Here is a 72,089-nt window from a genome sequence, read left to right as displayed (position 1 = left end):
GGGGTGGTGGGAGACATGGGTGGGGGCCTTGTGGAGGCTGCCCCTTCACTGCTGGGGGGTGGGTGTGGTGGGAGACATGAGTGGGGGACTGGTGGAGGGTGCTCCACACTGCTGGGGGGTGGGGGTGTTGGGAGACATGAGTGGGGGTCTGGTGGAGGGTGCCCCTGGATGCTGGGGGGTGGGGGTGGTGGGAGACATGAGTGGGGGCATGGTGGAGGGTGCCCCACACTGCAGGGGGGTGGGGGTGCTGGGAGACATGAGTGGGGGCCTGGTGGGGGATGCCCATGGTGGCTGGGGGGTGGGGGTGGTGGGAGACATGAGTGGGGGCCTGGTGGAGGGTGCCCCTCGATGCTGGGGGGTGGGGGTGCAGGGGGACATGAGTGGGGGCCTGGTGGAGGGTGCCCATGGTGGCTGGGGGGTGGGGGTGGGTGGGAGACATGAGTGGGGGCCTGGTGGGGGATGCCCATGGTGGCTGGGGGGTGGGGGTGGGTGGGAGACATGAGTGGAGGCCTGGTGGAGGGTGCCCATGGTGGCTGGGGGGTGGGGGTGGGTGGGAGACATGAGTGGGGGCCTGGTGGTGCTGCCCCTGCACTGCTGGGGGGTGGGGGTGCTGGGAGACATGAGTGGGGGCCTGGTGGGGGATGCGCCTGGTGGCTGGGGGGTGGGGGTGGTGGGAGACATGGGTGGGGGCCTGGTGGGGGCTGCCCCTGCACTGCTGGAGGGTGGGGGTGGTGGGAGACATGAGTGGGGGCCTGGTGGAGGGTGCTCCACACTGCTGGGGGGTGGGGGTGGTGGGAGACATGAGTGGGGGCCTGGTGGAGGGTGCCCCTGGATGCTGGGGGGTGGGGGTGCAGGGGGACATGAGTGGGGGCCTGGTGGTGCTGCCCCTGCACTGCTGGGGGGTGGGGGTGGTGGGAGACATGAGTGGGGCCCTGGTGGAGGGTGCCCCTGGTGGCTGGGGGGTGGGGGTGGTGGGAGACATGAGTGGGGGCCTGGTGGTGCTGCCCCTGCACTGCTGGGGGGTAGGGGTTCTGGGAGACATGAGTGGGGGCCTGGTGGAGGGTGCCCATGGTGGCTGGGGGGTGGGGGTGGTGGGAGACATGAGTGGGGGCCTGGTGGGGGATGCCACTGGTGGCTGGGGGGTGGGGGTGGGTGGGAGACATGAGTGGGGGCCTGGTGGGGGATGCCCATGGTGGCTGGGGGGTGGGGGTGGGTGGCAGACATGAGTGGAGGCCTGGTGGAGGGTGCCCATGGTGGCTGGGGGGTGGGGGTGGGTGGGAGACATGAGTGGGGGCCTGGTGGTGCTGCCCCTGCACTGCTGGGGGGTGGGGGTGCTGGGAGACATGAGTGGGGGCCTGGTGGGGGATGCCCATGGTGGCTGGGGGGTGGGGGTGGTGGGAGACATGGGTGGGGGCCTGGTGGAGGCTGCCCCTGCACTGCTGGGGGGTGGGGGTGGTGGGAGACATGAGTGGGGGCCTGGTGGAGGGTGCTCCACACTGCTGGGGGGTGGGGGTGGTGGGAGACATGAGTGGGGGCCTGGTGGAGGGTGCCCCTGGATGCTGGGGGTGGGGGTGCAGGGGGACATGAGTGGGGGCCTGGTGGTGCTGCCCCTGCACTGCTGGGGGGTGGGGTGGTGGGAGACATGAGTGGGGGCCTGGTGGAGGGTGCCCCTGGTGGCTGGGGGGTGGGGGTGGTGGGAGACATGAGTGGGGGCCTGGTGCTGCTGCCCCTGCACTGCAGGGGGGTGGGGGTGCTGGGAGACATGAGTGGGGGCCTGGTGGAGGGTGCCCATGGTGGCTGGGGGGTGGGGGTGGTGGGAGACATTAGTGGGGGCCTGGTGGGGGATGCCCATGGTGGCTGGGGGGTGGGGGTGGGTGGGAGACATGAGTGGGGGCCTGGTGGGGGATGCCCATGGTGGCTAGGGGGTGGGGGTGGGTGGGAGACATGAGTGGAGGCCTGGTGGAGGGTGCCCATGGTGGCTGGGGGTGGGGGTGGGTGGGAGACCTGAGTGGGGGCCTGGTGGGGGATGCCCATGGTGGCTGGGGGGTGGGAGACATGGGTGGGGGCCTGGTGGAGGCTGCCCCTGCACTGCTGGGGGTGGGGGTGGGGGGAGACATGGGTGGGGGCCTGGTGGAGGCTGCCCCTGCACTGCTGGGGGGTGGGGGTGCTGGGAGACATGAGTGGGGGCCTGGTGGGGGATGCCCATGGTGGCTGGGGGGTGGGGGTGCTGGGAGACATGAGTGGGGGCCTGGTGGAGGGTGCCCATGGTGGCTGGGGGGTGGGGGTGGTGGGAGACATGAGTGGGGGCCTGGTGGGGGATGCCCATGGTGGCTGGGGGGTGGGGGTGGTGGGAGACATGGGTGGGGGCCTGGTGGAGGGTGCCCCACACTGCTGGGGGGGTGGGGGTGGTGGGAGACATGAGTGGGGGCCTGGAGGATGGTGCTCCACACTGCTGGGGGGTGGGGGTGGTGGGAGACATGAGTGGGGGCCTGGTGGAAGGTGCCCCTGGATGCTGGGGGGTGGGGGTGCAGGGGGACATGAGTGGGGGCCTGGTGGTGCTGCCCCTGCACTGCTGGGGGGTGGGGGTGGTGGGAGACATGAGTGGGGGCCTGGTGGAGGGTGCCCCTGGTGGCTGGGGGGTGGGGGTGGTGGGAGACATGAGTGGGGGCCTGGTGGGGGATGCCCATGGTGGCTGGGGGGTGGGGGTGGTGGGAGACATGGGTGGGGGCCTAGTGGAGGGTGCCCCACACTGCTGGGGGGGTGGGGGTGGTGGGAGACATGAGTGGGGGCCTGGAGGATGGTGCTCCACACTGCTGGGGGGTGGGGGTGGTGGGAGACATGAGTGGGGGCCTGGTGGAGGGTGCCCCTGGATGCTGGGGGGTGGGGGTGCAGGGGGACATGAGTGGGGGCCTGGTGGTGCTGCCCCTGCACTGCTGGGGGGTGGGGTGGTGGGAGACATGAGTGGGGGCCTGGTGGAGGGTGCCCCTGGCTGCTGGGGGGTGGGGGTGGTGGGAGACATGAGTGGGGGCCTGGTGGTGCTGCCCCTGCACTGCTGGGGGGTGGGGGTGCTGGGAGACATGAGTGGGGGCCTGGTGGAGGGTGCCCATGGTGGCTGGGGGGTGGGGGTGGTGGGAGACATGAGTGGGGGCCTGGTGGGGGATGCCCATGGTGGCTGGGGGGTGGGGGTGGGTGGGAGACATGAGTGGGGGCCTGGTGGGGGATGCCCATGGTGGCTGGGGGGTGGGGGTGGGTGGGAGACATGAGTGGAGGCCTGGTGGAGGGTGCCCATGGTGGCTGGGGGGTGGGGGTGGGTGGGAGACATGAGTTGGACATGAGTGGGGGCCTGGTGGAGGGTGCCCCACACTGCTGGGGGGGTGGGGGTGGTGGGAGACATGAGTGGGGGCCTGGTGGAGGGTGCTCCACACTGCTGGGGGGTGGGGGTGGTGGGAGACATGAGTGGGGGCCTGGTGGAGGGTGCCCCTGGATGCTGGGGGGTGGGGGTGCAGGGGGACATGAGTGGGGGCCTGGTGGTGCTGCCCCTGCACTGCTGGGGGGTGGGGGTGGTGAGAGACATGAGTGGGGGCCTGGTGGATGGTGCCCCTGGTGGCTGGGGGGTGAGGGTGGTGGGAGACATGAGTGGGGGCCTGGTGGTGTTCCCCCTGCACTGCTGGGGGGTGGGGGTGCTGGGAGACATGAGTGGGGGCCTGATGGAGGGTGCCCATGGTGGCTGGAGGGTGGGGGTGGTGGGAGACATGAGTGGGGGCCTGGTGGGGGATGCCCATGGTGGCTGGGGGGTGGGGGTGGGTGGGAGACATGAGTGGAGGCCTGGTGGAGGGTGCCCATGGTGGCTGGGGGGTGGGGGTGGGTGGTAGACATGAGTCGAGGCCTGGCGGGGGATGCCCATGGTGGCTGGGGGGTGGGGGTGGTGGGAGACATGAGTGGGGGCCTGGTGGAGGGTGCTCCACACTGCTGGGGGTGGGGGTGGTGGGAGACATGAGTGGGGGCCTGGTGGAGGGTGCCCCTGGATGCTGGGGGGTGGGGGTGCAGGGGGACATGAGTGGGGGCCTGGTGGTACTGCTCCTGCACTGCTGGGGGGTGGGGGTGCTGGGAGACATGAGTGGGGGCCTGGTGGAGGGTGCCCCTGGTGGCTGGGGGGTGGGGGTGGTGGGAGACATGAGTGGGGGCCTGGTGGGGGATGCCCATGGGGGGTTGGGGTGGGTGGGAGACATGAGTGGGGGCCTGGTGGGGGATGCCCATGGTGGCTGGGGGGTGGGGGTGGGTGGGAGACATGAGTGGGGGCCTGGTGGAGGGTGCCCATGGTGGCTGGGGGGTGGGGGTGGGTGGGATACATGGGTGGGGGCCTGGTGGAGGCTGCCCCTGCACTGCTGGGGGGTGGGGGTGGTGGGAGACATGAGTGGGGGCCTGGTGGAGGGTGCTCCACACTGCTGGGGGGTGGGGGTGGTGGGAGACATGAGTGGGGGCCTGGTGGAGGGTGCCCCTGGATGCTGGGGGGTGGGGGTGCAGGGGGACATGAGTGGGGGCCTGGTGGTGCTGCCCCTGCACTGCTGGGGGGTGGGGGTGGTGGGAGACATGAGTGGGGCCCTGGTGGAGGGTGCCCCTGGTGGCTGGGGGGTGGGGGTGGTGGGAGACATGGGTGGGGGCCTGGTGGAGGCTGCCCCTGCACTGCTGGAGGGTGGGGGTGGTGGGAGACATCAGTGGGGGCCTGGTGGAGGGTGCTCCACACTGCTGGGGGGTGGGGGTGGTGGGAGACATGAGTGGGGGCCTGGTGGAGGGTGCCCCTGGATGCTGGGGGGTGGGGGTGCCGGGGGACATGAGTGGGGGCCTGGTGGTGCTGCCCCTGCACTGCTGGGGGGTGGGGGTGGTGGGAGACATGAGTGGGGCCCTGGTGGAGGGTGCCCCTGGTGGCTGGGGGGTGGGGGTGGTGGGAGACATGAGTGGGGGCCTGGTGGTGCTGCCCCTGCACTGCTGGGGGGTAGGGGTTCTGGGAGACATGAGTGGGGGCCTGGTGGAGGGTGCCCATGGTGGCTGGGGGGTGGGGGTGGTGGGAGACATGAGTGGGGGCCTGGTGGGGGATGCCACTGGTGGCTGGGGGGTGGGGGTGGGTGGGAGACATGAGTGGGGGCCTGGTGGGGGATGCCCATGGTGGCTGGGGGGTGGGGGTGGGTGGCAGACATGAGTGGAGGCCTGGTGGAGGGTGCCCATGGTGGCTGGGGGGGTGGGGGTGGGTGGGAGACATGAGTGGGGGCCTGGTGGTGCTGCCCCTGCACTGCTGGGGGGTGGGGGTGCTGGGAGACATGAGTGGGGGCCTGGTGGGGGATGCCCATGGTGGCTGGGGGGTGGGGGTGGTGGGAGACATGGGTGGGGGCCTGGTGGAGGCTGCCCCTGCACTGCTGGGGGGTGGGGGTGGTGGGAGACATGAGTGGGGGCCTGGTGGAGGGTGCTCCACACTGCTGGGGGGTGGGGGTGGTGGGAGACATGAGTGGGGGCCTGGTGGAGGGTGCCCCTGGATGCTGGGGGTGGGGGTGCAGGGGGACATGAGTGGGGGCCTGGTGGTGCTGCCCCTGCACTGCTGGGGGGTGGGGTGGTGGGAGAGATGAGTGGGGGCCTGGTGGAGGGTGCCCCTGGTGGCTGGGGGGTGGGGGTGGTGGGAGACATGAGTGGGGGCCTGGTGCTGCTGCCCCTGCACTGCAGGGGGGTGGGGGTGCTGGGAGACATGAGTGGGGGCCTGGTGGAGGGTGCCCATGGTGGCTGGGGGGTGGGGGTGGTGGGAGACATTAGTGGGGGCCTGGTGGGGGATGCCCATGGTGGCTGGGGGGTGGGGGTGGGTGGGAGACATGAGTGGGGGCCTGGTGGGGGATGCCCATGGTGGCTAGGGGGTGGGGGTGGGTGGGAGACATGAGTGGAGGCCTGGTGGAGGGTGCCCATGGTGGCTGGGGGTGGGGGTGGGTGGGAGACCTGAGTGGGGGCCTGGTGGGGGATGCCCATGGTGGCTGGGGGGTGGGAGACATGGGTGGGGGCCTGGTGGAGGCTGCCCCTGCACTGCTGGGGGTGGGGGTGGGGGGAGACATGGGTGGGGGCCTGGTGGAGGCTGCCCCTGCACTGCTGGGGGGTGGGGGTGCTGGGAGACATGAGTGGGGGCCTGGTGGGGGATGCCCATGGTGGCTGGGGGGTGGGGGTGCTGGGAGACATGAGTGGGGGCCTGGTGGAGGGTGCCCATGGTGGCTGGGGGGTGGGGGTGGTGGGAGACATGAGTGGGGGCCTGGTGGGGGATGCCCATGGTGGCTGGGGGGTGGGGGTGGTGGGAGACATGGGTGGGGGCCTGGTGGAGGGTGCCCCACACTGCTGGGGGGGTGGGGGTGGTGGGAGACATGAGTGGGGGCCTGGAGGATGGTGCTCCACACTGCTGGGGGGTGGGGGTGGTGGGAGACATGAGTGGGGGCCTGGTGGAAGGTGCCCCTGGATGCTGGGGGGTGGGGGTGCAGGGGGACATGAGTGGGGGCCTGGTGGTGCTGCCCCTGCACTGCTGGGGGGTGGGGGTGGTGGGAGACATGAGTGGGGGCCTGGTGGAGGGTGCCCCTGGTGGCTGGGGGGTGGGGGTGGTGGGAGACATGAGTGGGGGCCTGGTGGGGGATGCCCATGGTGGCTGGGGGGTGGGGTGGTGGGAGACATGGGTGGGGGCCTAGTGGAGGGTGCCCCACACTGCTGGGGGGGTGGGGGTGGTGGGAGACATGAGTGGGGGCCTGGAGGATGGTGCTCCACACTGCTGGGGGGTGGGGGTGGTGGGAGACATGAGTGGGGGCCTGGTGGAGGGTGCCCCTGGATGCTGGGGGGTGGGGGTGCAGGGGGACATGAGTGGGGGCCTGGTGGTGCTGCCCCTGCACTGCTGGGGGGTGGGGTGGTGGGAGACATGAGTGGGGGCCTGGTGGAGGGTGCCCCTGGCTGCTGGGGGGTGGGGGTGGTGGGAGACATGAGTGGGGGCCTGGTGGTGCTGCCCCTGCACTGCTGGGGGGTGGGGGTGCTGGGAGACATGAGTGGGGGCCTGGTGGAGGGTGCCCATGGTGGCTGGGGGGTGGGGGTGGTGGGAGACATGAGTGGGGGCCTGGTGGGGGATGCCCATGGTGGCTGGGGGGTGGGGGTGGGTGGGAGACATGAGTGGGGGCCTGGTGGGGGATGCCCATGGTGGCTGGGGGGTGGGGGTGGGTGGGAGACATGAGTGGAGGCCTGGTGGAGGGTGCCCATGGTGGCTGGGGGGTGGGGGTGGGTGGGAGACATGAGTTGGACATGAGTGGGGGCCTGGTGGAGGGTGCCCCACACTGCTGGGGGGGTGGGGGTGGTGGGAGACATGAGTGGGGGCCTGGTGGAGGGTGCTCCACACTGCTGGGGGGTGGGGGTGGTGGGAGACATGAGTGGGGGCCTGGTGGGGGATGCCCATGGTGGCTGGGGGGTGGGGTGGTGGGAGACATGGGTGGGGGCCTAGTGGAGGGTGCCCCACACTGCTGGGGGGGTGGGGGTGGTGGGAGACATGAGTGGGGGCCTGGAGGATGGTGCTCCACACTGCTGGGGGGTGGGGGTGGTGGGAGACATGAGTGGGGGCCTGGTGGAGGGTGCCCCTGGATGCTGGGGGGTGGGGGTGCAGGGGGACATGAGTGGGGGCCTGGTGGTGCTGCCCCTGCACTGCTGGGGGGTGGGGTGGTGGGAGACATGAGTGGGGGCCTGGTGGAGGGTGCCCCTGGCTGCTGGGGGGTGGGGGTGGTGGGAGACATGAGTGGGGGCCTGGTGGTGCTGCCCCTGCACTGCTGGGGGGTGGGGGTGCTGGGAGACATGAGTGGGGGCCTGGTGGAGGGTGCCCATGGTGGCTGGGGGGTGGGGGTGGTGGGAGACATGAGTGGGGGCCTGGTGGGGGATGCCCATGGTGGCTGGGGGGTGGGGGTGGGTGGGAGACATGAGTGGGGGCCTGGTGGGGGATGCCCATGGTGGCTGGGGGATGGGGGTGGGTGGGAGACATGAGTGGAGGCCTGGTGGAGGGTGCCCATGGTGGCTGGGGGGTGGGGGTGGGTGGGAGACATGAGTTGGACATGAGTGGGGGCCTGGTGGAGGGTGCCCCACACTGCTGGGGGGGTGGGGGTGGTGGGAGACATGAGTGGGGGCCTGGTGGAGGGTGCTCCACACTGCTGGGGGGTGGGGGTGGTGGGAGACATGAGTGGGGGCCTGGTGGAGGGTGCCCCTGGATGCTGGGGGGTGGGGGTGCAGGGGGACATGAGTGGGGGCCTGGTGGTGCTGCCCCTGCACTGCTGGGGGGTGGGGGTGGTGAGAGACATGAGTGGGGGCCTGGTGGATGGTGCCCCTGGTGGCTGGGGGGTGAGGGTGGTGGGAGACATGAGTGGGGGCCTGGTGGTGTTCCCCCTGCACTGCTGGGGGGTGGGGGTGCTGGGAGACATGAGTGGGGGCCTGATGGAGGGTGCCCATGGTGGCTGGAGGGTGGGGGTGGTGGGAGACATGAGTGGGGGCCTGGTGGGGGATGCCCATGGTGGCTGGGGGGTGGGGGTGGGTGGGAGACATGAGTGGAGGCCTGGTGGAGGGTGCCCATGGTGGCTGGGGGGTGGGGGTGGGTGGTAGACATGAGTCGAGGCCTGGCGGGGGATGCCCATGGTGGCTGGGGGGTGGGGGTGGTGGGAGACATGAGTGGGGGCCTGGTGGAGGGTGCTCCACACTGCTGGGGGGTGGGGGTGGTGGGAGACATGAGTGGGGGCCTGGTGGAGGGTGCCCCTGGATGCTGGGGGGTGGGGGTGCAGGGGGACATGAGTGGGGGCCTGGTGGTACTGCTCCTGCACTGCTGGGGGGTGGGGGTGCTGGGAGACATGAGTGGGGGCCTGGTGGAGGGTGCCCCTGGTGGCTGGGGGGTGGGGGTGGTGGGAGACATGAGTGGGGGCCTGGTGGGGGATGCCCATGGGGGGTTGGGGTGGGTGGGAGACATGAGTGGGGGCCTGGTGGGGGATGCCCATGGTGGCTGGGGGGTGGGGGTGGGTGGGAGACATGAGTGGGGGCCTGGTGGAGGGTGCCCATGGTGGCTGGGGGGTGGGGGTGGGTGGGATACATGGGTGGGGGCCTGGTGGAGGCTGCCCCTGCACTGCTGGGGGGTGGGGGTGGTGGGAGACATGAGTGGGGGCCTGGTGGAGGGTGCTCCACACTGCTGGGGGGTGGTTGTGGTGGGAGACATGAGTGGGGGCCTGGTGGAGGCTGCCCCTGCACTGCTGGGGGGTGGGGGTGGTGGGAGACATGAGTGGGGGCATGGTGGAGGGTGCCCCACACTGCTGGGGGGGGTGGGGGTGGTGGGAGACATGAGTGGGGGCCTGTTGGGGGATGCCCATGGTGGCTGGGGGGTGGGGGTGGTGGGAGACATGAGTGGGGGCCTGGTGGAGGCTGCCCCTGCACTGCTGGGGGATGGGGGTGCTGGGAGACATGAGTGGGGGCCTGGTGGGGGATGCCCATGGTGGCTGGGGGGTGGGGGTGGTGGGAGACATGAGTGGGGGCCTGGTGGAGGGTGCCCCTGGATGCTGGGGGGTGGGGGTCCAGGGGGACATTAGTGGGGGCCTGGTGGAGGGTGCCCATGGTGGCTGGGGGGTGGGGGTGGGTGATAGACATGAGTGGGGGCCTGGTGGGGGATGCCCATGGTGGCTGGGGGGTGGGGGTGGGTGGGAGACATGAGTGGAGGCCTGGTGGAGGGTGCCCATGGTGGCTGGGGGGTGGGGGTGGGTGGGAGACATGAGTGGGGGCCTGGTGGAGGGTGCTCCACACTGCTGGGGGGTGGGCGTGGTGGGAGACATGAGTGGGGTCCTGGTGGAGGGTGCCCCTGGATGCTGGGGGGTGGGGGTGCAGGGGGACATGAGTGGGGGCCTGGTGGTGCTGCCCCTGCACTGCTGGGGGGGTGGGGGTGGTGGGAGACATGAGTGGGGGCCTGGTGGAGGGTGCCCCTGGTGGCTGGGGGTGGGGGTGGTGGGAGACATGAGTGGGGGCCTGGTGGAGGGTGCCCCTGGTGGCTGGGGGGTGGGGGTGGTGGGAGACATGAGTGGGGGCCTGGTGGGGGATGCCCATGGTGGCTGGGGGGTGGGGGTGGTGGGAGACATGGGTGGGGGCCTGGTGGAGGGTGCCCCACACTGCTGGGGGGGTGGGGGTGGTGGGAGACATGAGTGGGGGCCTGGAGGATGGTGCTCCACACTGCTGGGGGGTGGGGGTGGTGGGAGACATGAGTGGGGGCCTGGTGGAGGGTGCCCCTGGATGCTGGGGGGTGGGGGTGCAGGGGGACATGAGTGGGGGCCTGGTGGTGCTGCCCCTGCACTGCTGGGGGGTGGGGGTGGTGGGAGACATGAGTGGGGGCCTGGTGGAGGGTGCCCCTGGCTGCTGGGTGGTGGGGGTGGTGGGAGACATGAGTGGGGGCCTGGTGGTGCTGCCCCTGCACTGCTGGGGGGTGGGGGTGCTGGGAGACATGAGTGGGGGCCTGGTGGAGGGTGCCCATGGTGGCTGGGGGTGGGGGTGGTGGGAGACATGAGTGGGGGCCTGGTGGGGGATGCCCATGGTGGCTGGGGGGTGGGGGTGGGTGGGAGACATGAGTGGGGGCCTGGTGGGGGATGCCCATGGTGGCTGGGGGGTGGGGGTGGGTGGGAGACATGAGTGGAGGCCTGGTGGAGGGTGCCCATGGTGGCTGGGGGGTGGGGGTGGGTGGGAGACATGAGTTGGACATGAGTGGGGGCCTGGTGGAGGGTGCCCCACACTGCTGGGGGGGTGGGGGTGGTGGGAGACATGAGTGGGGGCCTGGTGGAGGGTGCTCCACACTGCTGGGGGGTGGGGGTGGTGGGAGACATGAGTGGGGGCCTGGTGGAGGGTGCCCCTGGATGCTGGGGGGTGGGGGTGCAGGGGGACATGAGTGGGGGCCTGGTGGTGCTGCCCCTGCACTGCTGGGGGGTGGGGGTGGTGAGAGACATGAGTGGGGGCCTGGTGGATGGTGCCCCTGGTGGCTGGGGGGTGAGGGTGGTGGGAGACATGAGTGGGGGCCTGGTGGTGTTCCCCCTGCACTTCTGGGGGGTGGGGGTGCTGGGAGACATGAGTGGGGGCCTGATGGAGGGTGCCCATGGTGGCTGGGGGGTGGGGGTGGTGGGAGACATGAGTGGGGGCCTGGTGGGGGATGGCCATGGTGGCTGGGGGGTGGGGGTGGGTGGGAGACATGAGTGGGGGCCTGGTGGGGGATGCCCATGGTGGCTGGGGGGTGGGGGTGGGTGGGAGACATGAGTGGAGGCCTGGTGGAGGGTGCCCATGGTGGCTGGGGGGTGGGGGTGGGTGGTAGACATGAGTGGAGGCCTGGTGGGGGATGCCCATGGTGGCTGGGGGGTGGTGGTGGTGGGAGACATGAGTGGGGGCCTGGTGGAGGGTGCCCCTGGATGCTGGGGGGTGGGGGTGCAGGGGGACATGAGTGGGGGCCTGGTGGTACTGCTCCTGCACTGCTGGGGGGTGGGGGTGCTGGGAGACATGAGTGGGGGCCTGGTGGAGGGTGCCCCTGGTGGCTGGGGGGTGGGGGTGGTGGGAGACATGAGTGGGGGCCTGGTGGGGGATGCCCATGGGGGGTTGGGGTGGGTGGGAGACATGAGTGGGGGCCTGGTGGGGGATGCCCATGGTGGCTGGGGGGTGGGGGTGGGTGGGAGACATGAGTGGGGGCCTGGTGGAGGGTGCCCATGGTGGCTGGGGGGTGGGGGTGGGTGGGATACATGGGTGGGGGCCTGGTGGAGGCTGCCCCTGCACTGCTGGGGAGTGGGGTGGTGGGAGACATGAGTGGGGGCCTGGTGGAGGGTGCTCCACACTGCTGGGGGGTGGTTGTGGTTGGAGACATGAGTGGGGGCCTGGTGGAGGCTGCCCCTGCACTGCTGGGGGGTGGGGGTGGTGGGAGACATGAGTGGGGGCATGGTGGAGGGTGCCCCACACTGCTGGGGGGGGGTGGGGGTGGTGGGAGACATGAGTGGGGGCCTGTTGGGGGATGCCCATGGTGGCTGGGGGGTGGGGGTGGTGGGAGACATGAGTGGGGGCCTGGTGGAGGCTGCCCCTGCACTGCTGGGGGGTGGGGGTGCTGGGAGACATGAGTGGGGGCCTGGTGGGGGATGCCCATGGTGGCTGGGGGGTGGGGGTGGTGGGAGACATGAGTGGGGGCCTGGTGGAGGGTGCCCCTGGATGCTGGGGGGTGGGGGTGCAGGGGGACATGAGTGGGGGCCTGGTGGAGGGTGCCCATGGTGGCTGGGGGGTGGGGGTGGGTGATAGACATGAGTGGGGGCCTGGTGGGGGATGCCCATGGTGGCTGGGGGGTGGGGGTGGGTGGGAGACATGAGTGGAGGCCTGGTGGAGGGTGCCCATGGTGGCTGGGGGGTGGGGGTGGGTGGGAGACATGAGTGGGGGCCTGGTGGAGGGTGCTCCACACTGCTGGGGGGTGGGGGTGGTGGGAGACATGAGTGGGGTCCTGGTGGAGGGTGCCCCTGGATGCTGGGGGGTGGGGGTGCAGGGGGACATGAGTGGGGGCCTGGTGGTGCTGCCCCTGCACTGCTGGGGGGTGGGGGTGGTGGGAGACATGAGTGGGGGCCTGGTGGAGGGTGCCCCTGGTGGCTGGGGGGTGGGGGTGGTGGGAGACATGAGTGGGGGCCTGGTGGTGCTGCCCCTGCACTGCTGGGGGGTGGGGGTGCTGGGAGACATGAGTGGGGGCCTGGTGGAGGGTGCCCATGGTGGCTGGGGGGTGGGGGTGGTGGGAGACATGAGTGGGGGCCTGGTGGGGGATGCCCATGGTGGCTGGGGGGTGGGGGTGGGTGGGAGACATGAGTGGGGGCCTGGTGGGGGATGCCCATGGTGGCTGGGGGGTGGGGGTGGGTGGGAGACATGAGTGGAGGCGTGGTGGAGGGTGCCCATGGTGGCTGGGGGGTGGGGGTGGGTGGGAGACATGAGAGGGGGCCTGGTGGTGCTGCCCCAGCACTGTTGGGGGGTGGGGGTGCTGGGAGACATGAGTGGGGGCCTGGTGGGGGATGCCCATGGTGGCTGGGGGGTGGGGGTGGTGGGAGACATGGGTGGGGGCCTGGTGGAGGCTGCCCCTGCACTGCTGGGGGGTGGGTGTGGTGGGAGACATGAGTGGGGGCCTGGTGGAGGGTGCTCCACACTGCTGGGGGGTGGGGGTGTTGGGAGACAAGAGTGGGGGTCTGGTGGAGGGTGCCCCTGGATGCTGGGTGGTGGGGGTGGTGGGAGACATGAGTGGGGGCATGGTGGAGGGTGCCCCACACTGCTGGGGGGTGGGGGTGCTGGGAGACATGAGTGGGGGCCTGGTGGGGGATGCCCATGGTGGCTGGGGGGTGGGGGTGGTGGGAGACATAAGTGGGGGCCTGGTGGAGGGTGCCCCTCGATGCTGGGGGGTGGGGGTGCAGGGGGACATGAGTGGGGGCCTGGTGGAGGGTGCCCATGGTGGCTGGGGGGTGGGGGTGGGTGGGAGACATGAGTGGGGGCCTGGTGGGGGATGCCCATGGTGGCTGGGGGTGGGGGTGGGTGGGAGACATGAGTGGAGGCCTGGTGGAGGGTGCCCATGGTAGCTGGAGGGTGGGGGTGGGTGGGAGACATGAGTGGGGGCCTGGTGGTGCTGCCCCTGCACTGCTGGGGGGTGGGGGTGCTGGGAGACATGAGTGGGGGCCTGGTGGGGGATGCGCATGGTGGCTGGGGGGTGGGGGTGGTGGGAGACATGGGTGGGGGCCTGGTGGAGGCTGCCCCTGCACTGCTGGAGGGTGGGGGTGGTGGGATACATGAGTGGGGGCCTGGTGGAGGGTGCTCCACACTGCTGGGGGGTGGGGGTGGTGGGAGACATGAGTGGGGGCCTGGTGGAGGGTGCCCCTGGTGGCTGGGGGGTGGGGGTGGTGGGAGACATGAGTGGGGGCCTGGTGGTGCTGCCCCTGCACTGCTGGGGGGTGGGGGTGCTGGGAGACATGAGTGGGGGCCTGGTGGAGGGTGCCCATGGTGGCTGGGGGGTGGGGGTGGTGGGAGACATGAGTGGGGGCCTGGTGGGGGATGCCACTGGTGGCTGGGGGGTGGGGGTGGGTGGGAGACATGAGTGGGGGCCTGGTGGGGGATGCCCATGGTGGCTGAGGGGTGGGGGTGGGTGGGAGACATGAGTGGAGGCCTGGTGGAGGGTGCCCATGGTGGCTGGGGGGTGGGGGTGGGTGGGAGACATGAGTGGGGGCCTGGTGGTGCTGCCCCTGCACTGCTGGGGGGTGGGGGTGCTGGGAGACATGAGTGGGGGCCTGGTGGGGGATGCCCATGGTGGCTGGGGGGTGGGGGTGGTGGGAGACATGGGTGGGGGCCTGGTGGAGGCTGCCCGTGCACTGCTGGGGGGTGGGGGTGGTGGGAGACATGAGTGGGGGCCTGGTGGAGGGTGCTCCACACTGCTGGGGGGTGGTGGGAGACATGAGTGGGGGCCTGGTGGAGGGTGCCCCTGGATGCTGGGGGTGGGGGTGCAGGGGGACATGAGTGGGGGCCTGGTGGTGCTGCCCCTGCACTGCTGGGGGGTGGGGGTGGTGGGAGACATGAGTGGGGGCCTGGTGGAGGGTGCCCCTGGTGGCTGGGGGGTGGGGGTGGTGGGAGACATGAGTGGGGGCCTGGTGCTGCTGCCCCTGCACTGCAGGGGGGTTGGGGTGCTGGGAGACATGAGTGGGGGCCTGGTGGAGGGTGCCCATGGTGGCTGGGGGGTGGGGGTGGTGGGAGACATGAGTGGGGGCCTGGTGGGGGATGCCCATGGTGGCTGGGGGGTGGGGGTGGGTGGGAGACATGAGTGGGGGCCTGGTGTGGGATGCCCATGGTGGCTAGGGGGTGGGGGTGGGTGGGAGACATGAGTCGAGGCCTGGTGGAGGGTGCCCATGGTGGCTGGGGGGTGGGGGTGGGTGGGAGACATGAGTGGGGGCCTGGTGGGGGATGCCCATGGTGGCTGGGGGGTGGGGGTGGTGGGAGACATGGGTGGGGGCCTGGTAGAGGCTGCCCCTGCACTGCTGGGGGTGGGGGTGGGGGGAGACATGGGTGGGGGCCTGGTGGAGGCTGCCCCTGCACTGCTGGGGGGTGGGGGTGCTGGGAGACATGAGTGGGGGCCTGGTGGGGGATGCCCATGGTGGCTGGGGGGTGTGGGTTTTTGGGAGACATGAGTGGGGGCCTGGTGGAGGGTGCCCATGGTGGCTGGGGGGTGGGGGTGGTGGGAGACATGAGTGGGGGCCTGGTGGGGGATGCCCATGGTGGCTGGGGGGTGGGGGTGGTGGGAGACATGGGTGGGGGCCTGGTGGAGGGTGCCCCACACTGCTGGGGGGGTGGGGGTGGTGGGAGACATGAGTGGGGGCCTGGAGGATGGTGCTCCACACTGCTGGGGGGTGGGGGTGGTGGGAGACATGAGTGGGGGCCTGGTGGAGGGTGCCCCTGGATGCTGGGGGGTGGGGGTGCAGGGGGACATGAGTGGGGGCCTGGTGGTGCTGCCCCTGCACTGCTGGGGGGTGGGGGTGGTGGGAGACATGAGTGGGGGCCTGGTGGAGGGTGCCCCTGGTGGCTGGGGGGTGGGGGTGGTGGGAGACATGAGTGGGGGCCTGGTGGGGGATGCCCATGGTGGCTGGGGGGTGGGGGTGGTGGGAGACATGGGTGGGGGCCTGGTGGAGGGTGCCCCACACTGCTGGGGGGGTGGGGGTGGTGGGAGACATGAGTGGGGGCCTGGAGGATGGTGCTCCACACTGCTGGGGGGTGGGGGTGGTGGGAGACATGAGTGGGGGCCTGGTGGAGGGTGCCCCTGGATGCTGGGGGGTGGGGGTGCAGGGGGACATGAGTGGGGGCCTGGTGGTGCTGCCCCTGCACTGCTGGGGGGTGGGGGTGGTGGGAGACATGAGTGGGGGCCTGGTGGAGGGTGCCCCTGGCTGCTGGGGGGTGGGGGTGGTGGGAGACATGAGTGGGGGCCTGGTGGTGCTGCCCCTGCACTGCTGGGGGGTGGGGGTGCTGGGAGACATGAGTGGGGGCCTGGTGGAGGGTGCCCATGGTGGCTGGGGGGTGGGGGTGGTGGGAGACATGAGTGGGGGCCTGGTGGGGGATGCCCATGGTGGCTGGGGGGTGGGGGTGGGTGGGAGACATGAGTGGGGGCCTGGTGGGGGATGCCCATGGTGGCTGGGGGGTGGGGGTGGGTGGGAGACATGAGTGGAGGCCTGGTGGAGGGTGCCCATGGTGGCTGGGGGGTGGGGGTGGGTGGGAGACATGAGTGGAGGCCTGGTGGGGGATGCCCATGGTGGCTGGGGGGTGGGGGTTGTGGGAGACATGGGTGGGGGCCTGGTGGAGGCTGCCCCTGCACTGCTGGGGGTGGGGGTGGTGGGAGACATGAGTGGGGCCTATTGGAGGGTGCTCCACACTGCTGGGGGGTGGGGGTGGTGGGAGACATGAGTGGGGGCCTGGTGGAGGGTGCCCCACACTGCTGGGGGGTGGGGGTGCAGGTGGACATGAGTGGGGGCCTGGTGGTGCTGCCCCTGCACTGCTGGGGGGTGGGGGTGCTGGGAGACATGAGTGGGGGCCTGGTGGAGGGTGCCCATGGTGGCTGGGAGGTGGGGGTGGTGGGAGACATGAGTGGGGGCCTGGTGGGGGATGCCCATGGGTGGTGGGGGTGGGTGGGAGACATGAGTGGGGGCCTGGTGGGGGATGCCCATGGTGGCTGGGGGGTGGGGGTGGGTGGGAGACATGAGTGGAGGCCTGGTGGAGGGTGCCCATGGTGGCTGGGGGGTGGGGGTGGGTGGGAGACATGAGTGGGGGCCTGGTGGGGGATGCCCATGGTGGCTGGGGGGTGGGGGTGGTGGGAGACATGGGTGGGGGCCTGGTGGAAGCTGTCCCTGCACTGCTGGGGGGTGGGAGTGGTGGGAGACATGAGTGGGGGCCTGGTGGAGGGTGCTCCACACTGCTGGGGGGTGGGGGTGGTGGGAGACATGAGTGGGGGCCTGGTGGAGGCTGCCCCTGCACTGCTGGGGGGTGGGGGTGGTGGGAGACATAAGTGGGGGCATGGTGGAGGGTGCCCCACACTGCTGGGAGGGTGGGGGTGGTGGGAGACATGAGTGGGGGCCTGGTGGGGGATGCCCATGGTGGCTGGGGGTGGGGGTGGTGGGAGACATGAGTGGGGGCCTGGTGGAGGCTGCCCCTGCACTGCTGGGGGGTGGGGGTGGTGGGAGACATGCATTGTTGATCAGTAGTGCAAGGTGACATGTGGGTTGGCTGCGGGGCATGCCCATGGTGGATGGGCTGCCTGCGGGACATGAGCAGGGGTGCAGGGTAGTCCCCCATGGTGTGGGCTGCCTGCAGGGGCCGTGGAGGTTGTCGAGCGTACACCTGGGAGGACCCACACGGCCAATTCACGTGTAGTACTCCCCAGAACCCCTGGAATTCACATACCCTGCTGAAATCGCGTGTGGAACTTCCCGCGCATCCCTGGAATACACGTACCCTGCTCGCACGGGGCCAATCGCGTGTGAAACTTCCCGCGCACCCCTGGAATACACGTACCCTGCTCGCACTGGGCCAATCGCGTGTGGAACTTCCCGCGCACCCCTGAAATACACGTACCCTGATGAAATCGCGTGTGGAACTTCCCGCGCACCCCTGGAATACTCGTTCCCTGCTCGCACGGGGCCAATCGCGTGTGGAACTTCCCGCGCACCCCTGAAATACACGTACCCTGCTCGCACTGGGCTAATCGCGTGTGGAACTTCCCGCGCACCCCTGAAATACACGTACCCTGATGAAATCGCGTGTGGAACTTCCCGCGCACCCCTGGAATACACGTACCTTGCTCGCACGGGGCCAATCGCGTGTGGAACTTCCCGCGCACCCCTGAAATATATGTACCCTGCTCGCACTGGCCCAATCGCGTGTGGAACTTCCCGCGCACCCCTGAAATACACGTACCCTGATGAAATTGCGTGTGGAACTTCCCGCGCACCCCTGGAATACACGTACCCTGCTCGCACGGGGCCAATCGCGTGTGGAACTTCCCGCGCACCCCTGAAATACATGTACCCTGCTCGCACTGGCCCAATCGCGTGTGGAACTTCCCGCGCACCCCTGAAATACATGTACCCTGCTCGCACTGGCCCAATCGCGTGTGGAAACTTCCCGCGCACCCCTGAAATACACGTACCCTGATGAAATCGCGTGTGGAACTTCCCGCGCACCCCTGCAATACACGTACCCTGCTCGCATGGGCCCAATCGCGTGTGGAACTTCCCGCGCACCCCTGATGCACACGTACACAGGACAATCGCGTGTGGAACTTCCCGCGAACCACTGAAATACACGTTCCCCGCTTGGCGTTTGCTGTTTGCCAGCCCGGTGAACTGGTCCAGGGTTAGCGCAGCCCTTTGTGATTATTTGGCGATTTTGAAGGCTTTTCCTTGCGCGAGGGCGTTCTTGGGGTCGTAACTGGCGCTGCTGCAGGGTCGCTGCGCCACGCTGCGCCACGGCTGGTTTTGGATGAGAAAATCCATGAATGCGCTGTGCGCGGAAATCGATTTTCGCGCACGCGGCTGGCGCAGACAATCGCACGCGGACACTCTGCACCAGCCGCTTGCGACACTTTTGTGCGAATTTCTATGAATTACCCTGATAATGTTTTAGGGTGCTGCCCTAGCAAAACCAATGCACTTTTCTCTGGGAGGAAGTGGTGGCTTTGAAAAGAGCCTTTTGGTGGTGTTTTTGTGTGTTTGAAAAACTTGACATTGTCAACATCTACTGCAAAATAGATGACTGTAATTCCAAAAAAGGTTGCAATGCATTTTGTACATTTCTCAAAAAAATGTGAATGCCAGCATGAGTAAGATGGACTCCATGGGCCTCATTCCGACTTTGGAGGTAACCATGCCGCTATTTGCGGCATGGCTGTCTCCAAAATCGTTCCATCTCCGCCCTGGTGAATGGAGTAATTACCGGTCCATTCCAAGGTTAGAGTGACCGGTAATTCCCCATTCACCAGGGCCCTTCCCCATTCCCATTTGAGCCCCATAGGGCTCAATGGGAATGGGGAAGGCGCTAATAACGGTACCGTAAATTACGGTACCGTTATTAGCACTAAAGTCCCTTTGCGGGTCCTATCCTTAACGCCTGCTAAAGGCAGGCGTTAAGGAAGGACCCACAAAGGGAACTTGTAGTAGGGCGGTAAGGGTTTAACGGCACCAGTCTCGTTACTGGTGACCGTTAACCTTTACCGCCCTACTCGGAATGAGGCCCCATCTCTGCAAAAAATGTATGTGCTACGAAACAAAATATTTTCATTGTGAAAAGAGCACATGCCAACATCTCTTAGAAAGGCACAAACAGCCTTATTTACATTGTGCCTTGCTTTCTCCATTTGTGGACTAAATGAAGAAGAACGCAGCCACATTTGTCTTTGCACAATACAAAAAAAATTACTTGGGAATTTGGAAACATGTCCATGACCTTCCCAAGTCCTTCTTTCATTGCAAATTGCAAAGAAATTCCAGACACATGTCCTAAACTGTTCCCTCCACAATGAATTATAATTATGTCTAGATGATGTTCTGTCTCCAAAGTAGCACAGAGAGGTACCGAGTCCAGGCTCTTCATTCCACAGTGCACTTCCACATGAGGGAATCCAAGATCTGCAGCTACTACACAGCATTCTGCACGAACCTCCAACCAATGTATCCATGAGACTCACAAATCTGTTTTCGGAAACACACAGCCATAGCTATCTGTTCTTCTCTCAGGAAAAAGACGTTATGACAAACTCTCTCCTTACAGAACAGACCCAGAAAGCTTCACTGACCCACCCCTAGCTCTGCTCATTCTCATTTGCATGCCTCTCAACCCCAAAACCCAAGTATGTGATACGCCCTGTCCGCGCACTACGCCATATACGCGGACATATCGAAAACCTGAGCGTGGTGAATGTAAAATTAAATAGTGTGCCCCATTTCCCCTTTGAGGTTGGCTCTGAAAAGAGCCGTTTTTTGGGGGTTTTTTGCAGATGCTTGACAGACACCTGTCATTTTGTATTTTTTCTTTTTTTTTCTTTTTACTTTACTCCTAAAATCTTCACATAACCTTCTCCAAAGCAACCCTTATTTTCCAAAACAGCATAGCATCTACCAAAAAAGATAAGGAAATGACATCTTCTTTAAAATAAACAGCATTACTGGAATCAATATTCTCATTATTACAGAAAAACATATCAGCTCTAAGCATGAAAGCACACATGCCTCGGTTGATTGCACAGCTACCAATGTTTTGCTGAAGACAAAAAACAGAACTGTTGTCCCATATTGCCCTAGGTAGTAATCCAGAAAAAAATACTTTGGCATTTGGAAGGATGTTCATTATTGCTTGAAACAAGTGTTCCAAATCTGCCAACAAAGTAAGGGCACTGACGTAGCCCAAATGGAAAGCACCATAGTGCAAAACTACCAGATGCAGACTATTCATCCTGCCCATATCTTCACAAACGTGTACAATTCCCTGTACATTGCAATCAGGCACAGTGCTCCACACCACCTCCACTCCTTTAACATCGAAATTGTTTGCCAAATGCCTGCATTGAGCATACTGCTGTAAAGCATGCACAAACATATCTCCAAGCACCAACACCCTGACTTTCTCCAGCTCTGCCATCTTCACAACACACAGGCCCTCATTACGACCCTGGCGGAGGTCCATGGTGCAATTTGCACCATGGACCATGGCGCAGAGCTGCCAATACCGCCATGGGGGTTGGCGGACTTACCGCCCCATTCCGAGGTTGGCGGGGCGGTAAGTCCCCAATCCCTATTTACCCTTCCCCATTCCCATTTTTGCCCCATAGGGTATAATGGGAGTGGGGAAGGCGTCAATTACGCCACCGTAAATTACGGTGGCGTAATTAACAACAAGTCCCGTAGCGCCATGGATTTTTCCGCCTGCAAAAAGCAGGCGTAAAAATCTCCATGGCGCTACGGAATGTCGTAGTCTGGCGGAGAGGTACGCCATGCATTACGCTGGCGTAAACCCCTCTCCGCCAGGGTCCTAATGAGGGCCACAGTCTCTTTCAACACAAATCCACCACCTCAACATCTGATTGGCTGATCCCTACAGTACCCTTTCCATGCTGGATTTGCCGTAAAACCCCGGATGTGGCACGCCCTGCCTGCGGACAGCGGCAATGTTCACAGAGTACACAACTTTTAACAAGCCCTTCTACCCTTTCCACATCACTCTCGGTGCCATTCCCTCATTGGATACAGCTAAGCAGTCACACAACCATCCACCAATTACATCCAAGACCTCTACGTCTAACTCCATCATCAGAGTTCCGCACTTCAAATGTACTGTTCATCACTCTGAGTACAAGTCTCATACCATTGGAAAGCACCTACTACAAAAACTACTCTACAAGTCTCCAAGATTTCTACTTACAGCTGCATGCATTTCCACATGCATGAATACAAACTACAGGCATGCACATTTTATTCACAGTACATGTACAACTCTTATGAATGTATATAAACAGAGTAATGCCACTAAACCTGCATAACCCATAACATTAACTTATTGCAATTTTTCCCATCTACTATAATCAACTGTCACTTCCAAACCTGTCTGCTATCTACAACACAACTTTAAAAAAAACAAGTGAATTTCATACACTTAAAATTCTACTCATTTGCAAACCATGTTGAACTAACATATTGTAAATAAAATATAAAGGCTGCACATAGTCCAATGAAATGCATGCATACACTATGTTCAGATGTCAAACAAGAATACTACTACAAAAACATAAAAATCAACATCTAAATTAACATCAGTGCTATAAACACACAAAATTACTAACTTCTTTCTTTTACAATTGCAGTGAAGACCGCGCTCCTGAAAATCAGCAGCATCTGAACTACAAACAACATATCTGAAGAAACCTGCTAATTCCACAAAAAAGAGTAAGTACAATACTACCTTAATATTCTTACTGTTACTCAAACACACTGTGTAGTTCATTCATGTAATTTGCGTACCAAAAAAACAGAGATTTCTGAACCATTCTGCCCACAAATCCCCATTTATTAAACAGGGATTAGCAGGCAGAATGGCACACAAATCCCTGTTTTTTGGAACACAAATAACATAACTCAACCTCTAAAGTGTTAGTATTACAAAACAAAGAACTGTTTAATGTTATACCATTAGATTTACTATTAGTGCTTCTCCTCACCATTAGCTCAGTTTCTACTGTCATCTGAACCGCAGTATAGTAACACACAAATAAAAGAATAGCCTTCCCATATAATTGTAGCTGCCCAATGCACAATCACACACCACCACATACATCTTTACCCATCATACTCCGACACTCATGCACACAGCACACATACATTGCAGAACAGCCCAACCCATACCTTCTTTTTTTTTCGACAGACCACAAAGAATGCCTACCAAAAAGCAAGTCTGTAGAATGCATCGCAGAAATAGAGCAAATGAAAAGAAAAGTGTCCAAAATAAGCATCCATCTGTAGCAGATTTTGTACAAAAACCTCAAACAAAACAGCTAATACAGTCATTTAGCGAAACAAAACAAGCTTCCAGTACAGAAACTTTGCTTCCTCTATCAAAATGTAAAATGAAACAGAAAATGATTAACAATAATTCAGCTACCACTACTGCTAAAACTGCTCCTATAAATCTTTATATACTAGCAAGTAACCATACCAAAAAAAGTATTTTAGCATAAATGTTCCGCCACAGAGTCCTTCAGAATCTTATAAAAACAGGAGACAAATCATGCACAACCCTTAAAACCTACTGTAGAAAATTAATCTTAGAAGCTTTGATAGACAGTGCAATCCTTCTCAAACGAAAGTTATTTATTTTAGTGTTAAACAGAATGAAACCACTAACAAAACTAACTACTAAATTACAAAAAAGACTTCTCAATAAACGGAATATCAACAAAATTAACTTCTTAAATATCTGTGGAGATGAATGGAGTCACACCACGAGCACAGAACCATATTTTAATGAAGAAGCATACAAACAAAAACAAACAAAAACAAACAAGCACAATTGCCATACATAGCAGTGGACGAGGTTATGAAAAACCTAATAATACCATAATGCAACAAGAAATACTGCTTACAAAAATATCCCAAGAAAACTCAGAATTACCTCTCCATTCGACAGAACCAGAACGTCCACTATAGAAATGGCCATGTACGTCAATGTGTAACATTCCCAAAAAATCTTTCAAAACTTTACGCCAGTTCCTCAATCAGTATGTGAAAGGCAAAGACAAAATCAAAATGAAACTGCTGCAAAATATGGATACCTGTCCAGTGCGCAAATACACAGGACTACAAGGACATTCACTAGCCTGCATTTCAGGACCTATATGCAAAAGCACCTTCCATCATATCAAAATGATATCAACACATCATTCAACTATAAGAAATCTATTCTATAAACTGTACTATGCTAAAGGTCCTGCTTTAGCACTAGCCAATTTAAATAACAATCTTCTACATGGTACAGCCAAAGACCTACTCGAAGAAATCAACCATATCCAGAAAAAATATTTTGGAAGTGAAAGCCACTTACAAAATGCAATAGCTTTACAACAGACTATCAATAATTCTACACATGCCAACCTTCTACTACAAACATACAAAAAGGACATACTAAAATGTAAAAGTACATCTGCTGAAGTACCAAACCATGTGTGTGTGTATTGCCGAAGAACATTTTATAAAAGTAACATAAAAACTATAGACGTAACATAGAAAATAGAAGACAGTGAAGATTCCAAATGGTTTGAATTAGCTCTCTACCTTATAGCATAAAACAAATACGAAATAACGGACCCCTTAATAATTTGCAGTTACTGCACTACAAAACTTGACAACAACCAAACTCCTTCACATGCTATCACAAATAACTTGGAATTAGTCCCACTACCAAAACTCCTCCAACAACTCAATTTATATGAGAGCATCATAATTCAAAAAGTGCACCCATTTCAAGCAATAATACGCCTTCAACCAAAAACAGCAAAATTACCTCTCTCTGAATTGGTGAAAGGCATTTGTGTCAAAGTAGTTTATTTAGCATTAGATCTAAAAGAAAATGTGCATACTCTGGGAGTGCAATGTCCAAAAGAGCAATCTTTAATTGTCTTAGTAAATGGTGTACAAACAAAATTGGCAACAACTCGTAGACTTACATAAAGTTAGACAAGCCTTGCAATATCTAAAAGACAATAATGAATACTACAAAGAAATCAATATTGAAGAGAACATAAGGGAAACAACTGAAATTATTCAAGAGTCAAGAGAAACTAGTCAATTTGAACTTCTAGATCCTGCTACAGCATCCAATATTTTAGACCATTATACAATTCATCCATTACACTCTAATGACACCATAGATGATGCACTAGAAACGTGCCAAATGTGACAAACCAAAGGATCACCAATCAGCATATAGGAAAAAAGTATAGAAGCACATGCTTTTCCTCTACTCTTATCTACTGACAAAGGAGGAAGGTACAATGATAGACCTATTCAGATAACAGCATCAGAATACCGCTTGTTACGAATGTATTCTGAAGATCCCAGATTTAGACAAAATGTGGAATACATATTCCACCTACTCTTTGAAAGTGAACTAGCAACTCTATGTTACGGAGTTGCACACACATTGAAATCAGGAACCCACTTTTAAAATATGTCAGCTATGCAATTAATACAAGAAGTGCAAGAAAAAGATGAGGTTTTACAATCAACCTACAAATCTGTTAGCAAACATGCATGGTACGAAAGAGTACGGGTTCCGACGTCACAGAGATGTACGTTGTATGATAAGAAACCTAGGCCCACCCACTTGGTTTGTTACATTAATTTGTGCAGAATATGCATGGGAAGATTTATATGATTTCCTACGCATATCAAACAAAAACAAAACAAACATAGATATACTAACACCTGGAGAACTTTGCTCTCTAGATCCTGTTAATGTTTCAAGATATTTCCATCATCGTTTCATTGCTATGCTACACTTTATTTGTAATAAAACTGTTCCTCCCCTCGGAGAGGTGCAACACTTCTTTTGGAGAAAAAATTACCAAGCCAGAGGAGCACCACATATCCACATGCTTTTATGGATTAAAGATGCTCCTAAATTTGGTCAAGACAATGATGCCACTGTTTTACAGTTTATCGAAAAACATGTCACTTGTGAAATTCCATCGGAAGCAACAAATAGTGATCTACATTCACAAATTGTACAATTTCAAAGACACAAATGTGGCAAATATTGTCATCACAAATACAAAAACAAAGGGAAATACTACACCAAATGCCGCTTTCATTTCTCTAGACCAGTTACAGAAACCGGTGAGGTGAACAACTTTGTGTCTTCAGTTAGACATAGTGTTAAAGGTAAATCACCTAAGAACACATATTACATAAAAGGAACAGAAGAAGCAAAATATATCAATGATAACAATGCAATCATTGCCCTCTTATGGAATGCAAACATAGATTTGCAGTACATTGCAGACAATTCCACTGCAGTTGCACGATATGTTACAGCCTACTTAACAAACGCAGAAATAACAGAGCTTCAGGACCTCTGGAATGACCTATCATCAGACAAAACACTATCTCAGAAATTGTACAGTTAAGGCATAAAAATTCTCTCTCATAGAGATTGTGGCTCCGATGAAGCTGCAGATCGTTTAACCGGTACTGCTTTGTATAGAAAATCTGAAAATATAATATGGCTAAGTCTTGGTCCTGCTAAATCTAAAAAAAGAGTTCTCAAATCATATGACGACATAGAAACAATAGCCAAAAATGATCCCAAGAGCCACAACATTTTGAAAAACAACATACTAGACACATACTACCCAAACAGGAGTACCACTTTGGAAACCATGTGTCTATACCACATAGCCCAAAACTTCACATACAAAAATAATATAAAACCTGATGAAAAAAAGGTAGATATAGAGTGACAAATTGTGAAGGCAGCTTAGTGAAATTACCAAACGAAGCTTAATTAAACATATCAAATTGTTATTAAAAACTCCTCAACATAAACAACTATATTACATGTCCCTACTACAACTTTTTAAACCATGGAGAAAAGAAGAAGAGATACTAGAAAACTATGACTCCTATGAAGACGCTTTCAACACAAATGAAAGCACTATTACTGATGTGAACTTTACACAGTACAAAACAATGTTGCAAAATGAACAGCAACACGAAGAAGAACTCCAGGCCAAACTAGATAAGTGTAAAGACTGGTAGGGGGTGTCTGTACTTCTACTCTCTATATGGTAGAGGAGAGGCACAGAAGACCCCAGCCAAGATTCTCTATTACGGTAGCAATGGACGAGCAATCAAGGCCTAGCTTCTCAGGAGGTGACGCAGGCTGGTTCTTAAGTACAGTGTAGTCCCCGAACCCCCACAAAGGAATGTCCACACACTGTATTACTGAAAACACAGTCTTTATATAATTAATATTCAAAGGTATGTACACGATCACAATAACGCACTTTGTACTCGGAAGTCAACAATGATAAAGTGGTACCACCAACGTTATCGAATCTCATTAAAGTGCATCAACTGTACGGTTAAAATGTCACACAGATCAATGACGAGGAAACCAGCAATAGAGATAGGCAGGAAAGTAAAATGGTTGAAACGGTAGTCTTATTTCCTCCTATTAAGGTTTTACCCCCAATGTACCTGGTGGAGCAGAGTTCTCCGAAGATGCGTCAACCGATCCTTCTTGAGTTACTCCCTTTAAAGCAGGAGCCACAGATCGTCGAGAGGCGTCGAGGAACTCGGCGTTCTGTGTCGGGGAATCGACGGCCCTTCTTGAGTGCCCTCCCTTTAAGGCAGGAGTCACGGGTAGTCGAACGTCCGACGGTGAACAGGTTGAACTACGGCCGTGAAGGGGCAGCTTCATTCCTAGTGGTGCTCGTCGACGACAGAGCGTTGGTGTCCTGCAAGGAAGACGCGTGCGGGGCACCTCGGTGACGATAGTTCTGGACCGCAAAGAGATGATTAAGAACTGTGGCCCAGCAAGGGCGTCAAATCGTCGGCGTCTCTGTGGTCCTTAGGTGGCAGGAAACCCACTGGCGGATGCTCCTCGGCGCATCAACGGTCAGGCCTTCTCCAGCGGGATAAAGCGGGCGACGATGCAGACGAGAGAGTCCGATGATCAGATGAAGTTCTTAGGCAAACGGAAGCACGGCGGCTCTGGTCGGCGAACGCGGTCGTCGACAGGGGCGGACAACAGTCCGGGTGCTTCTCTTTGAGATTCCGTGGCAGTCCCCGTCTCGGGTCGGCAGCCTGTCGAAGGTCTGTCTATCAGGGAGATTTGGCAAAGATCAGCTGTGCACGATGGCCCCTCGTAGCTCGGGAAGAGGGTGCCTTACCAGGTCCTCTCTGGGTCAGTCCTTGGAGACACTGAGGTATTCAGGCCATTCACTTCTCTCCAGACACTCACAACCAGTTATGTGTATTGGGACAAGTACCGAGCTATTCAACACTCCAAACTGCATTCATACCAGTTTCAGGCAGGGCTGTCTCAGTCATTGTGTCAACCACCAGATACTAGACATCCACAACACAGAAAGCATATTCGTCACACACTCTATTCACCCGGGTCCCACCCACAGGAGGTACCCTCAACATACATCACTGGGAAGGCTCCAGCTAGACGGGCCGGCCCTTCACAACAACACCATATATGGCACTTCCACCCAACAGCCAGTCAGGGGGAAGGGACAGAGTCAGGGCTTACCAGGACTTTGGGAAAACAAGGTAATAGGTAATAGAAAGCAAGAGGCCACAGGGGCCATCTTGTTTTCCATCAGGAATCAACTGATCCCAATGGCAGGGCCGGGGTATCCCCAAAATGGAGGATACTACGTGCACCTGTCAAATTCAGCATGGAGCTGCCACCAGCCACCAACATAACAAAAACGTTTTTTTTTAATCCAACATGGATTTTTCTTTCCCACAGACCCAATGATTTAAAAAAACAAACACAGAAACTGAGCAAATTGCACAGTACACTGGTTTGTAAACTACTAAATATGAGGGTAAAAATAAAAGCTGAAATGTCTATTTTGTAATGTAATAATTCTTTTAAAAAATACCTACACTAACATGATATTTTCTTTTATCACAGAAATTGAAAAAGAATATCTGCTCCAGTTACCCAACTCATGAAAAAAATATATCCAATCACAAAAAATCAAACAGTAAGTATATTCTAATAGAACGCATAAATACTGCTGCATAACAGAACCATTGAAGCAAACATCTAACCATACACCACAATACAAAATGTTTACTTCCATGGATATGTTATACTGCAGTGCTTGTTACCAAACTCTACAATCTTAATGACATGATGTAGCCAAAACTGCCCATACAAACTATACAAATCAAACAATACACAAACTGTAGATTTGGAAACATTTGATAGATATTCAATTCTATGGGTGTGATCTACGGATGTGATATGCTGCGGTGGATGTGGCCAGGGCCTAGAGTCTTGGGTGCATGGTCTACAACCTACGGCCTTCGGGGAACCTGCCACCTAAACAAATACAGTATTTGACCCATCTCTTACTCCCCAAACCTCCCCAAGCACTCTTGCACACCAAAACACTCCCCAAAATTGCATTTTGCCTCTGTTTGCCACCGCGTAGTCGGCGGATCCAAGATGGCGGGCGCATCAGAACAATCTGACACACTTCACGAACTTCACCATCCAATCAGTGAACACGTCACATGTCCGCGGACATGTCGCGAGCCGATCAGCCATTCGGTTTCCTGTCCATGGAGCAAACAGGGAAGTGTGTCCGTGGAGCGGACATAGATATCACTAATTTTTTTAGAACTACTGTTTGATTGTTTTTTAAAAAACTACTGGATGGATTTTCACCAAATTTACAAAAGCACACTTTCGGGACCAAGCCGCTACTCTTGCCACAAATTTGGTGAAAATCCATCCAGCGGTTTGGGCTGTAAGCGTGCACAAAGGTTTTTCCCCATTCAGTCTATGGGAAAAAAATAAATTTTGGGAGCCCCCTATAACTTTGCCCCCACTAGACCAAACCTCATCAAACTTTGCAAAATGATTCAGAGTGGCCATGTACTTGTTTTGCAAGGTTTGGTGAGGATTCGTCCAGAGAGAGCGAAGTTATAAGCCACCAAAAAATTGCTCTTCCTATGGGATTAGCAACTTAACCATAACTACACTGCCACTACCGTGGCTGTGTAATGCCAATGGCAAAGGCAACATTTCAAGCAATGGTGGCTGTGGGAGAAAATGAAGAAAAATGAAGACATTGAAAGTAAGATGTGCCTGTATAGTGCATTTCCTTGATTCACTTGTGTAATGTTTCTTCCATTGCTACACATAGGGTTCACCTGTGCATATCAGGGAGAGCACCAGCCACATGGTAAAGATGTTGCCACAAACTAAAACATCCCAGGAACAATATTGCCCCTTGGGTATATTTTACCTAAAGACTGGGTTTTAGCACATTTGAAGTGAAACAGCAGTTGCAGAAAGTCTTACTTTCTGCATTCTTGACATTTCATCACATTGCAACAATGTATTGTACAGCATCATACTAATGAAGAGATGAGGAGCCTGAAATATGTTAAAGCAGCATCACATTTCATTGATAATCATGTAATTCCTTAAAAATCATGAAACTTCATATACAAAAAATGAGAACATGGCCTATGCTACCAAAAGATTGTGTTCCAAGTGGCAAAAATCAAGTTAATTATTCTGCAATTTAATGAGATGTTGTGATATGTTTTGATTGATGTGCCTCTCTGCTGTGCATGCAAAAGAAAGCCAAAACAATCCATTATTGCATTCAAAGTTCATCTAATGTAACAGTGATTTTCAAGGAATGCAGAGGAGATTTAAAGTGACAACAATACATTAATTTCTCAAACTACTGTCAAATTGTTGTGCAAACTTTATAGTAACATGGTGGACTTTGGACAAGATATTATAGTGTATAATGGTTTTGTATTTGGTGAAATATCACTTGTTTTCATCTCAGCCTTATGGAGACTTGACCAGAGTTTTAACTCAGAGCAAACTATCTCCCCTTTGGGAGAACCTTACAAGAGAATTCTTAAATAAATACATTCTAAATTCCAGTAAGCTGAAATCTGCAGTGGAGTGCAGATTACCATATAAATTAGCCAGTTGTTGGAAGATCTATTCTATTAATGATATGATATGGCATTTATAACGCGCATATACACAAGTGTGCCAAGGCGCGACATAACAAGGGAGGGGGGACAGAGGGAAGACAGAGACAGCGATCTTACTAGGCCCGGTGACATTGAGAACGCGCAAGTGCAGGGGAGGGGGGAAGGGGAGAAGTGTGGGGGGGGAAGGGGGCCGTGCAGTACATAAGATAACCGTAGAAAAAATAAAGATAAATAAGTAAATAAAATAAATAAAGACAATGAAAAGATGTGCGGCCAGCTGGTGGCAAGTGCAAGGGTAAGGGCAGACATCAGGTGTCAAGTGCTGGTAGGGGGCTGTAGGGATTCAGAAACAGTCCCCAAATGCAAGGGTTGCAAGGGGGGCAGTGCAGGTGTGCAACTGGCGGTGAGGGGACCTGGGCCTGAGATCAGAGGGTAGCCAGCTAAACCAGTGCAGTTTCAGTTTCAACCAGGAGATCAGCAGGGGAGCAGAGAAGAGAAAGCAGAAGCAAAGAGGAAGGTCTTGAGGTGCTTCCGGAACCGAAGATGGTTCTCCTCAATTTACAGAGAGGCAGGGAGATTGTTCCAGAGGGAGCCCCCAGCAGAAGAAAGAGAACAACCACCAACTGGTTGCTAGGAGAAGCGACTGACCCTGAGGGAGTTGGAGGCGGGTGAGCAAAGAGCTCGAGAAGGAAGATATTTAGGAAGGGAGAGTTGAGGGTATTGAGGCCCCATGCCCCAGAAGGCATTATGGACAATGCAGAGGGTTTTGAATTTAATCTTCACTGCGACTTGGAGCCAGTGCAGAGATTTTAGCCCTGGAGAGATACGATCCCTGGGCCTGTGGCCAAGGACAAGTCTCGCAGTCCTGTGTTGGATCAGTTGTATAGGAGGGAGAGTAGAGGTAGGCAGATTTAGGAAGAGGCTGTTGCAGTAGTCCAGCCTAGAGAGAACCAGAGCTCTAGAGACAGAGAGCTTCTGGGAGAAGGAGAGGAAAGCAAGAATACCTCTGAGGAGGTGCAGCTGGTAGTGTGACTTCTTAGAGATGTCGGAGATGTGAGGAGAGAAGATGAGTATGGAGTCGAAGATGACCTCAAGGTTTTTAGCCTCACAGGTGGGAGCAGGAAGAGGGCGAAGAGAGGCCAGCCAGAGAGTGACAGGAAAGGAGGGAGCAGGTGTGCCAATGAGGATAATCTTGGTCTTACTGCCATTAGGGCAGAGATCATTGGCGGCACAACACTCCTGGATAGCAGACAGAATGTCAGTTGTGAGAGAAGGAGAAGAGGTGGTGGAAGGGAGCCTGAAAATGAGTTGAGTGTCATCCGCATAGCACTGAAAGTTGGGGCAGAGAGCGGCAATGCACTGGGCAAGAAGTGCCAGGTATTGGTTGAACAGACAGAGAGAGAGGTTAGACCCCTGGGGAACACCACAGGTAGAGGTAGAGATAGAGGAGAGGAAGTACCCAAGTTGGACCTGGGAGGGTCGATCAGTGAGGAAAGAAGTCAGCCAAGCTAGGGCCTGATCAGTGATAACCAGGTTATCAAGGAGACGGTTGGGCAGGATGGCATGGTTGACCGTGTCAAAGGCAGAAGAGAGATCAAGTAAGATGAGGACACACGGGGTGCTGGAATCAAGGTTAGAGAGAAGGTCTTCACAGATGTTCAGGAAGGCAGTTTCCGTGCTTCTGACAGCTCTGAAGACAGACTGATGGTTATGGAGACAACCAACAGATTCAGTGTGAAGATTAAGCTGGGAGATGGCCAGCTTTTCCAGGATTTTGCCCAGGAAAGGAGGGATGGAGATTGGGCTATAGTTAGCTGGGCAGGAAGAGTCGGCAGAGGGTTTCTTAAGAAGAAGGTGCACAAGGGAGTGCTTCAGCGGAAGGGAAGACTCCAGTGACAAAGGAGTGGCTGCAGAAGGCATCCAGAGCAGGAGCCGGGGTGTCAATGTGGTCCTTGATGGTTTTGGAGGAACAGGGGGAACCTGTTTTTACAAGACTTTCATAGATCGGACTTGTCTGGAAGCCTCGTCTGGGGAGAACAGCAGAAAGGCAGAGAAGAAGGGAGGAGAGGAGGCCGGAGAAGGGCCAGAGGAAGAGTAGGAAGTAGAGGGAAGAAGGAGAGAGGAAGAGAGAGAGGACAGGATGTCCTGAGTTTTAGAGATGAAATTAGAAGTCAGGGATGTGCAAAAGGCCTGGGAGGGGACAGGAGAGGTAGATACTGCGGCAGGATTGGCCGGCTCCTTGAAGATTTTAAAGAGTTCAGCCGAGTTGTTAGATGTCGCAGAGACGCGGGGCTTGGATGTGGGCTCTCTTCTTGGAGCGGACAGAGAGCTGGTATTGCCATTGGAGCAGGCAGCGGCCAGTTTGTCAGAGGATGTACCAAAAGTCTGCAATTTCCTCTCAGCCACTCATCACTTGCGTATAAGGACGACGAGGTCAGAGTCACACCAAGAGTTGCACTTGGCTTTGGGGTTCAAGCTGATCCTCATGACAGGGGCAAGGACATCGGGAGTATCAAGCCACAAATTAAAAACGTTCAATTAAATTGTCACCTTTAAACTCTGCCTCACAATTAATCAAGCCCAATGGTGGTCCTAATGCAGGAACAAAAAGACCTGCCATATTACTTAAATCAATCGTGACTGAAACAATTACAAAGTTTTGCTCACATGAGCTACAGTGTTGAAACACAAAACCCAATTTTTTCTCTTATTTAAATGCACACAATATTTAAGACCCACATTTCAGACACAAAAATGATTTGTAAACTAAGTTAGGAAGGGCACAGATTACGATCAAGCCCAAACAGAGGCACCAACTTACAAACAGCCTCTCTCGGATAACCCAGTAGAAGGGCAAAGGGATGTCAACGAAGCAATAAACCATTCTCATCTCTGCAGTGACTGAAAGGCCTGGCGGCTCTGCCATTCACAATGCAATATGGGTGTTACTATGCCAACAAATATGCATAGATTTCTAATTCCCTCTTACACAGCGGTTCATGGTTCCCTTTTTAGCTCATTTCATGGCAATTCATATGTGTTTTTGCGCCTACAATTGCCTCTGGAATGCTCTCCCTGAGCAGCATACCAGTGTAGAGAATCACAGCTGTTTCAAAAGATACTAACAATGATTACATCTGGACAAAAAGTGGGTGGATTTCATTGTTCCTGATGTTTTTCTGCTTCTTTTAGTCACAGTGGAGTACAATTCTGCTCCCGTTTGTATTATATACTACCAGAGATTAAGGAAAAGCCTGAGAGCTTTTATATTGAAAGAAACCATCAAACTACACCTTTTACCCACAGGACGACCACTTGCTCTCTCCTTGCGGCACTAGTCCCCAAATCCTGCCACATCATCGTGCATCCAGATTAGAGCACCCACCGAGGAACCGCCATCTTAACAGGTCCTTGCTGCAATATCACCTAGCCCACGACCTGCCTGTCTACTTTTCTGTTCCATGCCCTCAAAGAAATCAAGGCACATGATAAAATTAATTAGGAATTACATGGACAGATCCCAGAATCGCTTGCAAAGGGGGTCTTAATCATCCTTCTCCTATTAAACATCTGTTAAAGGACTCAAAAGTAGCAGAGCATTTTTAGAGCATTACAAGAATCATATATACATAGGTCGGGATTTTAGTACAATAACACACGAGGGATTTTGCACTCTTTGCAGTTTATGTCATAGGAAAAGATATCAACATTATTTTGAATAAAATTTGAAAAGTGGAGCAGAACTAGCGCAACATATATTTGATCTGATACTTATTACACAAGCAACAAAACTAATTTTAAAAATCCATTTTCTAAATGTTTTCTTTTGGCACAACATTTTATTTAATATGGTGCAGCCATGGTGTGGAGCTAAACCTCTTTGACCCATTGGTTAGAAGGCAAGCGGTAAGCAAAGTGCAGAATGGATTGTTCATGTTAACAGTGCATCCATCATCTAAATATTGGCCTTGGACACCACAGGCCTCATTATGCTTGCCTCTGAGAATCCCCGGGAATGGGGGCTCATTCCAAACTTGGTGAAATCTCTACAGGCTCTGCACACCAGGGATGCAGATCAGACATTTCTCACAGTGATATAGACACTCGTGCCGGGATCCGCGCGAAGGGGTGGCCTCTACAGAAGGGTTCTCCTTGCATGCCGAGCTTCCTCGGATTCTGCCTGTGGTGCATGATGACAGGACATTTTGCATTGTGGTGAAACATTTGCAAAGGCCATTGCCAAACCCACAGCTAGCACCTGTGTGGCTGTGCTACAGGGCAATGCATTGTAAGTCTCAATGTGGCAGCACCAAGGATCAGTATGGTGACTCGCGCGAATTGTTGGATTGGACAGCTATGTCTCAAATTCCTGGAAATTAGAGAGCTTTGTCAAAATCACATATGATATGATATGATTGGTTATTTATAACGTGCTTAATGCCCAGAGGTTTCTAAGCGCAGACCCGGGATAGAACCTGTGCAGCTCTGTGTCATCTTGTTTCCAAGGCGAGCATGTTGCCCCTGAGCTATCCTCCCGAATTCCGCAGAGTCTGTCCACAGTCTGTTGATAAGAGTCAGTTGTGTTTGCATGCACACGCAAATCTGTAGGCATGCCAACACACCACAGATAGATCGTGGGCATTGCATAGTACAGGTCAGCGTGGTGGGAAAACATGGAAAGGCTCTATTTGCACATTTTACCCTGATCCACGGGCAGCAGAATGAGACAAACGTTTAACTGCAAAACAGTTTATTTGAATTAAATGCTCTCACAGTGCCTAAGTCTGTGGTATAAATTAGTAAGGCACATGGATTGTTGGGCTCCTACCTTCCTTGTGACACAACTAGACTGGAGACTTTCCTAGAAAAGAGAAGAAAAAAGAGATGTCATTGATGTATGCATCATGCTGATCTGATTTAAGTAGTGAACTGGTCCTAGTGTTCAAGAAATGATATTCCCAGCGAGAACACTGCGTCCTCCCGCCGCCCATCAACCAGAACATCAGGTATTCGTGTGACGGCGCCATGAACCTGTACAGAGTGAGCCTGCAACACAACGGTGGCCCCGCTGTAAATCCCGCCTACTGTCAGAGCAAGATCGCCATGAGGTTCTGCACTCAGTGTGAGACTGTGGGGGTTTGACTGCTAGGGATGCGCAGCAGCCCACGCTAGGGGCCAAGCTGCCAAACCAGCCAGCATGCCTAATACTTAAGCACGTGGTGAACGCGTGTCTTCTTCCCCAACCCCATCTGATAACAGGCCTGCTTAACACATGGCGTCGGCGCGCTTGGCACTCTCCCAGAGGATGTCAAAGCAGCTGCCATGGACACAGCGTCATGTTTCTGTGCAGACAAGGGACAACCTAGATCATAGCCCACGTGTTCAGGTGCGTGCCCTTCTTGACCTAATCTCCTGCTAGCCTTATCTCTGTTCGGTCGCAGAGCCTTTTTTTAGAGAATGTGTGCACCGCCTACAGACACACACACACACACACAGAATCAAGCAGCATCTCTCTCCCCGCCGAGCACACGGTGTGCTCCAAATGTCCTCAGGCACGCGGCAGGTCGGATTCCAGTGGACGGCCGGTTGTTGAATAAGGGAACCCTTTCATGGGTCCCAGGAGACCTCGTTCCAAATGATGCACAATTTGCGATGTTATCTGGCGGGCAGGACTTTTCCGTGCGCTCATAACATCTTCAGTCGCCATTTAAGAAATCATTAAACGCGTTCATGGTATTAGGGGTATTTAAAGCCTTTTTAATGCGTGCTTTGGTCCTGTGGTTAGCACTTGTTTATATGTTGTTCCAGCCAAAAGAGGGAAGGGAGATTAATGTGCATTGTGAGGCTGTTTGATGAGAATTCTCGCTGGCCAAATTGAAGACTAAAACAAGAAGGTCAGCCATTGTTTAATGTATACAACCACAATCTGGGACTCCCAATGTCTGAGGTCCTTAGCTACTGAGAAATGCTGCGGATTTCACCCCATCACAGAATGCATCCACAAACACTACTTAAGGGCTCGCCTGCACCTTGTTTCCGCATGTCCCTCCATAAAGACAGGGAAATGGGGCAAGAGCCCTACTGATTGTGGTGCTAGTCAAAGGACACGAGGGCCTGATTCATGGAACGTTTTCCTATGGGATTGCGCCATTATAAAACACTGCCATGAATCAGGCCCTGAATCTCCTGCAAGGTCCTTTGCATCGTACACGGGGCCGTGCCGCACGCTGCTGCAAAGACGTATCCAAAAAACTGTCCAAACTGGTTAACCTTTACACTCCAGCAAGCACCACATGACCAACAAAGCAGCGAATTCGAAAAAGTAAATGTGTCGTGGACAGAGAGAGACCAGCTGCCATAGACCCAAAGCTTTTGCAACTATTTACAAATGACTATAACAGTACAATGAAGACCACTTGAAGTTCAGGAAGGGCCGACAAACCCTCCGGTTTAATCAAACCTTTGAAAATGCATTGCTGAGACTGGCCCCCTACTCAACACAGCAGGCGAGACATAACCACTCCACTGAGGATGTGCGCTACCTTGAAGAAAGGGATGTTTGTGAATTGAGTAAGTTAAATTCAAAGGCATATGGTCCTTGGTTTCGAGAAAGTAACCCTTGGTTCAAATGTGACCAGTTCCTATCCCTTTGCCCCTTGACCATGTCCCCATGTGTTGCTCTTGGCAATCTGGGGTGGCTACTCACATTCCTGACAAAAAAAACACCCCCAAAAAATAAGTTAAAATGCATTAACTGTATTTAAGTCCCATTCTGCACCTGCCCTACCACCATTTTATATTGCTCAAAATGCTGTACTTTGTAAAGAACTACACTATGCCAACAGCAGAGCCATCCACATGCTTGATACGCTGTATAGATGGCTGTCAGCACGGGGCTGCGTGCCACGTTTATTTTTTTTATTTTATTGTTCATTTACAAACACATGTAATCCAGAGGTGGTTTCTAAGCGGGATCGGGATTCGAACCTGTGTTGCACCATGGTGCATTGCTTTCCAGATAAACACGTTGCCCCTTAGCTATCCTTCCTCCATCATTGCACGTGGGTTGTGCTTAGGTATCTACTACTGTGTACATATGAAATACAATCTCTGACATGACATCTACACAACTTATCGAGCTATGCCATGCCACCAGGAATGGAGAAAACATATTGGGGGCCGGAGGGGCGAGGGGCAGGGGTCTAGAGGGTCATAGATATATCTGTATGAATTTAGATCTGGATTTTTTTTTCTCCGTGTTCGGTTCATTCATGGTCCCATGGCATGACAAGATTTCAGGCTCTGTCCCGGGATATAATCTATCACCATGGAAAGGAACAATGGCACTGATACAAAACTTAATCATTAAAGGTTACCATAAAGCTGGAAAGTACTGCCCTTATTGGCATTCAATGCAGTCTGCTGCTTAAATAGATATTAACCATAATCATTTCATCTCACAAGCACACGTGTACTTTCTGGTTATTAATAACTAATATTGTTTATAATTGATGTTTTATTATCCCGGGTGGCGGCACAATACACTATTTTATATAAAAGCTTTATTACATAACAATATCCACCAGAAAGTCCCTTGGCCAGGTTTAAGTTGACCCGGATGTAACTGGTTGCCTGTGCAGGTCTCCGCGCGTCTGGATTGTATGGGCTCTACTGATTGCTCCTATGCTTTTGTGAATAATTCTAGTGGGCTAAAGCCTGCTGTAGCTCGAGGTGTTCATACTGTGAACCCTTGTGTAAAATCCAGTACCACTCCCACAGCCTAACAAAGGGCAGCAGAGCTAAGACCGTAATCTGCCCCCATACGGGATTGGTGCTTGGATTCCCTGCTGGAACCAGATCTGAGTGGAAACCTGCAAAGAAGCCGGGGGAAGGGTTCAATGTGGCGAGCTCTCAGTGAATGGATGGGGGCCAACCCTGTGAATGAATGCAACACTAGACTTGAGAGGTGAGCTGTTGCTTTGGGCTATTCAGTGAAGAGGAGTGCCAGCTGAAATAGGTAGAAAGAATATGAACAATGGACTGCCTGTACATTGGCTTCTTTTGGAAAAGAATAGCTGCCCCACAAAGGGACAACCAGCAGGGCTGGACTGGGAACTAAAAGAGGCCCTGGAAATAATTACTGGGGACCAAAAGAGACCCTGGAAATAAAGTTCAAAGTGGCCCCATATGACACATTTTCAGCAAGCCCAATGCTTTTCCTATGAGAACATTTGGAAATACCACAGAGAAAGGCCCAGGGTGCAGAGGCCCACCGGGAAATCTCCAGAGTTCCCTAAAGGCCAGTCCACCCCTGACAACCAGTTCCGCAACCCAAAAAATTAGCAACAAATCTATAAAAAAAATGGAAAACAGAGAGAATATAGGGTTTATCCAGAGTATGGGAGTCACCTTGGGCATATGGAGATGCGACTAAGCAGGTTGAGTTAGCCATCCATCAACAGACCAACCTCAAAGTTGTCACCCTTCTCTAGAAGGCTTCCTAGAGCCCATGTCCATCATATGTGTCTGATGTAACAGTACCCTACTGTTTCACTCCCCCTCTCTGCTCAGAATCCACCAGGAGGATGCTGACACTTCCTGCAAGAGTGAATATACGTTGGCTGGGAAATGCAGCAGAGCTTGGGGTTTGTCTGCCTGGCATTTTTTCCAGTGTACTTATGTCTTCTATCTACAAAGCTATTATGATGACAAATTCTATCTTCATAACTATGGTTAAGAACTTTCTCTTATTTCATCTCTATCAGTTATGTTGTGTAAGCGATATTCAATCAACACTACAGCCAAGTCAATGCCTAGTCTGGGATGCTGAGGAAAACCCTTATTAAGGTATTTTTATGTCTAGTTCAGTACTCTGGATGACCACCCTTGTATAACACCCCCCTCTTAGAATCCCTCTGACCCCACTGAGCCAAGAATTAGGTTTGTTTAGCAAATTAAAAGGTTTATTTGAGAATTTAAACAATATATATATATCACGCTTTATAATAAATTAATATCTGATAGTACACTTAGACATAAGATGTTGATCAACAATGGGTAATCTGGCACTAGCACACTTCTTTACAATCAATGAGGAGTTAGTATAGGATGGATAAAGTAGCAAAAATACTTTTATGATTTCAAGGGAAAAGCAATGAGGAATAAAATGCAGTACAGAAATACTTGATATGATTTTAGCAAAAGATAAGATAATCACTTTTTCTCTGGCAATTCACCCCCCTCCCCTATGCAATGTAAGAAATGGAAGGAGATGGAAAGAGGAGCAAACAGTTCTCAGGAATGCAATCAAATACAATATGAAATTCAGTTCCCCCCCAGCAAGCTTAGAGGAAACAGGTAGGAGTTTGAAACACAGGCCCAAAATGCTTTTTAAATGTGATGGCAATGGATGGGAAAATGTGCCAACTGATTTTAATTCCCTCTAGAGATTCAGGGTGAGTGGGTGATGCGTGTTGGTATTAGTTCAGGCTCACTTTAGCAATGCTCTATGAGTTATTACCAAGTTGCAACGGATTTTAACAAAAGAAAGAATGGAGCTGCTATTTTGACAAGTGGAGAAATTGAGCCAAAATCGCAAATCGCGGTAAATTTCGCAAGTGCGTAAATCGTGATTGCGGAAAAGGTATAAGGATAAGGAAGTTGGCTCCAGGCTTGTTGGAAGGCTTAGATTCTAAGCTTTCAGAGGAAAGTTAAATCTCGTCCCTAGCCCAAACGGTTCCAGATATACGGACGATTAAATAAAGGTAGTTTTTCGGATTTAAAGTAAACTCAAAATGACAGGTGACAGCTTGCAGCTGCAGAATTGACAGGTGACAGTTGTGCAGCTTCACAAATGACAGATGACATGATTTCTAGGAGGCTATTCTACTTAGGTTAAAATAGTTTGGATTAGATTATTTTAACTAAGAGATTGGTTCTGCACAGTTCTGCTAGGTACTCACAATATAAATTTGAACTAGGCCTCGTCACAGATCTGGTCAACATGTCCGGCTGCGGTTCTGTCTGCTCGGCGGGTCAATCAGGCACCGGTTCTGCTCACAGCGATCTGGGTCAGCTCTGCTCTGCTGGTCTAGCCTCTCTGGATTCTTGATGTAACACTGCTTTCTGGGTACTGCTACAGGTTCTTGCAAAAATTCTCGGCAAATCTTCAAACAGCTCGCCCGGCTCTTGAATAGTTTGGTTAGTTTTGAGGCCTGCTGAAGAGGATTCAGTTGGTGGATTCAGGCCTCTCTGCTACAAATTCTGGAGTTCATTTCTGCTACAGGTTCTGGAGATTGATGGATTTGAAGTCTGGATCTCTGGATGTGAAGTCGTCGGTCAGCATGCTCCGCAGCAAATAAAATTGGATGTCTCTACCTGTCCCAGCAGTCTCTTTTTATGTGTTTTGGAAAGTGGGTGTGTGCGTTGGTCATAACTAAACCTGCCCCTCTCACTTATCATTGGCCAATTCCTCCTCTCTCCCTTGATTGGGGGAAGGAAATGTGAGTCAGAGTGATGCTGTAGGTTTTATGGTCAGAGGAACCTCCCCTTGTCAGATTGCACACAAATCTATTTCTGACCCAAATACATATTTATCTATGTACCATTTTTCTAATATTATAGGTCCAGTTAACATATTTTCTGTAGCACCAAACCATCCGATCCCTGTCTTTGTACGATGTCGTGTCCACTGATGACAGAATTCTCCCCTTTTCATCCAGATAACGACCTCTAAACCTTTCCAGATTTTACACAAATGTGCACCAGGGATATGGGTTACAGATGATAAAGTGTCAGATTTTTAACATGAATACATTTGGAGTGAGACCCTATTTTCCGCCAGCAACCCCCCAGAATACACCACAGGGTCCTAACGCCTCTTAAAATGTTCACAGAAAAATCACAAAAATAATGATATTACTTATATAATTCTGACAAGTCCGCACTATGAGTTATCTTTCTTTTTAAAATTATGCCCTGGTCCAAAAGGGGTGTGGCTTCCCACATCACAGGGTGGAATAACTGGTTTATCCACTTCCCCCAAGCTCAGCTGCTAGCAGAGGCACTGCCCCTCCCAGTTTCCCCTAAGAGGAAGCCACTTTACGACGCCCCCAATATAACATTTGCCTGAGTCCAGGACAGCCCTTTGTTCAACTCCCTGTAGTCCCCAGCTGCTCCACCCCTAATCTAATCAGAGAGGTGACAACTCCTTTTGGCAAGGGGAAGAGTGGCTGAGCAGGTTTCAACTCCTGTCGGGGGTAGTTGTCAGGCAGAATCCAGTTTCATTAAGCCAGGTTTCAGCTAAATGTCACTTTTTGTTCCCAGTTTAAATCACTTACAATTTTTACATATACATTCAATAATTACTTCCTTCAAGTCATTTCAGAATATAGTTTTACATTGTATCCACCACTTAGCAAGTCTTTCCTTGGTCTGGTTTTGTTTCATTTGATCAGTTTTACACAAAAGTCTGGTGGTTTTAAAACGCCGTCTTTCTGATAGTGGTGAGTACTGGTAATGCAACCATTTTTGGGATTAAGAAAATGAATTCCCCACAGTTCTGAGTTGCTTTCTTGGCAATCAGCATTGCCATTCCCAATGGTTTCAGGCTACTGTGTGTGTAGCCCAATGGTGGTTTTAGGCAGTGCCGTCCTGTGCTCACAACATAGGCAAAAATGGGTGGCAGCCTATTCTTCATGTTTTCCCTGTGCACTCTCTGGGGAGTTCTGGCCATCATGATGTTTTCCATTCCAGTACGGCACAGTTTTATGGTAGGGCTTGTATGCATGGGTAAAAACATCCCACAAGCCTCCCCCTCTTGCAATGGCCATTCTGTCCTTTCGCTGATGGAACTCGCAAGATCTGGGATGTTCGCCTCCTCTTCTTCCAATTCCATGGATGGCACAGTTCAGCATCTTTTCCTCCCTCCAGTCGATCAATCAGGTCTCCTTGCTGGTCCTGATGGGAGGATTGGGCGCTGCTCCCGGTCCCCGGTCGTCCTCCTTGGTCAGTCTCCATGGTTTCATCTCTCCTAGGATGATAAAGCAAAGCGGCAATACCTATTCGTAGACATTTCTTCACCACTATTAATGATGTGGCGAACATATACATTTTATGAATCAGAAGATATGAACATATACATTTTCTTTTTTAAATTAGGAGACACGAACATATATATATACAAGGATCACAGAATTTTATATGCTATATGTGGAATATTTTAGGGTTGGAACTGAATTACTCTGGAGCGGCCCCCTCTGGGATTCCAGTGGATTCCTCCAGTTGTTGCAGAGTGTGCCTGGGATGGCAACACTTTAGCTGATTTATATGTACCCACTTGTCTTCCCCTTCCGCCAGACTGCCTTTGGGGATGCAGATCTTATAGGCAACAGGGGAGATCTTGTCTATAATGTCAAACGGTCCCTTCCATGTAGGCAAGAATTTTCGCTGTTTGGCCTGGTTCCTTTGGAAATTGTATAGATAGACCCGATCACCCACCTTATATTCCTTTCGGGTAGTTTTCAAATCTTAGTGGGTCTTCATGCTCTTGGCTGATCTTTCTAGATTCCGCTGAGCATAGGCAAAAGCATTTTGAAGGTGTTTCCTTAAATTCTCCACATAATCATGAGTTGTGGAAGCATTTATCAGTGTCTGCTCTTGGGTCCTGTAGAGCAAATGCTGAGGGAGCACCATCTTGCGTCCGGTCATCAACTCAAATCATGACATTTTGGTTGCAGATGAAGGGGTAGATCTGATGGCCATTAGGACCAGAGGTAATCGTATATCCCAACTTGGCCCAGAATCTGCCACAAACATTTTCAAGATGCTCACAATGGTTTGGTTATATCTCTCCACTGCTCCAGAAGAAGCTGGCCTGTAAGCAATGTGTAGCTTCCTTTTAACCCCCAGTATCTCCCACATCTTTGTCATTACTTCACTGGTGAAGTGGCTACCTCTGTCGGACTCAATCCTTTGAGGTAGACCAAAACGGGAAAAGATGTGGTTAATCATCAGGGCAGCTGCTGTTTCTGCCTTGCAGTTTGAGGCTGGGAGACATTCCACCCACTTGGTAAACAAGCATGTAACGGTCAACATGTACTTGTTTCCTCTAGATGAGCGGCTTACAGGGCCTACAAAGTCGATTTGCAAATCTGACCATGGTAGTGTCATCCCCCTCTTTTGGAGAGGCGCACGGTGTGTGAGGGATGATGGCTGAAATTGTGCACACACAAGACACCCCTTCAAGTATTGGTCGAGGTCCTGCCCCATGTGTGGCCAGTATGCAACCTCTCTTAAGATTTACAGTGTTGTGTGAAACCCCCTATGACCTGCGGTGGACGCATCATGGGCGTGACTTAACATCAGGCTTCGGAATGAGGTAGGAACCACCCACTGATCATGGCCAGCTTGGGATTTCCTTACCAACAAACCGTCTTGTATTCGGAACATTTTTGGACATTTCATCAACACTCTTAGGTCCTCTTTCCCAATATAATCTGTGTCCCTCAGGGGAAAGTTCTCAGGGTCCTCAAGGTGTTGGTAAAACTTACCAATAATTGGATCCCCCTTATGAGCTGTAATTAAATCAGCATCAGGGGTCTCCTTACTCCATTGTGCAGTTGAAAGATCATTGTGAGCATTTGTCTGGGACCTAGTGATAGCAGTGACCTGGATTTCCCCCAACAGGGACTCTATTTCTATTAGATACCCTTGGATGGCCCCGGTTTTGGCCAGCTGATCAGCTAAGTCATTTCCAGTTTTGTCTGGTCCCTCTACTTTGGAATGACCCTTGATCCTTTTCCAGTAGATGGTCATCCCATTCGATGTGACCAGATCATCAATGTTTTGGATTAACTTCCCATGTTTCAAGGGTTTGTTATTAACACATAACATGCCTCTGGTTTTCCAATTAACCAGGTGCTCCACTAACCCGTTCCGTACATAATCCGAATCTGTGATTATGACCAGTTCATGGAGTTGATGTTGGACAGCAGTGAGGATGGCCTGATGCACAGCCATCAATTCTGCCACCTGACTACTTTGGGGACCAATTTTGTATCCAGCGGAGGGTTCTGGTGACTCATTCACCCATGCATTCCCTACGCCGGCCACCAGTTCTTTCTCCCCGTTGTCGTCAACATGGTACGAGCATCCATCCACATAGACAGTGGGCATTCCCTCACACTTGTCTTCTTCAAAGACTTTGTGTGGGGAATTAAGGTATGCCTCCATGTTGTCGTTGATTTTTAGACTTTCGTCCTCGAGACAGTTTTCTCTGGCACAATCATGCAAGTCAGCCAGACCTTGCGCGAGGGGACTCTTCTTGTTTTGGCCATATCTGACCTCTACAGGAAAGCCTTGCATTGACAGAATCCAGGAAGTAATTCGGGAATTACTCACATTTCCGGCCCGGATTCTGTCACTTTGGAGATATTGCAGAGGCTGGTGTGGAGTCTCCACTATGATGTGTTCCCCCTGGATAAACGGGCGGTAATTGTTCAATGCCCACACCGTTGCCGGGAGTGCCTTCTCACAATCGTTGAATTTTTCCTCCACAGAGGATAAAGTTTTGCTCGCATAGGACATTACTTTATTGACCTTGTCATGCTTTTGGTATAATACTGCCGTCAAGTACGTATTAGAGAACCCCGTCTCCAGGAAGAACTCCTTGTGTCTGACAAGGTAAGCTATGCAAGGCGCTTGTGAGAGGCTTCTTTTGAGTTGTCTTACCGCCTCGGATTGTTCTGGACCCCATTCCCACTTGACCCCCCCCTTCAATAGATGAATCAGGGGTCTAGTGATCTCTGCGTAGCCTTCAATGAACTTTCTGCTGTAATTAGTCAGTCCAAGGAGGCTCCTTAGTTCCCGCAGAGTTGTGGGGTCTTTCAGTTTCTGAAGTGCTTCCACTTTCTTTTCCTGGGGACAGAGACCGTGAGGAGTAATCTCATGCCCCAAGAAATTAACACGGGTTCTACACCACTGTGCTTTCTGGAAGGAAAGTTTTGCTCCGGCGGTCCTCAACTGCGTCAGAACATAACGGATCTCCGCTATGTGTTCTTCCACAGATGAACTTTTGATGAGGACATCATCTACATAAGCCAGGTTACCCCTCGCACCCAGGTCGGGCATGGCCTTATGTAGGAAAATGTTGAATTCATTGCCAGAGTTGAGGTATCCGAAGGGTGCCCGGGTCCAGGTGTACTGCTGGCCCCCAAAGGTAAAAGCCAGTTTGTATTGGTCCTCCCTACTGACAGGCACGGTCCAGTATCCATTGGTCAGGTCTATTGCAGTGAATACTTGTGACCCCTGAATCTGGGCCAGCCCTTGGTCAATGTAGGGCAGAGGCCATCGGGAAGTATGGACCCGTTTGTTGAGCTCCCTAAGGTCGGCGCAGAGTCTCCACTGGCCCCTTGGCTTCAATATTCCCAGCACCGGATTATTGAAGGTGCTGTGGATTGGACAGATTATTCCCTGGGACTAAAAGTTCTTAATTATTTCAGTAAGGGACTCCATGGATGCGACAGGCAAGCGATATTGCTTCACAAACACTGGAGTCATGCGAGGGTCCGTGGGAATTGTTGTCGTGTGGATGTCGGTGCGACCACAGTCATATGAGTCTACCCCAAAGAGATCTTGGAAATCCGAGAAAACTTGTGTCAACTTTTGCTTCTGTTCCAGAGTCACAAAGGCATCAGCTAGGTTGACTCTTTCTTCCACCATCTGCCTGAAGCCTGGAAAGACTTCTGGCTTGGCTATCTCAGCGGCCTCCTCCAGCTGGGTGGAGAAGTCCCTGGTCAGAGTGCTGATTTGGACTGGAGGCTTCAGGTGGGAAAGGCAGCCCTCATGGACCTGGAAAATCACCTCATCCCTCCTGAAGTCACAAGTCACATGTTCCTTACCATAAGGGCACGAAGTGTACACCAGGAAGTTCCCCCCATGCCGGGTGAAAATCCTGTCTGGTGTTGTATTGTCCTCACTGTCACTGTCAAAACAGTCCTTGGGGATTGGTCCTAACAGTTCATTTCCTAAATCAATGGAGAAATGTCGGTCATCAATCGCCATTCCAATAATGGTGCCTGCGGCTAGAGTAATACTCTTTAAGTCGCTGTTATCCACCTCTATTGGAATGGTGTCATGTTCTATGTTGACTAATGGTGTTGGGTTTACCCCTAACCCTGGCTGTTGGAGAGAAGCATTTGGATGAATATAAGCATCAGGGTTTTTCAATTTTTGTCCTCTTTTAACCTTCACTTCCAGGGAGAATTGTCGCGTCCTTTCTGGGATGGTGACTTCCTCTTTAATCTGAATTTCAACTGCATAAGGTAGCAATTGAGCTGACCTAAATGCTTTTTCTAGATCATCAAAGCCCATGGGATTATCCGCTAATCGGGACCAAGCTTTGAAGTTTATTAGGTCCAAACTAATGGCAAAGCGATTGAGAATGTCACTGCCTAAGTAAAAGGCGGCAGTGACGTCTCGCACGACCCAACAATTATGGACTATGCTCTTGTTGCCAATGGAGATTTTGAGCATACACCTGCTTGGCAGGAGATGTTTGGAATTAGGTGCTTCCAGGTCCATTTCCCATTTGTCTATCAGTTTGAATGTGGGAATGGCTGGATCTTTTGGGAGTTGGCGGAACATGGCTTTGCTGATGAAGCTCTTACCGTTGTTCACACACACTCGAGCGAGAACATAGTCCTTCCCATCATTTAACTGAACAGGGATGAACAACTGCTCTCCAATTTGCTGAATATCAGCCAGGCTCTGAGCTGATTTCACATCTTTCTGGACTATAGGAGTGGGAGTTTCTGATTGTGGATTAGTACAGAATTTCAGGGTGTTTCCTTCCAGTGTGGAATACCACCTTAAACTGGAAGGAAGGTTGATTTTCAGAAATAGAGAGGACCCCCCATCACCAGTCTGTTGTCCTACTGCTATTACTGTCACGTCTGGAGTTTGGTTGTTCTGGAAGTGAATTTCTACTTGGTCAGATTTGTGTTCAACCATGTGGCAGGTGCCGTTTAAACTAACATGGTTGACACTCTGTTTTAATTTTATTGGTCGGCTAGTCTGGGTCCAGAGGACCTTGTTTACACAATCTATTAGGGGTGACAACCTTCTCAGGAGGTCATTCCCTAGTAAACAAGGGGTGCCCTCTGGAGTCACTACTATGACCGGGTGTTTCACCTTGTGTCGCCCAATTTTAATGTCCAAGTCTGCAGTCCCCTCAACGGGAATTTCCTTCCCGTCAAAGTTCTGCAGTTTTCCAGGAAGAGAGGTGAGAGGATTCGGTAATTCTCCCCCCTTCCTGCATTTAGTTCCTCAAAGGCCCTTTTGGACAGAAGGGTAGCTTGGGATCCAGTGTCCACCAGTGCCAAAATTGTACCCTGCCCCTGTACTTGTACCGGGGCATAGTATTTTCCCTCCTTCTCCTCCAGGGGGCACAGATAATGCACATTTTTGGACAACTGGTGGGCTAACTTTCTGGTTTTGGACATTGCTAGCGAAGAGATTTGGGCAGAATTCTGTGGAGAGCCTTGGGAATCTGCAAGAAAAAGTTGGCAACTGGAGATCAGAGCCATTGTGGGTTCCCCTGGTTCCGGTTCTGGGCCGCCCCGCCCTTTTTGGAGGCAGTCATCAGGATGGGTTTGACCCTTGGGATTTTGGTATTGTCGGTTCTGGGATGAGATGATGGGCGGCGGTAGCTCAGTCTCCACATCTCCCCAGTCTGAATTTTCATCCCTGGGGACCCATTTTTCCTTGGGAGGAGTTCCCCCATCTCTAAAGGAGAAGATCCTTTCCCCAGGATCCTCTGAGGATCCCTCTCTCTCAAATTGGAAGATCTGTACCTCCTCCACAAACTGGGCCTGTTTGGGTACTTTGTTTCTCCTACCCCCCCTCTGCTCCTTGGGAGGCAGGCTTTCAGGAGCAGGAGATTTTGTTTCCGGTTCCTGGTTTTCCAGGGGCTGTTTACAAGTTGGGAAGGAAGCTTCCTCCAAGGCTTTACACCCCCCTTCCCCTTGTGCCTCCTCACTGGGAACCGGTGGGTTATCGGGGTGCTGCCCCGTCATTGTTCTGGAGCACCAGGTCCAGAGTTTGGGGCATTCTGCAGTGGCATATGCTCATCTGAGGGTTCTGTTGAGCCCTCAGTATGTGACCCAGATCCCGTGCCATATTTTGGACCTGGCGCTCAAGTTGTGAAACCCGCTCAGGCTGATACGGGGCTCTATTTTCTCCCCTAGGCTGATCCCGTGAAGGGTAGCTATCCCTTCTCTGGTAGTACCCCTGGTTGGGAAGATTTTGGTACCCCTCCACCCTTGGCCTCCCCTCTCCCGGATTAGGTTGTCTGGGCTCAGGGAATTGGGGAAAGATGGATGGATGATTTTGGGGCTGGAAATTGGGTGGATACCTGGGGAAAAAGTTCTGCCCAGGATTTGGTGAATTTCTGCCCTCCTGGGGGAAGTTAGGAGGGAAGTTCCCCGGGTCAGGTGCTTGGCTGGACCCCCCCCTTGGGCTGGAGGAGTCCACACATAACCCAGGATTGGTCGGTTTCCCTTGTAGCGGGGACTTATATAGTCAGGGGGGCGGGGGACCCCATTTGTGGGACTACCTCCTCGACTCCCTGTCTGTGACTGGCCCGAGGGCCTTCTGGGCTGTGAATTATCTGGTGCAGGTAGGTTTTTAAGCCCCCCCATCTCCAAATCTAAAACGGGGGCAACCTTTACATCTGCCACCTTGGCAGCAGCAGGGGTGCTGTTGGTTTTGGGGTTTTTCGGTGCATTATTTTTATTTTCGATGGGCTTCTGCACCTCATAGATCCGGGTAGCCTGTTCAATGTCCCAGTCTAAAGATCTTTTCTCATGAAAATCTCTCACGAGCTGGGTCATTATGTATTTGGGTAAGGCATGGAAAAACGTATTGATAAATTCTCTGCTATCCGTGCGCACCCTTCTGGTGGTCTGCGCAAAAGCACGCTTTAATTCTTGCACAAACTCTTGTGGGGCCTGATCCTCCCCACATTGCAAATTGTAGGCTGCCTTGCGAGCCTCTTGAGGATTTCTGTGAACAGAAACATGTTTCAAGATGGCCGCCTTATAGGTGGACCATCTTAAATGATTTTGGTCCTCCAGCCCCGCAAAGAAACTGGAGTATTCTGGGGAGAATGTCCATTTGACGTACTGGATGCAGCTACTGCTGTCCTTCAAATGGAAAGTCTCCATCATTTGCTCATAGAGCTCCAAGTGTCCCCAAACGGAATACTTGGCGTTCTTATGATAAGGAGTGATGACACTCATGATTGCCTTTATTTGTTTCAATTGGTCCTTAAGCAAGGCCCTTTTTGCCTTATTGGCCTTTTTGGTTCGGGTAACCCTGGTCCATTCATCCTCCGACTCAGAAGCGCAGCTCCCAGAGGTGCCCGTCTGATCTTACAGGTTTTCCCGGATTCTGCGAGCCTGGGAATGGCTGGCAGAATGTGGGGACCTGGTCTCCTGTGTCCTGTAATGCTCAGAGGAGTCTTCAGACCCCTCCTTGCTGCCAGGATTTGATGGGTACCCCCCCACTGACCTAACTGGGCAGAGGTTTTCAGGATGCTCTTAATGGGCCTACTCTCCTGGGATTCCCCACTAAATTGCACTGTGCTTGGGTGCCCATACCCGGATGCCCGCCCATCCATTCCTGGGAGGTACTGGCCTATGAGCCCCATACTTCTAGCTGGATAGTAATCTGCCATCTCCGTGGCCCTGGGCTCATGTGCGCGAGGGGACATGGGGGTGGCAGAGTCCAGGGACTGGGAGAGATGAAGGCCTCTGATACTAGGGCTCCTGAGGGTATGCTCAGGAGTTTCTCTTTCCCAGCGAACCTCATCTCTATCCGCCCCTGCTTCCTGTTGCAATGCAAGAGCCTGCGCTTTCAGTTCATCAGTTAAGGCCTTACTAGACTCTATCAGTCTCTCCTGCATGGCTACCTGTTGCTGGAGCCTATCATTGTGCTGGTAGAGAGCCTCATTCTCTCTCTGTGCCTCCTGATTGGTCCTGGAGTACTGGGCCAGTCTCTGCTGCAGGAGGGTTACCTCCTGAGTCCCATCCCTACTGGCCTGCTCCTTTCTTGCCAGAGCCTCCTCCACCCTCCTGGTGTGCTCTAACAAGTTATGGTGTTCTTTTTGGAGGTCACCCAGTCCCTGGAGGGCCAGGTGATTTTCTTCAATTTTCCTTTTTAAGTGGCAGACTTCCTGGCCTAAGGTATCCCTTTCCTGACTAAGAGCCTGCATCTGTGCCGCCAGGTCGTCCCTTTGCCTTTGAAAGGCACCAGCTTTCTGGCGCTCCTGGTCAAACTCTGCCTGGGTATCCAGGTCTTTCAAAATCAGTTTATTGCTCTCTGCCTTCTCCCTATCTAGGTGGCTTTGCAGGGTGACTACCTGCTCAGCACATGCCCTGTTGAAGTCTAACTGTTGCTCCAGCTTTTTCTGGCTCTGCAGTAGGGAGTCCAAACCTTCTTGGTACTCCTTCTGCAAGGCCAGAAATCTGGTATCCTGTCAGCCTTTTCCTGTTGCAGCACATCCATATCCTCCTTTATTTTAGTGATGTACTGTCTGCTGTCCTTTTCTGACTCCTGGCTCCTGAGCAGCCTCTGCTCAGAAGAGTCCAGATCAGATTGGGCCTTCTCTAACGCCATCTGTTGCCTATTTGCCAGATCTTGGCCTTCAGCACATTTGTCCTGCATGGCTCCCATATATAGATACAAATATGCCGCTATCCTGGCAATCTTATTATGTACATCTTTGGCTTCAGGGGCCATATATAGTTCACTCAGGGCCACATGTAGTGGATCCTGATCTCTCCATATACTTGACCCTGTTTCAGTGACCTGTTGCGCGATTGCCTGCAACCAGACCGTTTGGTTCTGATGAGTCCACTCACCTCTCACAAATAGCTTATGTAAGAAGTGCTCTCTGGCTATTTTCATATCTACCAAGGTCGTCATTCTGGAATTTGAGTTCCTTCCTGACTTACAGAGGTTTGTATTTTATTTTGCAAAACAGACCGTTTCCTTAGAGCGTTCCTTAGAGGGATACTTTCACAGTGTAAAACAGCGTGGTGATCTAACCGGATATGTGTATCTGGTCAGTTGTCACACTGTATTAATCTGCACAAGTGGTAAATCTAACCCAGAATATCCCGGCTCTGAGCCCCCACTTTTGTAAGCGATATTGTAACGCTCACCTGATTCCCACGGAGGCGCTGGTCTTGGCAGGGTGGTAACTGTATCTTGAAAAGTGAAGTGCAGGACTCGATTGGCTTCCGGGGCTGGGCCTCTTCGCACTGTGTGTCTAACTCGAAGAGTAAGATGTCTGCAGGTGAAAGAATATGGGGTTAATGACCTGGGATTGTCGGGTGTCTCTCTCTCTCCACCTCTCACTTTTCCGTGGAGCCCCAAGGTCAACGTGCTCACCTTAGATAGGTGAATGCTGGACTCTCCATCTGCGTCTGGTGCAGGATGCCATTACCAGTTCCTTCACTGGGTTGAAACGTAGGCCTCTTGACTTCAGAGGATTGCTAACCGTCGTTAACTGCACGAACGGTGAGTTTCCGGGCACCTTGAATGTCCTTACAGTCTTTAGGTGCGTGGGCACGTTAGTATGGAATAGGGCTCTGTATAATGTTCTTTTCAAATGGTGCCTTTTGTCTTGCAGGGCTCTTGAGGCGGAAGATGGTGGTTTGAAGAGAGCCGGAGTTCGAGCCAGCTCATAGGAATGAAGCGCTTGGGAGTGCGTAAGTAAGTGCCTGTTGCCTGCTTTCGAAATGCACTCCAACTGTCTCTTTTCTTTTGCAGGTATGAGTTCGGATGCTGAAGAGACTCTGAAAAACGCCGGGGTATTTGCAGGCGCCTAATTGTGGAGGGCGCGATGGCGCGTGAGTAAATAGCCTGGCTAATGTCTCTCCTTTTCTCTTTCAGGTGCAGGAATGCAGCGTTGAAGAAAATCGGGATTCGAGGGGTGCCGGTAAGTAAATTCCCCACAGGAATAATTATGCTTTTGTCTTCACAGGCTTTTATAATGGCGGAGGAGCAGCGCGAAGAGTTGGTAACTGCCGATGGATCAGGTGAGAAAAGACCTGCGAGTGAAGGTTGCTGTGCTAACCTGTTGTTTCTTTGTCTTTGCAGGTGCTTCTGAAGGCTGGATACAAGAAAGGTAAGCTTTTGTTCTCACAGGTTCAGGATCGGAAGAATGAAGACTGGAACCGACACGGTGAGCGTTCTGCTGCAGATGCAGAATAACGCAAAGCACGTTGCATCAATCGGGTGTGGTTTAAATAGCCTTGGAGTGATGAGGCGTCTTCCTCCACTGCCTCGCCCAGGAAAGAAAAGAGTTCCTGTTCTAGAAGAGTTCCAGTGTTGTATCCAGGGAGTGGAGCCTGCCCCACCCAGGTAAGAAACTAGTCCCGGCTCGTAGAGGATTCCCATATGGCTGGTAAGTAAGCAGCATGGTCTGCTGCAGGTAAGTCCACCCAAGCATCTTTATACATGTTATGAGCCCGGCGCTTCCAGTGCCGGGACCAGTGATTTTGATGAGCCTGGTGCCACCGGCACCAGGACAAGGTCCAAAAGGTCCCAATGGGGACCGGCTGGTGCCTAGGATGAAGGTTAGAGGCCTGTTTCCAAGGACGTTGGGCTGGTCCTAGCCCCTTGGAAGCAGTGATCATGACAGCACCCCCCCTCAAGGCCCCTCCCAAGCGCGTCTTCTCCGGGGGTTTTGGCTTGTCGGGGTGATTTAGATGGAATTTCTTGACCAGACGAGGTGCATGTACATGTTCTGAGGGTTCCCAAGACCTTTCCTGGGGGCCGTATCCTTTCCAATCAACCAGGTAGTATAACTTAGATTTGGAGATTTTGGAGTCTAGGATGTTCTTTACTTCGAACTCAAGTTCTCCATCCACTAGAACAGGTTCTGGGAGTTTGGTCAATCGGGTTTCTGGTTGTACTGGTTTTAGTAGGGAGACATGGAATACTGGATGTATTTTCATATGAGAAGGCAATTCCAATTTGACAGCCACCGGATTAATTATGGCAGAGATGAGATAGGGTCCTAGGTATCTCGGGATGAAAGTGCGGGGTCCTTTTAGAGGCAGGTGCTTAGTGGATAACCAGACCTGATCTCCCACAGAGTAGTGAGGGGCCTCTTTACGGTGTAGATCCGCTCCTTTTTTGTATAGTGCTTTAGCTCTTTGCAGATGGGCAGTGGCTTCTTTAAAAGCATGAGTGATCACCGAGTGCAAGTGATCCACAGCAGGTGTTTCGAGTTTTTGGGGAGGATCCAGGTTAGAGGTCCTAGGATGGGTTCCGTATAACAGGAAGAAGGGAGTCTTCCCGGTTCCAGAATGGATCAAATTGTTATAAGCATATTCAGCGATCCAAAGGATGTCCTTCCAAGGGTTTTCAGTTTGTTGGAGCATGCAATGTAAATATTGCTCCAGAGTTTGATTTGTCCTCTCGGTTTGTCCGTCAGTTTGGGGATGGTGACTAGTTGAAAGTCTCACATCAATCTGGGCTAAGCGACAGCAACTTCGTCAAAAGTGGGAGATGAATTGACTTCCTCTATCGGAGACCAAAACCGAGGGAAAACCGTGTAACCGAACAATGTTTTCTAGGAATTCTCGGGCTAACACTGAAGCTGAAGGTAGGCCCTTTAGGGGAATGAAGTGAGCCATCTTGGAGAATAGATCCACGACTACTAAAATGGTATTATACCCTGAGCACGGAGGTAAGTCAGTGATGAAATCCATGGACAGGGTATGCCATGGACAGGGAGGGATGTCAAGCGGGTGTAAGAGGCCAGCTGGTTTCTCCTTCTGGCTTTTATTCTGAGCACACACACCGCAGGAGATTACAAAGTCTCTAATGTCCTTCTTCCATGATGGCCACCAGAAATGTCTTTTGACCTTTTCCATGGTTTTGGTAATGCCAGGGTGGCCCTCCATTAATGAGTCATGATAACAGGAGATTACCTGTTTTTGTATTTTCTCACAGGGCAAGTACAATCGTCCTCGGAAATATGGTAGGTCTTGATCCACTGAGAAGTCCTTCCCCTTGAGTTGCCAGTCCTGTAATTCTGCCGGAGTTAGGAGTGATTTGACCGTTGTCTCGATGTCTTCAAGGGATTGAGCGCTGACCAAACCCAAAACTCTTTGTTCAGGGATTATGGGCATTGGTTCAGGATTGGTCAAGTGTTCATCTATTCCCATCCGGGAGAGGGCATCTGCTTTTCCGTTTCTACTGCCTGGTCGATAAGTAATTATAAAGTCAAACTCAGCCAAAAACAGAGCCCAGCGGAGCTGCCTGGAAGACTGAGCTTTGGCCGCCTTCAGATATTGTAAGTTGCGGTGATCTGTCATTACTGTGACTGTGTGTCTGGCTCCCAAAAGGTAATGCCGCCAGGCCTTAAAGGCCGATCTGATAGCTAGAAGTTCCTTGTCTGTAATAGTATAGTTGATCTCGGGAGCCGAGAATTTGCGGGACCAAAAGGCTACAGGATGTAATTGGTGTGTAACTGGATCCATTTGTGATAAAACTGCCCCCATAGCAAGACTAGAAGCATCTGTTTCAACGATGTAGGGGAGTTCTGGGCGGGGATGTTTCAGAACAGGTGCAGAGATGAATTTAGCTTTTAAGTCTTGGAAAGCTTGTTCCGCCTCTGTAGACCACTCAAAACGTTTGTTTTTCTTTAACAGAGCGGTGATGGGCTGGACTATTCGGGAGAATTCGGGAATGAACCTGCGGTAAAAGTTAGCGAAGCCTAACATGCTTTGAACTCCTTTTACAGAGGTTGGTGAAGGCCACTTGATGATTGAATCGACCTTTTTTGAATCCATATGGACTCCGTTAGGCGACAGTATGAATCCCAGGAATTCAACTTCAGTTACGTTGAAAACGCATTTTTCAAGCTTAGCAAAAAGGTTATGTTGACGCAATCTCTCGAGGACCTCTTTAACGTGTTTCCGATGTTCCTCTTCAGATGGTGAATAGACGAGGATGTCGTCAATATAGACAACTACACACACATCTATGAGTTCTCTGAGGACGTCATTCATAAAATACTGGAAGGCGGCCGGAGCGTTGCATAGTCCAAAGGGCATAACTTGATATTCAAACAGCCCATACTTGGTGCGGAAGGCCGTCTTCCATTCATCGCCCTCTTTTACTCGTACCAAATGGTAGGCTCCTCTGAGATCCAACTTTGTATATATACATGCGTTTTTGACTTGGTCCAGGAGTTCAGGGATCAAAGGCAACGGGTATCTGTTTTTAACGGTGATTTGGTTCAGGGCGCGGTAATCTATACAAGTTCTAAGGTCTCCTTCCTTTTTCGGAACGAAGAACAAAGCTGAAGAAGCTGGGGATCTTGAAGGACGGATAAACCCGTTAGCTAGGTATTGGTCCAGATATTGTCTGAGGTGGAGATTCTCTGGCTCGGTGAGGGCATAAATCCTACTGCAAGGAGGAGTAGATCCGGGTATCAGGTCTATTTGACAGTCGTAAGACCTATGAGGAGGCAGGGAGTTAGCTTGGTCCTTCTGAAAGACGTCTTGGAATTCCTGGTATTCAGGAGGTAGTTGGGGAACCTCAGAAGAGATTGCTGCCAGTGAAACATCGGGCCGAGGATAACAAGTGGGGATACATTCAGGAAACTGAACCGTCTTTGCTCGCCAATCGATCTGAGGATTGTGCTTCTCTAACCAAGGAATTCCTAGAATGATCTGGAACTGAGGGGCCTTGATCACATCGAACACAATTTTCTCCCGGTGTCCATCTTGGCTCACTAACGTCACTTCCTGGGTGGTGTGAGTTACTGGTCCGGAGGCTATCTCCGTGCCATCCCCTGTAGTAATGACGTCTTTTACTGCCTTAGGACAAAGAGGTAGATTCATCCTTGACACCATTTCACGGTCCACATAATTGCCGATTGCTCCGCTGTAAGCTTCAATTGCATGCAAACGATCCGGACGTTCAGGGCTAATGAGGACCATAGACACCACGAAATGCGAGGTCACGGAACAGATTTTAACGCTCGGCAAGAGGACCTCTACACTTGTCGGGCTAGGTCGTTTCCCTGCTCAGAATTTGTGGTACAGGTAACTGCAGCTCCTACAGCCTTCTTAGCTGGTTTCACTGGACAGTCTCGAAGAAAGTGCCCCGAGTTTCCGCAATAGAGGCATAATTGCAGCTGTCTTCTCCTTTCTCGCTCTTTTTGGGTTAATGGTCCTTTCATGCCCCCTATTTGCATGGGTTCCACGGTGTCAACTCCCCTAGCTAAGGTCTGCGGTTTGGAAAACACTCGGGTATCAAATTTGGAACGATCAGCCTTCCTGTTCTGTAATCTGTGGTCCAATTGAACAACTAGGTCAATATAGTCTGAGCAGTCTTGTGGAGGATTCACAACTTGAGCTTTGAGCTCTCCACGCAGGCCTCTGTAGAAAAGCGTAATTCTCTTATCCTCAGGCCATTGAGTTTCCACTATAAGTCTGTTGAATGATGCGATGTAAGTCAAAAGGTCTTGATTACCCTGTCGTAACGAAAGGAGTTCATTGTCCAAGGCCTGCCCTTGTGAATGTCTTGCGAACAGTTTCTCCATGCTGGACTGGAAAGCCTGGAAATTATGAAGAACCGGATCATCCTGAGTGACTAAAGGGATCGACCAATCTGCGGCACTGCCACTGAGATAAGAAAGCACGAAGGCCACCTTGGCCTGATCTGTTGGGAAGGCTGCTGGCCTACATAAGAAGTGTAAGCGGCACTGGTTAATGAACACTGCAAATCTCTTTGGGTCACCAGAAAAGCGTTCGGGCGGAGCCAAGGGCACATTACCGGGTAGATTGATTTGCACTGGGTTTGCGGAGGATGCTGAAGGATAGTTTCCTCCTGAAGCAGGCAGAGGTGTTTGTCCTGCCTGCGTTTGTAGCAATTGCCTAGCGAGGTCATCTGTTCGCTCCTTGGATATAATCAGCTCTCTTCTTAGAGCATTCATTTCCTGACAAGCTGCATGTACTTCCGCTTTTAGTTCCCCAAGTAACTGGGCCAATTGATCGGTATCTGAGGTTTCCATTGCGCCTGGGTAGGAGTTTTGCGGTTGGCTTCGCGTTCTGTAACGCTCACCTGATTCCCACGGAGGCGCTGGTCTTGGCAGGGTGGTAACTGTATCTTGAAAAGTGAAGTGCAGGACTCGATTGGCTTCCGGGGCTGGCCCTCTTCGCACTGTGTGTCTAACTCGAAGAGTAAGATGTCTGCAGGTGAAAGAATATGGGGTTAATGACCTGAGATTGTCGGGTGTCTCTCTCTCTCCCCCTCTCACTTTTCCGTGGAGCCCCAAGGTCAACGTGCTCACCTTAGATAGGTGAATGCTGGACTCTCCATCTGCGTCTGGTGCAGGGTGCCGTTACCAGTTCCTTCACTGGGTTGAAACGTAGGCCTCTTGACTTCAGAGGATTGCTAACCGCCGTTAACTGCACGAACGGTGAGTTTCCGGGCACCTTGAATGTCCTTACAGTCTTTAGGTGCGTGGGCACATTAGTATGGAATAGGGCTCTGTATAATGTTCTTTTCAAATGGTGCCTTTTGTCTTGCAGGGCTCTTGAGGCGGAAGATGGTGGTTTGAAGAGAGCCGGAGTTCGAGCCAGCGCATAGGAATGAAGCGCTTGGGAGTGCGTAAGTAAGTGCCTGTTGCCTGCTTTCAAAATGCACTCCAACTGTCTCTTTTCTTTTGCAGGTATGAGTTCGGATGCTGAAGAGACTCTGGAAAACGCCGGGGTATTTGCAGGCGCCTAATTGTGGAGGGCGCGATGGCGCGTGAGTAAATAGCCTGCCTAATGTCTCTCCTTTTCTCTTTCAGGTGCAGGAATGCAGCGTTGAAGAAAATCGGAATTCGAGGGGTGCCGGTAAGTAAATTCCCCACAGGAATAATTATGCTTTTGTCTTCACAGGCTTTTATAATGGCGGAGGAGCAGCGTGAAGAATTGGTAACTGCCGATGGATCAGGTGAGAAAAGCGCTGCGAGTGAAGGTTGCTGTGCTAACCTGTTGTTTCTTTGTCTTTGCAGGTGCTTCTGAAGGCTGGATACAAGAAAGGTAAGCTTTTGTTCTCACAGGTTCAGGATCGGAAGAATGAAGACTGGAACCGACACGGTGAGCGTTCTGCTGCAGATGCAGAATAACGCGAAGCACGTTGCATCAATCGGGTGTGGTTTAAATAGCCTTGGAGTGATGAGGCGTCTTCCTCCACTGCCTCGCCCAGGAAAGAAAAGAGTTCCTGTTCTAGAAGAGTTCCAGTGTTGTATCCAGGGAGTGGAGCCTGCCCCACCCAGGTAAGAAACTAGTCCCGGCTCGTAGAGGATTCCCATATGGCTGGTAAGTAAGCAGCATGGTCTGCTGCAGGTAAGTCCACCCAAGCATCTTTATACATGTTATGAGCCCGGTGCTTCCAGTGCCGGGACCAGTGATTTTGATGAGCCCGGTGCCACCGGCGCCAGGACAAGGTCCAAAAGGTCCCAATGGGGACCGGCTGGTGCCTAGGATGAAGGTTAGAGGCCTGTTTCCAAGGACGTTGGGCTGGTCCTAGCCCCTTGGAAGCAGTGATCATGACAGATATTCAATCAACACTACAGCCAAGTCAATGCCTAGTCTGGGATGCTGAGGAAAACCCTTATTAAGGTATTTTTATGTCTAGTTCAGTACTCTGGATGACCACCCTTGTATAACACCCCCCTCTTAGAATCCCCCTGGCCCCACTGAGCCAAGAAGTAGGTTTGTTTTGCAAATTAAAAGGTTTATTTGAGAATTTAAACAATATATATATATATCACTTTATAATAAATTAATATCTGATAGTACACTTAGACATAAGATGTTGATCAACAATGGGTAATCTGGCACTAGCACACTTCTTTACAATCAATGAGGAGTTAGTATAGGATGGATAAAGTAGCAAAAATACTTTTATGATTTCAAGGGAAAAGCAATGAGGAATAAAATGCAGTAGAGAAATACTTGATATTATTTTAGCAAAAGATAAGATAATCACTTTTTCTCTGGCAATTCACCCCCCTCCCCTATGCAATGTAAGAAATGGAAGGAGATGGAAAGAGGAGCACACAGTTCTCAGGAATGCAATCAAATACAATACGAAATTCAGTTCCCCCCCAGCAAGCTTAGAGGAAACAGGTAGGAGTTTGAAACACAGGCCCAAAATGCTTTTTAAATGTGATGGCAATGGATGGGAAAATGTGCCAACTGATTTTAATTCCCTCTAGAGATTCAGGGTGAGTGGGAGATGCGTGTTGGTATTAGTTCAGGCTCACTTTAGCAATGCTTTATGAGTTATTACCAAGTTGCAACGGATTTTAACAAAAGAAAGAATGGAGCTGCTATTTTGACAAGTGGAGAAATTGAGCCAAAATCGCAAATCGCGGTAAATTTCGCGAGTGCGTAAATCGTGATTGCGGAAAAAGTATAAGGAGTAGGAAGTCGGTTCTAGGCTTGTTGGAAAGCTTAGATCCTAAGCTTTCAGAGGAAAGTTAAATCTCGTTCCTAGCCCAGAGATACGGACGATTAAATAAAGGTAGTTTTTCGGATTTAAAGTAAACTCAAAATGACAGGTGACAGCTTGCAGCTGCAGAATTGACAGGTGACAGTTGTGTAGCTTTACAAATGACAGATGACACGATTTCTAGGAGGCTATTCTACTTAGGTTAAAATAGTTTGGATTAGATTATTTTAACTAAGAGATTGGTTCTGCACAGTTCTGCTAGGTACTCACAATATAAATTTGAACTAGGCCTTGTCACGGATCTGGTCAACACGTCCGGCTGCGGTTCTGTCTGCTCGGCGGGTCAATCAGGCACCGGTTCTGCTCACAGCGATCTGGGTCAGCTCTGCTCTGCTGGTCTAGCCTCTCTGGATTCTGGATGTAACACTGCTTTCTGGGTACTGCTACAGGTTCTTGCAAAAATTCTCGGCAAAACTTCAAACAGCTCGCCCGGCTGTTGAATAGTTTGGTTAGTTTTGAGGCCTGCTGAAGAGGATTCAGCTGGTGGATTCAGGCCTCTCTGCTACAAATTCTGGAGTTAATTTCTGCTAAAGGTTCTGGAGATTGATGGATTTGAAGTCTGGATCTCTGGATGTGAAGTCTTCGGCCAGCATGCTCCGCAGCAAATGGAATTGGATGTCTCTACCTGTCCCAGCAGTTTCTTTTTATGTGTTTTGGAAAGTGGGTGTGTGCGTTGGTCATAACTAAACCTGCCCCTCTCACTTATCATTGGCCAATTCGTCCTCTCTCCCTTGATTGGGGGAAGGAAATGTGAGTCAGAGTGATGCTGTAGGTTTTATGGTCAGAGGAACCTCCCCTTGTCAGATTGCACACAAATCTATTTCTGACCCAAATACATATTTATCTATGTACCATTTTTCTAATATTATAGGTCCAGTTAACATATTTTCTGTAGCACCAAACCATCCGATCCCTGTCTTTGTACGATGTTGTGTCCACTGATGACAGAATTCTCCCCTTTTCATCCAGATAACGACCTCTAAACCTTTCCAGATTTTACACAAATGTGCACCAGGGATATGGGTTACAGATGATAAAGTGTCAGATTTTTAACATGCAGACATTTGGAGTGAGAAAATACACCACAGGGTCCTAACGCCTCTTAAAATGTTCACAGAAAAATCACAAAAATAATGATATTACTTATATAATTCTGACAAGTCCGCACTATGAGTTATCTATCTTTTTAAAATTATGCCCTGGTCAAAAAGGGGTGTGGCTTCCCACATCACAGGGTGGAATAACTGGTTTATCCACTTCCCCCAAGCTCAGCTGCTAGCAGAGGCACTGCCCCTCCCAGTTTCCCCTAAGAGGAAGCCACTTTACGACGCCCTCAATATAACATTTGCCTGAGTCCAGGACAGCCCTTAGTTCAACTCCCTGTAGTCCCCAGCTGCTCCACCCCTAATCTAATCAGAGAGGTGACAACTCCTTTTGGCAAGGGGAAGAGTGGCTGAGCAGGTTTCAACTCCTGTCGGGGGTAGTTGTCAGGCAGAATCCAGTTTCATTAAGCCAGGTTTCAGCTAAATGTCACTTTTTGTTCCCAGTTTAAATCACTTACAATTTTTACATATTCTTTAAATAATTACTTCCTTCAAGTCATTTCAGAATATAGTTTTACATTGTATCCACCTCTTAGCAAGTATTTCCTTGGTCTGGTTTTGTTTAATTTGTTCAGTTTTACACAAAAGTCTGGTGGTTTTAAAACGCCGGCTTTCTGATAGTGGTGAGTACTGGTAATGCAACCATATTTGGGATTAAGAAAATGAATTCCCCACAGTTCTGAGTTGCTTTTTTGGCAATCAGCATTGCCATTCCCAATGGTTTAAGGCTTCTGTGTGTGTAGCCCAATGGTGGTTTTAGGCAGTGCCCTCCTGTGCTCACAACATAGGCAAAAATGGGTGGCAGCCTATTCTTCATGTTTTCCCTGTGCACTCTCTGGGGAGTTCTGGCCATCATGATGTTTTCCATGCCAGTACTGCACAGTTTTATGGTAGGGCTTGTATGCATGGGTAGAAACATCCCACAGTTGTATATTGTGAATATTAATTAAATAAGAAGAGCAGAGCTATCGCAATATTAGCTTTGATCGGAACAGTCACTGGGCCTCATTACGACTTCGGCAGTAGCCATGCCAGTAAAACAGGCACGGCTGCCGCCAGAGTCTTTTTTTTCCGGCACCCGGGAGTGAGCAATTACTGGCCCATTAAGGTCCCGCTGGACCCGGTAATTGCCTATTCCCGGGCACCGGAAACAAATGCTCCCCATTCCCATTGGAGCCCCATAGTGTCAGAATAGTGCCGGTGCATCCGACATGGTCTGCTCGCGGGTGCCAGTCCACCCGCCAGGTGAGACCTGGCAGACGAAAAGGCACCACGAGCAGACCTCGTAGTTTGCCGATACGGTAACAACGGTACCAGCCTGCTTACCGGTACAGTGGTTTCTGTACTGGCAAACTTGTAATGAGGCCCTTTGACTTTGAGGAAAACCTTTCATAGGAGAACTGTGACTTGATTTATTTTTTTATTTATTGAGCATTTATTGGGCGCCTATACAACAAAATAGTGTTTCCAGGTGCCACAAGGCAAAATGGGGAAGTAACAAAGGGAGTAAATAATAATGGCAAAAAACAGTAAATATACAATCGTGGTCCTACTAGGTCTTGTGGTATTTGGAGGTGCAAGTGCAGTGAAGAGAAGTGCATGGGCAGGGCGGACAAGCTATGGGCAAGTGCTGATGTGAGACCGGGAGGAAAGTGCTGATAGGTGGCAGGGGAGGAGGCCACGGGCTAAGTGCTAGGGCGAGGAACCCCAATGGTGGGATGCACAGCCACCAGGTAGGGGGCTCACTAGGGCAGTGCTGGGAAGGGGGGGTGCTGGTGTTAACTGGGCAGGAGCTGGTACCCAGTGAGAGTCATGAAGGTCCGGGCTGCAGGCTCAGTGGCAGAGGGGCGATTACCAAGGAAGGGACTCTGTATTTCTGATTAATTCATGCGGACCTGTCTTTATTTAGAGACTACTCTAGCATATCACTTCACATATTAAAGTGAGAATACTTACCTTCTCTTGTGGATACTCATACTTACCTAAATTCAGATATAGCAAGTCTGAACATTTATGTATTCACTGTAATTATGTGTTGACCTCTTTTCTGACAACACTTATAACCTCCGGAGGGTTATGCCCGGGCTGCTGGACTGTCGCTACACTAGGTGAGCACACAATGCTTGAGGCAACTCTTACAACCTCCAGAGGGTTATGCCCTGGCTGCTGGACTGTCACTACCCTAGGTCAGCGGACAATTCTTGAGGGAGACCAAAACTTGGTAATGGGGTTTCCCAAAGTCTAAACACACTCTCTAGAGAGAGAGATTCCGTCCTACAGTCATACATTGTAAACTTAAAGGGATAGCGAAACAAGGAAATTAATGACATTCTTGTTCCCAGCCTCACTCGTTAAGCATACCAAGAATAAACCCAATGCATAATGCTTCATTTCTGCAAAAGAGAAGTCAGTAATGTATGGCAGGGCACTCGAAATTCTCACCTTTGGCAAGTGAGATGCTTAGATCAGTGAGAAAATGCATCAAATGACTCGATAGCCAGTCCAGACCCTGCGTTGGGGAGTCCAGGCCCTACCCTGCATAGCCATGATTTGGAGGTTGGCATTTGAATATTTGTTCTTTTTCAAGCCCTCATTTCAGGCAGTGCTAACTATATTTCCTAGTGGTTAGAAATATTACCAGTTATCAGGCTAGTATGTGATCACTGGTGCCATCAGAGGCATAACAGATTGCGGCCGGCATGGAAACACCACACAGTCAATGCCCTTTGTAGGTTAAAGTCTTGCCACTGGAGCACTTGAGGTCAATTGTTGGTATACTGGCGTAGGCCATCAGTGTTTTGGGACCTGTTATTCCAACACTTGAGATGTTGTATCTCTGGTTGGGAGAGAAAGGGTGCAAAGTGAAAACATGCAGCAGCTGAGCAAATGCACAGTTGCGTTCCACAGTGCAGCAGCAATGCATGTTAATGTATGGCGCTATGTAGATCACAGGTTTGTTGTGGTGGCTTAGATGAATTGGTGGCTTGAAGGCTTCATCCTAGATGCAGCTGTATGTGTATCATTCAATCCACACATTCAACGTGATATGTTTGGTCTTCAGATTTGTATCTGCATTTTGTCTGACCTGGGTGCGTGCAATATGCTATTAATCTTTCTACTGCACTTGGGAGCAATCCTTTCATATATATAATTCTATTTTATGGACCGGAAACCTGCCACATCTCACCACTGTTTTGCCACCAATATATCGCTGATACACGGCCGATGCCACCATGTGCGATATCATGTTGGCTTTTGTTTCACCACTATGTGTCCCATCGCCATTCACTTTGATGGAAGCACCTCCACCTGCAAGCCTCTTCCACAGGCACACTTGTGCACGATTTTCAGACACAAATACATTATTTTGCACATGTTGGACCAAATATGTGAAACATTCCTGGGAAGTGAGCTGCTCGAGGAGCCATGATTTCAATCCTGCAGAACAGTGATCTCACATTATTCTTTTTCCTCTCCATTGTTTCATGAGATGATTAGCAAAGAAAACCAAAAACACCCATTGGAGACTGTGGCTGCAACAAAAAAAAAGTTATTATAGAAATGTTTCTTCGAGTATACCTCACCTTTCTGCGGAACAGCAGGATTCCCTTAACCCATCAAAAACTGGGAATAACTAAATCGGTACACAAAAATATGTTTCCATGGGAGGAATGCAGAAACATTATTTACAAGTGTATTTATCAATAGTGACACAGCATCTCACAGTTCATTTAAATCGACAGCAAGGTTAGAGTGTCCTAGAAATACAAAATTGTACACACATATATGTAAAATTTAGAAACATTATAAACAAGCTCAGAATGCACATGCAGAATTGTATACATATACAAATATTCAAAAGGGATTGGCCCTCATTACGACCCTTGCGGAAATTGACTGACCGGACCGCAACAGCGTAAATAGCGTTTCCGCCATTGCACGAAGGAGCAAAGTGCGGCTAATTACGACCCATCGGGCACGAGCATTACGCCATGGCGGAATCCGAAAGGCTGCGATGGCGGAAATGACCCCAAAACGGCCCTTACCGCCGCCGTACGCTGCACCAGGTGCAATACCGCCACCCATCTTAGCGGTCACCGTAATGAGCGGGCACCGTAATGAGCGGGCACCGCAAATTACGGGCACCGTAAATATACGGAAACGGAAGTAAAAGCATGTGGCCGGAACGGGAAACAGCACGCCGCACAACTATAAAATCCGAATCCCAACACAACCATTAAAAATCCGACCCTGACACACATCCCAACCCGTTAGCAACCCCAGTTAAAAAAATAAATATGGGAAAGGTAGCCAAGAAAGCGTGTGATCGCAAGCGGCAGGTCCACTTCTCCCGAGAGGAACTGACCGTGCTGACCGAGACCCTGCAGGAAAATGCCGCCGTCGTCTTCTCCAGTCAAATGACCAGGACGGCCCTTGCCAACAAGAAGGCCATATGGGCCCTTGTGGCACAGCGCGTAAGTGCGGTGGGGACAACACCCCGCACGCCACAGCAATGTCGCAAGCGGTGGGACGACCTGCGGATCCGCGTACGCAGCATACTTTCTGCGAACAGGAACATCGCCACAGCTACCGGGGGGGGATCAGAGTCGCCCATCAAGTTGACCCCCTGGGAGGAGATCTGCGCCTCCACCATAGGAATGGAGAGCATAGAGGGAGTCGGAGGGATGGAGAAAGGAGTGCCGACATCCGGAGAATCAGGTAGGTTGGCCAAGAGAAACAATGCGAAATCCACAAACCACGAACATGTGCAGTACCATGTGACCCCATAGTGCAATACATACTTTGCCCTGACAGCGCCCTCTAAAAGTCAGAATGAATAAACAAATTAATCAAGATGCCATAAACAACCCCTACATGTGCAGCATGCACCCCCTAACTGCAGGCAGCCAAATGAATGCATCCTCAATCCACACGAAAATGAGACCACCTCCAAGGCCCAGTCCCATATCAGCCTCATGTACCACCCCAATGCATTTGATACGTTGCCATTCCAAATCCGACAGACCCATAACTAACGCTCGCCCCTCTTTACTCCACCACAGGGTCCGATACCAACGACGAGCTGCAGGACACCCCTACCAGCACGCCTGCAAAGAGGGCCAGGACCAACGTCCCAAGAGCCTCCACCTCAGGTGCAAGGATCAAGACACGGCAGCAGCAGGAATCAAGTGCCAGCACACTGGAGGGGACTGCAACAGGCACCCCAGCAGCCAGCAAGTCCACAACCCCAGCACCACAGGTCCCCCCAAAGAACGTATCTGATGGCACTGCCTCTGGTGGTAGCAGCACCATAGGTGACACAGCTGTCATGCCAGCATGCTCCGACACGGAAAACAGTGCTGGCGACGTAGGTACCATCCATGACCTTTCCCAATCCCCCTGCATGTCCCATCCCCTACACCATGACGAAACCACGCAGGGGCACCCAGAAGACGACGACTGGCCAACCCCCACAAGTCCTGTGCCAAGGCAACATGTGTTGAGCAGCCCCCCTGTCACACCACCGCAAATGTCCATGGCCCAGCAGAGGCAACAGTCCCTCGACCTGCTGATCGAGCAACAGCAGGAAGTGTCCACGCTACTCAAGGACCATGCGAATGAATGCGGGGGTTCCAGGGCAGCCATGGAAACATCCACCGAGACACTCAGGGCACAAATAGAGAAAAGTAGTGAGAGCCTCAGGGGAGAAATGGAGAGAAGCACCGAGAGCCTGAGAGCACAAATGGAGAAAAGCACCGAGAGCCTGAGGGGGGAACTGAATGCGACGTCCAAAGACGTTTGTGCTGAACTTGCTGCTGTGCGCCGTGTGCTCTCGGAGCTCTCACAAACCCTCAGAGACATGCATGGACGCGAGCAGGCAGAGACGTCATCCGTGGCAAGTTCCGTCCAGGGCAGCCCCCAACGCAGATCTGGCAGGAACCTGCGCTCCACGGGCAGGGGTGCCCCTGATACCCGTAGAGGGGGCTTGCAATAGCGTCTACCCACGGGCAGCATGCATATTTGGACACTGGTGTTGGGGGGGGAGGAAGTAGGGTGGAGGGGGTGTGTTGGGCTTCACTGGGTGGCGGGTCCATAGGGTGTATGAATCAAATCACATTAACAATACAGCACTTCATTATCATCCAATGACATGTGTGGACATTGATATTTGCGTACGAGGCCTTCATAGGCGTACAGTCCACTATGTGCCTGTACTACACACACACAGTGCCACAGGTCCCCTTTCCGTGTAATAGGCACCATGCGTGGTTGCTAGAAGCATGCATCTATGATGCTCTGTCGGATTGCACGTGCATCCTGTGCCTCATGGACTCCTTGGGGTGCCTCCACATCCCCACCCTCATCATCATCATCTTCAGGTGCATGCAGTACAGCGTCAGGGGGCATGGGCACATTCCTACGTATGCACATGTTGTGCAGCATGACACATGCCATGACCATCTTAGAAACCCTCTCATGGCTGTACATGAGTGCCCCGCCAGACCTGCTGAGGCTGCGGAAACGAGCCTTCAGTAGGCCGAATGCCTGTTCAATGACCACACGGCTACGTGAGTGGGCATGGTTGTAGTCCTCCTCATGCTGGTTCTGTGGGTTCCGGATTGGTGTAAGGAGCCATCTCTTCAGTGGATACCCGGCATCACCTGTATGGGACGAATAAAGGGTGTCAGTGGAATGATAGTGCTAAGTAGCCCCCCCCCCCTCCTGCAAGGTCATTGACGCATCAAATGGGCCACGATGTCATGCATGGAATGAGACTCACCGAGTAGCCAGGATCTGTGCCCTGCGTGTCGCTCCATGTAGCGTGGTATTCTTGTGTTCCTCAGGACCATAGAATCATGGGTAGATCCTGGAAATCTGGCACAACAATGCGTAAAGATCTTGTTGGAGTCACACACCATTTGCACATTGATTGAATGAAATTGTTTCCGGTTGCGGTACTGGACCTCCATGGCATGTGGGACAACCAATTCAACATGGGTGCAGTCGATGGCACCAATGCAACCCGGGATGCCGCCAAGTGCATGGAATCCCACCTTTGCGTTGGTAATCTCCTGGTACGTGCGTGGTAGTGTGATGTGGTCGTCGGCGTGCTTCAGGAGGGCATCGTGCACTTGGGAGAGTGTCCGTGAGAACAGTGGCTGTGAAATGCCATGCAAGTGCCCCACTGTGTGCTGGTAGGTGCCTGTGGCCAGGAAGTGGAGTACAGACACCACCTTCAGTAGGGGTGGGATGGCGGTTGGGCTATCTATCATGCTCACGAGGTCAGCATGTGTCATGTCCACAATGGCGATTATGGTGTCCCGGTCCAAACGGTAGAGGGTGTGGATCTGCTCAGCAGTGAGGTTGAACGGATCAGCTCGGAGGCGTGGGATTGCGGGCCGCCTGCGTGTTGGTAGTGGCAGTGCTTGTGGGCCTTGCTGACCCTGCCTTGCCCTCCTCCTCCTCCTTCTCCTCCGTCTCCCCTGTGCGCCCGGTTGTTGTACCTGTTGTTGTTCGTCGTCTTCTTGTAGTTGTAGCACTTGCAGTGCTATCTGGTGCCCCAGGCCCAACATCGCTAGTCCTGCCGGTAGCATTTTGGAGTGGGAGTGGTTGTGGGAGGGGTTTGGGTCTGCTATATATGTGCTGTCGGCCTGTATGGCCTCCACCTGTGCTGATTGAATGAATCTGTGGCGGATGCAATCCCTTCTGGCCGAGCACGTCCCGCACGTAAGGCTGCATTTGGCCGCATGGCATCTTGGGATTGGAATCATGTATCAAATCCCGATGGCAGTGTGATGTACTTTGACTGATTTTCATGCTATGCTCCCATTGTTACACATGCTATGATTGCAGCCGCTTACATACCTGTGAAGAGTCAGTGGTATGTAGGGCTCGATCGATGGCCGACCCTCATGCAGCACAGTATCGTACTTCACCGACGGGCGTGGCGTCCCATTTGTGATTGCAGCCAGTTAGCATTATGACACACAGCCGCACTACATTGATGTAATTGTGAATGCAAGCGTTCACAGAAGCCTTTTCGACGTAATGTTGCAAGTGAGGAATTCGAAGGCCAGGATTTTTGGTTGCGAAGTAGCGGTGAGGAGACGCCCACAGGTCTGCCTGGAAATGTAACGTTCTATTGTTGAATGTCCTTGGGACAGGGCCCATAACGAGCAAGCAATGAATGACATGAATTGAATGGGATGCGCAATAGCGTAGTGGACGATAAGGCAGGACGTTCCCAAGTCCATCTAGCTTCACGACACTACAGATCCGGCCAGGAGCACAGTGGTTTTTGCAGACTGCATTACGCACAGACGCGATGGAAGTTTCACATATTATGTGAGTGAATGTTCATGCGTTTTCATTGCGGGATGAGGGAATGATGAATGGATGCATGGACAGATGATTCCATTTAGGGTCTGCCATGTACATGTGTTTTTTGATTCAATCCCCTTCCCCTGCGCTATGTGATGCAAGGCTGCCATAGTGGGACTTACGTCTATCTGCCCTTGTCGGATCCTCCCTGTCTCGACGCGCCTTCATACACTTGTGTCTAGGCACGTTACTAATCCCATGTCATGGGTTCTATCTTGACGGACGCATGCACAGTAACCGACGTTGCCAATGGTGTATTAACCTCGATTGGTTTCGTTATGTATCGATACTGATTTAGGGGTGTGTATATTCCTTTGGAGTGGGCTAGCATGCATATGGGTGTGGATTTGGTGTGTTGAATGAAGATAGTGATGCATCATGTGTCCTGTAGTGCAATCGGTTAATTTGTGTTTCATTTTGGTGACAGGTATCTCCTGCCCTATTGCAGATGCCATCTGTACGCCACTCCTCCAGATGGATTTTACTCTCGACACCTGCAGCTTCGGGTGAATCAGTGGAGCACCATTACGATCTTATGGGACGATCGCCAATGGGCCACATGCCCTTACGCTGTTCTGGTGGCTAGGTGCAACATTTCGGCCTTTCAGCTGGACTAGTGCCTGCCTCATGGGACGGACCTGCGGTTCTTGCCGCTTCCATGTTGCCTTTTGGAACGTTGATGTTGGCCCTGTGTGCCATGATGGTACAGGGCGTCACACAAGTGGAAGCTGGTCAATTATTGCAGATGCAGCCCTCGGTGATGATGGATGTTTTGGTGTTATTTTACAAATTGCTGTGAGGCCTTTGTCATTTGGATGTGCATTTAAATTGTATTCCGATATTTGGCGTGTTGCGTTATTCTTTGCAGGTGATGTGGCGATTTTCGATTTGTGGCGGTATGTATTGCGAGATGATCTGCATTGTGTTCCGCCTTCTGAGTTGAGTTGTGTGGTACAGTACTGGCCGCTTTTGCCTACGTAGCACAGTGTGGTCACGGATAGGGGCTGCCATTGTGACTGTTTACATGATGTGCTGTTCAGGGGCGGGGGATTGGCTTTTGGCCGACTGGTGCCTGTCAGCCAGGTCGATTGATGGTATGATGGGATGTTCAGAATGTGGCTGGTCACAGGTGCCTGTGTTTGCGTGCGTTTGTTGGAGGGGGACTGGGGTCATGTCCATTGGAATAGCTTCTGTATTGATGCCATCTGTGCCCTGCAGCTCCCATCGGCCCCTCTTGGGATGTGCCTGGCTGCTCAGTCACTCTGCCAACTTGTGTGGTACATGCTTCTGCTGATGGTTGGTTTGTTTACTGGCAAGAGTACAGGGCTGGTGCAATCCCCCTCAGGATGCTGTTTTGGATGTTGCCTTGCGCTGGTGGCAAGCGATGGGGGACTACTGTTGTTTTGTGTCATGTGTTCTTGATTTCCATTTTGATGTCTTGTACCTTCACATGCCTGTGCTGCATCAGTACGGCTATGGTGACATGCCGTACATGGATGCCCACTCACGGGGCGCTTTGAACACCTGCATGCATTTCTACGTTGGCATGCATGGGTGAATTGTAGATTTCACTGGTTGCATGGTGTGAGTACATTGCGCCTGCCAGGAGTTGTGCAATGTGGCCAGGGAGTGGAGTACAGGCACTCAGTGGGCCATTTACGGTTGGTTCACGATGCCGTATTTCTCGCCATGGCGGGATGGTCCATTCCGCCATGCCTGATGGCGTTAGGTACATGTCCGCTAGGGTCGGAATTGGCGTACCGTTGCACCATGGTGGTGTTTGCGGTTTGGCATGGTGCGCGCGCGCGTGCTTAGTGCAGTTAGCGTTGGCGTTCACTACGGTGTCGCTAATGGCTTCGTACTTTGCGGTGACGGGTCATAGTCGCACCGAGCGCTTTTCGATGGCGGTATTGCTTTTCCGCCATCGTTTTCCCCTTTCCGCCAGGGTCGTAATGAGGGCCATTGGCCCTCATTACGACCCTTGCGGAAATTGACTGACCGGACCGCAACAGCGTAAATAGCGTTTCCGCCATTGCACGAAGGAGCAAAGTGCGGCTAATTACGACCCATCGGGCACGAGCATTACGCCATGGCGGAATCCGAAAGGCTGCGATGGCGGAAATGACCCCAAAACGGCCCTTACCGCCGCCGTACGCTGCACCAGGTGCAATACCGCCACCCATCTTAGCGGTCACCGTAATGAGCGGGCACCGTAATGAGCGGGCACCGCAAATTACGGGCACCGTAAATATACGGAAACGGAAGTAAAAGCATGTGGCCGGAACGGGAAACAGCACGCCGCACAACTATAAAATCCGAATCCCAACACAACCATTAAAAATCCGACCCTGACACACATCCCAACCCGTTAGCAACCCCAGTTAAAAAAATAAATATGGGAAAGGTAGCCAAGAAAGCGTGTGATCGCAAGCGGCAGGTCCACTTCTCCCGAGAGGAACTGACCGTGCTGACCGAGACCCTGCAGGAAAATGCCGCCGTCGTCTTCTCCAGTCAAATGACCAGGACGGCCCTTGCCAACAAGAAGGCCATATGGGCCCTTGTGGCACAGCGCGTAAGTGCGGTGGGGACAACACCCCGCACGCCACAGCAATGTCGCAAGCGGTGGGACGACCTGCGGATCCGCGTACGCAGCATACTTTCTGCGAACAGGAACATCGCCACA

Source organism: Ambystoma mexicanum, chromosome 1q (assembly GCF_040938575.1).
Source record: "Ambystoma mexicanum isolate Mex_15411 chromosome 1q, UKY_AmexF1_1, whole genome shotgun sequence".
In the NCBI taxonomy this organism is placed as follows: domain Eukaryota; kingdom Metazoa; phylum Chordata; class Amphibia; order Caudata; family Ambystomatidae; genus Ambystoma; species Ambystoma mexicanum.
Note: the sequence above shows the minus strand (reverse complement) of the source record.